The sequence below is a fragment of the Manihot esculenta genome, chromosome 12, assembly GCF_001659605.2.
Source record: "Manihot esculenta cultivar AM560-2 chromosome 12, M.esculenta_v8, whole genome shotgun sequence".
NCBI lineage: Eukaryota > Viridiplantae > Streptophyta > Magnoliopsida > Malpighiales > Euphorbiaceae > Manihot > Manihot esculenta.
Genome location: NC_035172.2, coordinates 14,041,353 through 14,113,441, shown reverse-complemented (window position 1 = coordinate 14,113,441; position 72,089 = coordinate 14,041,353). Strand labels below are relative to the sequence as shown.

Genomic DNA, 72,089 nt, shown 5'->3' with positions numbered 1-72,089 from the left:
AGAAGGTCAGCTAATGCAAACGAGCAAATTGAGGATTCTTTGGTGCTGTTCAAGTATAAAGAGTTGAGAAATATGACCAAGAACTTCTCCGAGAAACTTGGAGAAGGAGGTTTTGGTTCTGTTTACAAAGGTTCATTGCCAAATTCAACTCCTATAGCAGTGAAGCAACTTAGAAGTTTGCAGCAAGGAGAGAAGCAATTCTACGCTGAAGTGAAAACCATAGGAATGATCCAACACATTAATCTGGTTCGATTACGGGGTCTTTGTGCAGAAGATTCAGAAAGATTCTTGGTCTATGATTACATGCCAAATGGTTCTCTGGACTCACATCTGTTTCAGAAAACTGGGAAGACCTTAGAATGGAAAATCAGATTTCTGGTTGCAGTTGGGACTGCTAAAGGCTTGGCTTACCTTCATGAAGAGTGCAGAGATTGCATCATTCACTGCGATGTCAAGCCTGAGAACATTTTGTTAGATGCAGAATTCAACCCCAAGGTGGCGGATTTAGGCCTTGCAAAGATCCTCGGGAGAGACTTCAGCCGAGTCCTAACAACCATGAGAGGAACCAGAGGCTATCTAGCACCAGAATGGCTTTCAGGTGAAGCTGTTACTCCAAAAGCTGACGTTTTCAGCTATGGAATGCTGCTGTGTGAAATTATATCAGGAAGGAGAAACAGCGACTACTTGGACATTGGATTGGAGGATTACTTCCCATTCATGCTAGCAAATTCTATAAACAAAGGAGTTGATGTTCTGACACTGGTGGATAAGAAATTGGAAGGTAATGCGAACGTAGAAGAGGTTAGTAGAGCTTGTAAAGTTGCTTGCTGGTGCATTCAGGATGATGAGAAGGACAGACCAACAATGAAGCAGGTTTTTCAAATTCTTGAGGGAGTTTCTGATGCAGGAACACCTGGTGTTCCTAGGTTTCTCCAGCAACTTGCAGAAACTCGACCAGAAACCATTTTTTACTCAGAAGACTAGTCATGGGCTTTAATCAGTGGTTTAACTGTCTCTTAAATTCTAGGAAATAAAAAAGTGCCATGAACCCTTAATTAGAAAGCACTCCGACTTAGCCGGTAACAAGTGCATTACAAGGTCTCGTTTCTATTCTCTTAATCTCGGATTTTCTTTTAACTTCAGCAAAAGAAAAAAAAATCTATATCTAACTCTTTGTATTATTTGAAATTTAAGTTAGGGTGAGCAGCATTAAATTCAAACTGAAAAAAATCAATCGAACTGAATTAATTTAAAAATTCAGTTCGATTTTTTATTTAATTCGGTTCGGTTTTAATCTAAAAAAGATTGAAAAAATCAAACCGAACCGATTAGTGATAATAATATGTTATTTTCAATAATATAGATAAATTAAATCATATTAAGATTAAAATATTTTAACTAAATTTTAAAATATTAAAAATAAAGTGTAAAAAATAAAAAATTTATTAAAAATTAAAACTGATCAAACTGAATCGAATCGAACTGAATTAGGTCGGTTCGATTCGATTCAATTTTTGATCAAAATTAATTTGATTTAATTTTCAATTTATTCGGTTCGATTTAATTTTAAACCAAACCGACGGAATGATCCAAAGTTTCTGGCTGAATAACTGTTTGGATATAAGTTTCTGGCTGAATAACTTTTTGGATATTTAATATTGGTTAAGGTAAGCTACTCTTTACAAATTTGATCCGGATAATATATATATATATCGGTGATTGAAATGCGGCGGGATGTAACACCAGCGATACGGATGTCAATACCAATGGCTCTATCTCGGGAAATTCTTATTCCAATGAATACACATATATCCGGCTAATAAATAGACGATTGACACGCTATAAATCTAATATTTAATATCACATCCTATTGGTTGGATGCACATGTATATAAAATTTCTCACTCTATTCTATACATATATAGTTACATTTTTTAGTATTAAATTTAAATAGAATTTATAGAGATTAACTTTCTCTTATATTTAAAGATAGAAGATCAAGACCTTTAAAAGAAAAAATAATGGCTTATTTGAAATAATTAATTTTGTCAAAAAATAATTCAAATAAATTTTTAAACAATTTTTATTTCTCTTAGAATAAAATTTTTTAATTAAAAATAATTAAGTTCTTGCAAAGTTTCTGATTGATAAACATGGAAACAATAACCTTATAAGAATCCTCAATTTGCTTGTTTTTATAAGTTTAAACCGTAAAATTGGGTGAATTTTTTAATATGGTATCAGGATTTCTTTTCAACCGATTGAGAGAAATTTCAAAAGTGTGCCTTTCACAAATTCCAACTTTCCAAATGAATAATTCTTCATTATTTGTTTTATTATCAAAATTGTACTGGGTCCATTTGCTTTGGCTATATAATAAATATGGGTAAGTTAATTTGATGTGATCATATAAATAGGATTGGACAAAGCATTTATTTTATGCAGGGAGGAAGCAATTAGCTAATGCTATACTTAGAAGTATGTTTGTTGACTGGTATTATTTTTATTATCCCTAAAGCTGTGACTAATGAAATAGATAAGAGTTGTAAGGCATTTTTACTGTGTGGTGGGTCTGAAAGCAGGAAAGGAGGAGTTGTTACTTGTGATAAAGTTTGTAAACCCAAAAATAGGGAGAATTGGGTGTGAAAGACTTAGAAACTTGGAATAAGGTTGTTGTAAGGAAGTTGATTTGGGAACTTGTTTCTTCTAAGACCTCTCTTTGGATTGTTTGAGTTAGCAGGAATAAAATCAAACAATTCAGCTTTTAGGTAATCACAAAACCCCTAGACTCTAGTTGGACATGGAGGCGTATTGTGAAGTTTATAGATACTTTTGGACAGTTCTTTAATTATAAGTTGAGTAGAGGAGATGTGATCTTCTAGTATCATTCCTAGTTGAATGGTGTTAGTGTTCTTGACAAATATCCCCCTCTACATTTTGAAGATGCAGATATTCTTAGACAAGTTGAAGTTAAAGATTTATGGAGGTAGGAGACTTGGAGGTTACCTGATCCTAATGACATGATTGGAAGAAGGTGAGGAGGTTCAGAGTTTGTGAAAGCCAAGAAGATGTATTTACTTGGAAGCTTATCTCTTCAGGTACATTCTCTATTACTAGTACTTGGAAAGCAATTAGAAACTCGAGTAGTGAACTGAACTGGGTTAAGCTGGTGCGAGGTAAATTTATTATGCTCCGACATAGTTTCATTACATAGATGGCCTTGATAAACAGGTTTGTTGTTAAAACTAGGCTAATAAGGTTGATGCAAAGCAATTAGCCTTATATTTTATGACAAACTTGGATCGAGCCTAACTTTTGTTTTCGATGTCCGTTGGAGGCCCATGATAGCTTTTTGGAAAGGGAATTTCAAGATACACGACTTTCAAAAATATGACAAAGGTCATAGGCCTGTCACAAAGTTTGAGGCAAAATTTGTATAATTTAAGGGGTCAATTTTGTATTTTTATTATTTTTTTAGATCTTTTCATAATTTTTTATATTAGGATTTTTACTATTATAAATAACTATTTTCTTAACTGTTTGAGACACTTTTCAATTTTCAAGAATTCAATAAGAGATTTTGGCTTTTAGCCTTTTATTTCTAAATTTTGTCTTAGCCAAACATTATTCGTTAAAACTCCTGACGAAGTCTAATCAATTCTATTTCAGATTGGTATTAGAGTGAAGTTCATCCATGGCCGACAATCAAGAGGCACAACTTGCTGCAATTGAGGCATCCTTGGTAGAATTGAGAGAGATGATCGAACAGCTAGCCCTACAATAGGGTAACAACCAGCTCGCCGTAGCTGAACGCCCACAGTCAGTTCCAAATCCTGTGATTGCCGATCCTGTGGTCGCAAATCCCCAACAGGATTATCATGAAGGTTACAAGATAAAGATAGACCTTCAAAACTTTTCTAGTTCGTTGGATGTAGAATTTGTCATTGATTGGTTTACGGAGGTTGATCGGTTCTTTGAAGTTATGAACGTAGAAGATGATTGAGAGGTTCCGATTGTGGCTTATAAATTAGAAGGTAGTGTAGCAGCATGGTGAAATTCTGTTCAAAATGAACGCTATCGCAGGAGGCTGGAACCTATACAAATCTAACTATTGATGAAGCAAATGATTGAATAACAATTCTTGCCTAATGATCTTCAGGTTTTGTATAACCGGTATCATGACTGTATTCAAGGGAGTCAATGTAAGTATATTTGCCCTAGGCCATTATCTTGGACCTTTTTGTATGTCATTTTGTTTCTTAATAAAAGAGGTTTTTATTATCGTTATTATTTGTTTGTATATTACATAATAATGATTAACATCCCTGATTAATTATTATGATGATAATAATAAAATATGACTAATATGATTATTGATTAATAATCATGAGATGATTGTGTGTATGTTGATATAAATCAATAATCATAGATACTTATTAGAGAACGAAATATTGGATGGACCCACATTGAGATCACTACATGGGTTATTGTCATAAGTGAATCTCAAAAATAGTTATGTTTTAATCCTTTGACTTGATATTGTCATAGTTTCCAACATAAGGACTGTTATGTTTTGACATAACTAAACATTGTCTTTAATCGGACAATCATAAAGGTTATGATTGAGCATAATAGAAATTACGTAGAGGATATTGAACAATCAAGATAAAATTTATCCCTCTCTTTGAGAGGGATATCTTTTGGGCCTCTCGATAAGTGAGACTGAGAAATGCATGGCCGTGCTCAAATGAATTGATAATGTGATCAATATCATTTGGTTTTATTAGTCTACTTAGAGATCGAGAAATTATCAGTTTGAACGTTGTAAGTTTGACATTGACCATGGCTTATGTTTAAACTAAATATCGTGTGACAAAGGGATTGATACATGTTCTGTTTATTAGATTTTATCGGACTATCGATCCTCATATTAATTGAGTAGTCATAACGTCTTGCTAGAGGCCACTTATGATTTATGGACCTTATCGAACTGGGCCTATTGCCAATTAATATGAGCTTATTGGGTCACATACAAAAGAACGTCATTTATGTGTTATGTCATATTAATGGGCTAAGAGGTCGTTAGTATAATTAATAATAATAAATATGTTATTATTATTAATATTAATTATTTGTTATTATTATGAGATAATAATATTTAAAAGATCTGCAGCCTATCTGTAACTGTTACAGATAAAAGATCTTTTCGTTTTCTTTTGAAAATGACTTATCGTATAGATATATTAGTATCTGTAATACTGTGATGGTTGGGTTGAACACATCTCTTTTACAAAAAAGAAGTGTTGGAAAATGAAAAGACTGAGAAAAATGAGTGAACATAAAAGACCTTTGAATTGCGAAAAATAGGTTTTTCGTAATCGTTTTTCTTGGGTTGCAGATTTGGAGCACATAGCTAATCCATTCGTTGAGAGAGCTAGCACTCTAGATGAAAACATTTGTATGGAAACCATTGAGAGTGTTCGTTTCAGAAGTCCGGAACAATTTTTTTTTCGTCAAATCTAAATGGTTAGTCTTCTTATCCTTCCTTTCAAATTAAAAGAAGCACTCGGATCCTGAAAGGGGAAACATAAATCTTTTTTCGCTGCGTAATTTTGGGTTGCAGTGATCTTTATGGGCATCCTTACAGTCGAAGGGTGAATAAATATACAGCAGAGTTTTTGAGGTTGCAGGCAAGGTGTGAAAACTATGAGAATGAAGCCCAACAAGTTGCTCATTATCAGAGAGGGCTGAATCACGAAATTCGTTGTATGTTAGGAGCAGCTGCAATTTTTACTTTAGCAGATGCCATTAAAATGGCAAAAAGAGCAAAAGAACGTATTGATTGACAGCCTCGACATCAGTCTAATCAGAATTTTAGTTACAGAAATTCTGGTTCGACAGGAACTCAACAGTATAGAGGCAATTATAATGGAAAGCCTTCTAGGGTTGTAAATTCTGACAATTTTCAAAATACTGTGGAAGAAAGGAGAGATATCAAAGGAAAAGCAGTCGCCACTTGATGGGTATCGAAGCCACAAAAAATAACCTATTAAAATTTCAACAATTAAGAATTGTATATAGTGGTAATAGGATCGAATTTACAAGGAATTGAAACTATGACTTTCCTAACAATGACTTGGAAAAAATCAAAAATAAAATGAAAGAAGGAGGGATTTTGATTATGAACTGAAATTAAAACTAAGCAATATAAGAAAACAATAATTAAAAGAAGATAAATCAATGAGAAAAAGCTCTAATTGAAGTATAAGATCCATTTCAGTTTGGGAATTAATCATTGATACTTAAATTCTTTTATTCATTTCAATAAATTAGTTTTGATTGTGGAAGACGCTCCACACAACCAAATCTCTCCTTAGGTTTAGATTAATTAGAAAATGTTTGCTAATCAATCACTAGCTAACAAGTCGCCCAAAGAATGTCCTTGGGGGTTTTTTTACTTTTCAACTGTCAACTGTTTTAAGTAATAGAGAGACCTAATTCTAACTAACCAACCGCATGGTGAGTTAGATCATGCAACTTCTTAATTGTTATACTAATTGTTACTTGTGTTTGAACAACCTAAGTAATTACGGATTTAAAGTATTCAAACTAACATTATATTACCTTGTAATCAAGAATAATGGGCCCTATTGATCCAAATAACAAAACAATAATAATATGAAAAATAGAATTTGCATAAATATTGAAGAATAAAATATTAACAATGGAGTGTAGATCTCCCAATTCATACAGAAACTGAAACTTCTTCCTAACTTCAACTAAAAATAGTGTATTTAGCCACTCATGACTTTTACAAAGAAGAAAAAAAAGAGAAGAAGATAAGAAAGTAGCTGAGTCGAATTGGTTGTGCGTCTAGATTGAGAAATCTGGATGATCTCGATGCTCCTTGTGGCTGCTTATTTGCTGTCCTTTTATAGATAAACAAAACACCCTAGAACAACCCCTTGTGTGATGGAATTCCTCTTTAATTTTATTTTTTATTCACTCATTGATTGTGTTTCTTCATAAATAGACTTTCTTGAATGAAGAAATTTCTTTTGCTGGGTGTTTGATGTGTTTCAGATGTGTCCTTGACATGTTTGAGATGGATTTGGACTCTTGAATTTTGAATTTTGACTTTCTTGCCTTTTCTGCTCGTTCTCTGTCCGCGACCATCGATTTGCCCAGTGATTTGGGCAAATCATCGTCATTTGTCGCAAGTCTGTATTTTGCGCTAGTAATCAATCGATTTGCCTAGTGATTTGGGCAAATCGCTGGTCAAAGGCCTGGACAGTTCTGTGAGTCTGCGTGACACTGTCGATTTACCTAGTGATTTGGGCAAATCGATTCTGGGCACATAAAACTTGAAGTTCAGCTTCATGCTTCCATTTACTTTGTGCAGCCTTCTTGGTTATTCTGAGGGTGATTTTCTCAAATTGCTCTGGCCAAATCAATCTTCATGCTTTTGAGGCCATTTTAACCAAATCTTCATTTTTCATCATTTTCTGCAAAATATGATCAAAAGCACAAAATTAGCTGGAAAATGTATAATTTAGCATCAATAATAATAGGAAAAATGCACCTAATTTATGCTTGATCACCAACTACAGCAGACAAATGAGGCAAAACCAATTCTTATCAGAAACCAATGGGAGATATATATTATCATTGTAGGCAACCTGGTCATCGATCGAATAATTGTCCAGAACACAGAGAAGTTAATAATAATCGTCGACAGGTTAATGTGATTAAGTAGGTGGTTGAATCTGAGGAGGAAGTGGATGATGACGATGGATCTATTATTGGTTCTAAAGATGGAGAGATCACCTATGTGGTAAAGAAAATTCTATGCTCGATGAAACAGGAGGATGAGATGCAAAGGAGGAAGATTTTTCAAGCGAAGTATCGAGTGGGAGAAGCGATTTGCAGGCTAGTTATCGATAGTTGCAGTTATGAGTATCTGATAGCTAAGCAATTGGTGGAGAAACTGCAGTTGCCTACAAAACCTCATCCTTTGCCATACAAACTTGGGTGGATTAAGGAAGGTTCGACAATTGAAGTCAACAGAATCTGCAGAGTGTCTATTTCGATCGATAAATCTTACACTGAATCTGTTAATTGTGATATTATGGATATGGATTGCTATGGAATTATAACCTAGAAAAATACAGGAAGATAAATGAGTGTCCAATTTTATTGGGACAAACAATTACAATCAAGAGTAACATAGAGATCCAAACAGTCGTAATTCAATATAATTAGGTTTAATTTTAAATAAGAGTTCACATGGTGTAAAGAGAGTTGTACATGAACCAAAGGCAAGCGATTGACAATAAATACTACGGTTTCAAAAGCATGAGGCAAAAAAGCATAAAGCAAAAAAGAATAAGGCACAAAGGAATGGTGGAGAGGGGCACAACCAATTTTAGTGATATGTATATGTTTATGCTCAACGTACTTTTTTTAAGGGGTATGAGGATAAAAGACTCGTTGAGTTATGTTATTTTTATTTTTATAGGTAAAATATATATTTGCACACTTGTATTTTAATATTTTTGTCTATTAAACAATTTAATTTTAATCGTAACCTAATAACCATCTAGATTTTAAAAAACATTACTTTTAAATACTTAAACTTTAAAAAAAAAATATTATTTTAAATACTTAAACTTAAAAAAAAAAAATTACTTTTAAACACATTTTAAAAACATGAATTTAAAAATTTATTTAAAACTATGAATCTAACTATGGATTTAAAAAATTACTTTTAAACATAACTTTAAAATTATGGATTTGGTAAAATTGTGTTTAAAATTAATATTTTTTAAAATTAAAATATTTATTAAGTCACGATTAAAATTGAGGTGTTTGATAAGTAAAACTATTAAAGTACAAATGTGCAAATATATATTTAATCAATTTTTACAAATACTTGATTTTGACTCTCACAAAAACCTGAAAATTTTTAATAGACATTTAAAAGCATTTTTCCACAATGGTTCAAAATTGAATAAAGACATATAAAACTTGAAACTTGTTCTTAAGAAAATAAATCCAGCTTATTTTGTAAAGTGATTAAAGAAACTGATATAATAACAAAAGCCAAGCCAAAATTAAATAGAACTGGTGACAGACTCCAAACATTAGAATAAATCAACTGTAATGGTAGAGAGACCGTAGCACAAAACTCATGAAAGGATAGTTTGTGCGTCTTACTAATATTATAAGTTTTTGCAAAAAGAGTTATTGGATGCAAAATTATTGGACAATAGGCTATTTGAATTTAGCACACAACTAATAGTATGATTATTCACATTTGAAGTGACATGAATCAACTGTCCATGATCACATAGGATGCAAGGGCACAATAACAATATTAGAAGAAGGCCGAGGATAATAAGATGCATGCTTAGCACTTGGACATTGGCGAGCAAGATAACCATAACTCTAACAATTATGATACACAATCGTTGGTGAAAGAACGGATGAGCCAGGTTACAGTGCATGAAAATTATGAGACTCTCGTCCACGACCACGTGAGCCTCTGTGAGAACACGGATGAAAATTTGAGGCTCCTGATTTAGAAGCAAGATGAGCAGTTGGCAACACACTAGATTCCACGGCATTTTAGTGATTTTGTAGTCGACTTTCCTCGCTCAACAAGAGTGCAAAAAGATCATCGAAGAAAATTGGCAAGTTGCGTGCTTCAATAGCTCTCACGAACGGGCGATAGGCTGCATCGTGACCTTTAAGCATAGCACTTATAAATGCATTATCAGGGCCTCAGCTTTGTAAAGCTTGAAATTGATCAAACATCTTCTTAACACACTTCATGTAGGACATAATAGATTTTACTGCCTTTTGACAAGTGTTTTAGTTGCTTTCAGATTTGTTGAATCCGAGTCCTAGAACCGGTGATGCGTGCATTGGGTTCCGCATCAACTGGAGGAGAAGATCTTGACAAGGTTTTTCCTTACTTCTTTGGCAGTTGACTAGCCAATGATTTGAAGCAACAATTCCGAAATAGAACATATCAGCCAACTTAAAACTTGTTGATCTTGCCTTAACTAGGTAATATAATTCATATTGATAGAACCATCTTCATGAACAGCATTAGGAGGTGGTGCAAATCCAAAGACATGATCTGCTAAACCACAAACATCAACTATGCCTGCCATGAAAAATAATTAGGAGTAAGCATGATGGATAGAAACTGGGACACATTGGATAGGAACTAATAGCGGTGGCAGAAATTTAATTCAGGGGAGCGAATTTAAAAAAATAATTAAAGCAAATAAAATACAACAAATAAATACACATTAAAGAGAGAATTTTATAAAAAGAAAATAAATTATTATAATTAAATTATGATTATTCTTATTTATTTTTTATTGATTGAAATATATTCATAACTACGTTATTATCAGTATTTGTAAATATATCTTTCAATATAAGTTGTTGATCAATTACTTAGTAGTATCTTACTAATTCTATTATAAAGTCGACTTTTAATGATATTTATTATAAAAAATAAAACTCTTTCCGTAATAGTCGGAACATATAAAACTATAAAAAAAAATAATATTGTTAAAATAATATAATAACTTAATACATAGTGATGTGGTCGAAATGAAATAGTGCCGCGAATGGTTACTTTGCAAGAAAAAAAATGTGAGGTGGATGGAGCTTATGGCAGCTACTCTGACGCTCAAGTCAATAAACTAAAAAAAATGACAAATGTAAGGGCTTATTTAGAATTTAAGAGTAATTATATAAGAAGGTGTATTTTTATCTCTGCGATCACTTTTATACTGTAACAAGATGGAGTTAACTATAGTATTTTCTAAAAATCTAGTTGGTATCGACTAATTGATAAAGAATTTCATTGGTTAATTGATTAGAAATTCCGTAATTATAGACGTAATGAGAATCTGCTGAATTATGTCTGCTAACAGTACAGTAACTTTATGTGAAGACTCGTCCTCTTCGGAAAAAAGCGAGTTTTAATGAAGAACTGGATGTTACGGTGTCTAGATCTTCCTTTTCACTGGTGTGACCACGTATTGGTTTATCATGCCCTTGACTTTTGTCACGTGACCCTATTTTATAATGACAACTCATAATTTATTTTGGAATTGTTGTGTTACATCATATTGTTTACTATTAAAAAATAATTTTTCTAAAAAATAAATATTCTAATCCATTATCCATAAAATAATATTTTATTTTTATTTTTTTTAAATTTAAAACTTTAACCAATTATCCATAAAAACAATACTTTATTTATATTTAAAAGCTTTTAAAATTAAATTATCTTTAACTTATTTTAGATTAGACTTATATTTTTTTAATTTAAATTTTATATTTTTTAAATTTAAATAGTCTATAAAACTCATTAAATAATTTAAATTACTCAAAACACTTTTTTTAAAAATTTAATATTTATTTTTTTAAAATTTTAATAGTCTAGCATATAATTTCAATTATATAAATAGATTAGCAACAAGAGAGATAAATAAAAAAATTATCACTTTTTTATATATAAAATTAAATTAAATAATGAGTGAATAACGTAAAAAAAATTTTTAAATAGAGTCGTAAGTCTTGTTTATTTGTAGAAAATAAATTACATTTAAAAAATATTTTTTAAAAAAAATAAATTATCTTGTTGAAAAAGATAATTCATGAAAAATATTTTTCAATAAGATAACTTATTTTTAATACTTAATTTTAATTTAAAAAATAAAATATATTAATAAATTTATATTTAGAAATTTTAATAAAAATTTCAAAGCATGAAAAATGACTCTCTTGTCAGGAGAGTAAGTCATTTTTTTTTAAAATGACTTAATTTTTACTGTAATTAGGAAAATATTTTTCATATTAATTAAATTTTTTCGATGTCTCAAATATTAAAAAATATAAAAAATATTTTTCATGAAACAATCGAAATTTTAGAGTTGAAATTTTGAAGATCTGAAGTAAATTTTTTAGATTAAAAGAAATAGAAAAGGGAAGAGAAAATAGTAAAGATTTTTTTGATAAATTGATTAAAGAATTTAATTTTATAAAATATATGATCATTTAATTGAATAATTTTGAAATAAGAATAAACTAATAAATTTTTTTAAATATATAGAGATTTAATGATAATTTTTTTATATTTTAGAAAAAATTACCTATATATTTTAAAAAGATTTAAAAAATTTCAAGAGCCCTTGCCCCTGCTGCGTCTACCTCTGGTAGTGATGAAACTGCGGTTTGGATGAAAGCAGATATAGGAGCAATGATGGACGATGAAGCAAAAGCTAAGGCAAAGAAGAACGGGAGACATCAAATCAAAACCAATTGAATTGAATCAAATTGGTTCGATTTAAATAAAAAATTGAATCGATTTAAATTCATAGCGTTGATAAAAAAAATTTTGTTTGGGAGGAAAAAAAAAACAGAGACAAAAACTCATTTTTATTACAAAACAATAATGAACAAAATAATCAATGAAGGAACAAATCTTCTTGGTTTGACATCCTAAATTAAACCAACCAAACAAATTAAGCTAGCCCAAACATCATACCCATCATAATACTAGAACCCAAAACCAACCCACCTAAACCGGTGAAACCGCCAGAAGAATGTCCTGACGCTGGCTCCGGAGCACTTGGATCTGTCGGGCTATCGCTGGGCGACTCCACCGGGGACGGCGGCAGATGTGGAGGAGAACTACTAGGTGGAGCTGCCACAGGAGAGGGAGATTGAGGAACAGGAACAGGAGCAGGTTGTGGTTTGGGTCTAACAGCCAAAACAACAATGATCAATCTTTGGCCCTTATTGCAGTAATCAGCATTGCCAGAGATGAAGTAGAAGGGCCCTGAACGATCAAACTTGAAGATGGAGTCACCATCTGTTAAGGACCGTATAGGCTTCTTAATGTTGCATGAGTAATAATCGTCCTTGATCACCACCAAGACTGAGTTGGATCCTTTCTTGTACTTAAAAACTGCAAGAAAAATTCAAATAATCACTAGAAAATTCTTCAAGAAATCCAGGTAGAAAAGATTAGGATAATCAAAGAGTGGAGCTTACATAGAGTGTCATTGACTTGAAACCTGTTCTTCTGAGCCCAGATAGTGTAGTTCTCACTAGGATTTAAAACCCAGCCATCTCTACCACCAACATGAAACTGATAAGCCTGGGATGAGCCAGAAAGAAACCCCACCATCATCAGAAAGAAAATCACAAGCAAAAACCCAAGAAAACTTTGAGAACCCATAATCACTAATGACTTCTTCTCAATCAAGAACCAATCGACTTGCACTCAAAAAAGAGATACAACTGTTCAGATGGATGATGAGAAATGAGGCAAGGGCTAGTGTGAATATATATAGAAAATAGAGGAGTGATTCTGGAGGTTTCCATAGGAAAAAGAAAAGCATGTATATATAGAAAAAGCTTGGCTAGCTGGAATTAGTGTACGTGGTGTAAATGCAGAGGCGTTTCAAAGAAAAAGCATTATTTCTGAGCTGCACAGAGATTACACGTTGTGACATGCAAGAGACTTAACGGTCATGAGATGATTGTCTTTAATACAACAAATTAAAATGGAATATGAGAAGAAAACAAGGGGCTAACTCTGCCTCCTACTTGAATGCTTGTAACTCTGAAATTCGGAAAAGTTTATAATTTAATTTACAGGTTTTGTAAATATAATTATTATATGGAACGATTTTTCCTGAAATTCCATTTCGAAAAAGGCAAAATCTTATTGGGAATACCATAGAAGGACGATGAATAATACACAAATTTTCTCAGTTCCATATTATCTAGTTCAACTTCTAGTACTTTGCTTGCAATATATCATCCAATATTAGAAAAAGAAGAAAATCTAAAAAATAAACTATCTTTATTATTGAATTTAATGGTTTTTTTTATAGTATCAGATTTATTGAGATTATTCCGTTATAATCCTCAAAAGTTTCCAAACTGTGTAGAGGATTTCATAGGAATAAAATTAAGCTGCCCGACTTTTTCAAAAAAAATAAAATAAATTAAATTAAACAAGCTACCTAGTCTTTTTTACCTGGAGTGATTTTTCTTGCACCACCTGAATGCACTGCACATCTCGGATTAGATTCCCAATAGATCGCACCAAAGGCAAGCGGGTATTGATCATCGATTGATACTGAAGATGTTTCTTTTAATTGAATGGGAAATTTATAGTTAGCAGTCTGAATTTTATCACTAATTTAACGGTATAGTCTCTTAATTTTAATTCTGTTAAAATTGAAAGTATTTTCATTAATATTAAGTAAAAAAAGACCAAGTTACATTAATTCTCAATTTTTTATCCAAATTTCTTAAATTTTTTTTATATAATTGAATTAAACTGGAACTTGAATTCAAAGTCTCGTAGTCTTGGAAATAACTCTGGTACTAATAGACTAAAACATATCAAATGTTGATGTTATTGAGATTAGGCCGGTGATATGGCTAGAATGAAACAGTGTTGTGACTGGTCAAAACCTGCAAGAGAGGAAACGTGAGGCGGTAATGAGTGTCACGACAGTTACTCCAACGCTCAAATCAATATTTCGAAAGATAGAAAGGATACGATGGATTATTTAGAACTTGAATAGTATTAGAGATAGTATACCTTAATATTTGTGGTTCTTTTGCTTTTATACTGTAAGGGATAGAGGTGAATATGATATCTTTTTGACAATTCGACAGTAATATAATCGTCTACTTGATATGGGGCATTGCCAGCCATTGAGTAGAAATCCCGCAATCACAGACGTAATAGAGACATATTAGGTTATGTTTAATAACAGTAATTTTGTATGAAGGCTCATTTTGCCAAAGGTGTTGAAGTGTCCCTATCTTTTCTTCCTTATGCTAGACTGCATTTTCTACGTGTCTGATTCTTGTCACGTGTCCTTATTTGATAGTTACAACTTGCACTTTATTTTAGACAAATGTTATATATGATGAAATGAATCCAATATTTAATATTAAAAATATCACATCAAATGGATTCCAATATTTAGTATTAAGAATATCACATATCATGCCACGTAGAAAAGCGGCACACTCTGCTCTCCTATTCAATTTGAAGAAACCTTTTGAAATTTGATTTTTTATATTAAAAATTACATATTTAAATTAAATCACAAAAATATGAAAATATTTGGCTTTTTTGTTGCTAATAGGCCAATAAAACTAAATATGAAGAACTTTTATCTGCCGTCGTTCAACATTCAACTTTAAATTTTATTTTACTTTCTAATTACTCAAGTTTAGTTTTTTTTTTTTTTTTAAATAACTGCACTTTAATTTTATTTCAAAATATCCATGCGGGCTATTATATTAAGTTTCCAAGTTCTAAAAAAATCGTTTAAAAAATTATTTTTGCCCATTTCTTTCGTCATATTTTTGTCCCCGTCTCTTTTTTGTTTTTTCCTGATCAAATTAATTCACTAAAAAAAGCATTGTCACGGACAAAATACGTTAATAATGATATTTTTCCATTCCTAAGTTTTAGCGACAGATTTTTTATGGTAAAAATCCCTCGTTCAAGCCCTCATCGCTAGTATTTAGCGATGCTCTTTAGTGTCTGTCGCGAACCTTAGCAATGGAGCTATGGATTGCAAAATGTTGTCACAAATTAAACCAGTGGATGTTGCAATGGACGTTGTTGTAATGCTTTCTGGCCGTCTAAATTTCGTTGCTAAACTATATTGAAAATTGTCCATAGTTTCATTATTATTGTTAATATCTGTCGCTAATTATCTAAACAGTCCTTTATAAATCCAAAAATACTTCTCATATTTGATTTAATTTTTTGTTATTCCTATGAATTAAAAATCACTTCCAACACAATCGATTAATTACAGTATCAATAATAAATATCATTAAATATCAAATATAATAAATTAACATTTCAATCTTTTTATCCATACAAATAAAGATGGGTTGATATTTATAAATTAACTAAGCTCTTGTTGCTATTTACTTGCGCTCAAGATAAATTCATTTTCAAAATTCACTTAAAACACTTTAATAATTCTAATATGCTAGGTGGTGGACCCAAATAGAGGGAGAGAAGATTTAGGGCGAACGGGTGAGAAAAGGGCTGTGGAAATAAAACTCCAGTTAAATTCCGCATCTGCCATAAAGAAGGAATTTTAGTTACAACTGAATTAGCTATGGAGATATTCCCGTTGCTAATTTTATACTAAAATCTTACTTTTTTTTACACGCCTAATTCAGTCGCTATTTGAAATTTTTTGTTGCTAAATTCATTGCAGATGTTTTTTTTTTCGTGATTGGTGACTATTTAATAATAAACTTATTTTAAATAAATAAATGAGATAATAGCAAAAAAAATCTTCATGTTTTAACAGATAAATTCAAACTAAGTTAATTAATATACCATAAACTAACAACCTAAATATATATATAACCGATATATTTAACAAAAATGTCACTTCATCATCCTAATTAATACCAAAAATTAATATTTTAATATAATTCAAATAAATAATTATAAAAAAAAATCTCAAATTTTATCAATTTCAATAATTATACCCTCAACTTTTTTTTAATAAATATACCCCAAATTAGTTTTTGATTTTTTAATTTTTAATTTTAATTTGATTTACTTATAATTTTAGATGAAAAATTTTTAAGAGCCAATAACTTTTTTTTTATTCATAAGTGTAATTTTTTGCGTAATTATTGATTATAAGTGTTATGATAATAATACTACTAGTGAATCAAAAATCACAATTTTCACTATCTGAAAATTAATTATACTTATTGTATATATTTTAATTGAGTTGAAAGTCAACGATAAATCTAATTAATAAAAAATGGTAAAGTTAAATTTAATTTATGACTCTATAAAATATCTTGTATAATGAATTTAATTATTTTAAATTTATTAAACTGATTATTGATTTTCAGTTTAGTCAAAGTGAATATAATAAATATAACTATTTTTTAAGCCGGAAGAATAGTGATTTTTAGAATTAATATTATCACAGTACTTATGACATATAACTATATAAAAATATTACACTCGTTAATATAAAAAAAAATTTAAAAATGAGTTATCTACTCTTAAAAATATGTGATTCGAAATTATAAATAAAGTTTATAATTTTTTTAATGTTTGTCATATATATTAAAATATTAATTTTTGGTGTTAACTAATCACACTCTTAAACATATGCGATTCGAAATTATAAATAAAGTTTAGAGTTTTTTAATTATTATCAAATATATTAAAATATTAATTTTTAATGCTAATTAATATTATGATGTGGTATTTTCATTAAATTTAATGATTAAAATTAACTGTATGATATAAATAAATTTATAGAGTTAATTTAGGTTATATTAATTAACTTTTATAGATATATTTATAGTTTAGATATATATGTTAAAATATGAATAATTTAAAATTCTTTTAACTATTATCCCTAAATAAATTTTTATGTATTAAGTTTATTAATAAATTATTTATTACTTATTTCTATTTATTATTTTTATTACTAATTTAAGATTTTATTAGTTAGTCAATGCAAATTTAAATTAAACAAACAATATTCTTAAGGTTTTAATTTATGAATGGCTCCCACTAGTTATTTATTAGAGAGAGAATCTCTCCATTCACTTAAATGTTCATTAAATTTTTTTGTCCACGAACACCTTAAGCAAACGGCTCTGGATCATTTTACTCAAAACGTCAAGTCTCGTCCTCCATTAAATTTATTAATATTTTATTACTCCTTCATTAAAGCTTAATGTGCATAGCATATCTTCAAAGCAACTACAAGAAAATTTATCTGGAAACTCTTGAGTTACTACAAACACAATAAATTAGCATTCATAGGTGAGAATTGAATTTTTCACTTCAGATATTTTGCAAATATTGCAGCAGTAGCCAATCTTCCTTCCTCATCAAGGAAAATATTATTAATATTAAATTACCATTGAAGCACCTTATTTTCCGATTATTACAAAATCTCAATTGGTTAATCATTTCAGTTAATCACCATAAATTACAGCATGGTGCTCGTTCACGAAAACAATGAGTAACAAAACTCAGTATATTACGCCAATCAAGTTTTGAAAAGGGCAGAGTTGAATTACATTCCTCTTGAAAAATTGGCATTTGCAATACTCATATCGGCCACAAAGTTGTGACCATACTTTGAGTCATGCATCATAGAAGTCAAAACTGATTACCCTCTGCGAAATATTTTATACAGACTAGAGTTATCAGGACGATTGTCCATCTAGGTAGTAACATTATCAGCCTATGATATCAATTATGTTCCAAGGAAGGTCATGAAAATCCAAGTGCTAGCCGACTTTGTCGCTGAGATGACTCTGCCATTAGAACTTTCAGAGTCCTCTGAAGTGATTATAGAAGAACGGAAGGTCTAGGAAGATAAAGCCTGCAGAGCCGAGATTCAGGAATTAGGATTCTTTTACAGTCTCAAATCGGTGTAAAGTTTCGGTATGCGGCAAAACTCGCCTTCAAAGCCACCAACAATGAAGTCGAGTACATGGTGGTAATAATGGTCCTGAGAATCATCAGGGAGCTAGGTATCCAAAAATTAATTATTTTTAGTGACTCACAATTGGTTGTTAGTCAGTGCTAGGGACAATTCAAAGTCCGAGAATCAAATCTCATTGAATATGAAAAAAAGGTTCAGTCCTTAATAGAAAAGGTCAAAGATGGACAAGGCAATTGCGAACTTCTCCAGATAGCTAGAGGCAATAATGAAGAGTCATATCTTATAGCTAAGATGGCAGGGGCAGGTGAACAACACTTGACTCAACCATTCCAATTCGAGGAGTTGCACACTCCAGCAACGAAGATGGAAAAGTCTTTCCCTATAAAAGAGGGGGAATCGTGGATGACGCCCGTATATAAATTCTCGACACAAGATGATCTTCCAGTCGATGCATTATAAGCTAAACAGGTAATAAGGAAATCTTTTAAATATGCACTAATTGATGGTTGGTTGTACAGGAAGTCCTCTACACAGCCATAGCTGCGATGTGTTATAGAAGAGGAAGGCTAGAAAATCCTAAAAAATATCTACGAAGGTCATTGCGGGAGCTATGAAGGAGCACAGACAATAGCCCAGAAAGCATTTAGACAAGGGTACTACTAGCTAATAATAATTGAGGACGCGAAGCAACTTGTCTAGAAGTATTGAAGATGGCAAGTACATGCAAACATCCCAAGGACCCTAGGAGAAATGCAAGCAGCCATTGGAAGCCCTTGGCCTTTCTCTCAGTAGGAGATAGACATCCTTAGTCCATTCCCCAAGGTGTTCGGGTCAAGGAAGTTTGTTATTGTGGCAGTAGACCACTTCAGCATATAGGTGGAAGCTGAGGCAATATAGTCCATCACTACCCAACAAGTAAACTCTTTTGTCAGCAAAAGTATATTCACTCGATTCGGAATACCCAAAATAGTGATCATCGATAATGGAACTCAGTTTGCAAGTACCAAGTTTAGAGACTTTTATAAGAAATGAAAAATTGATTTGAGGTTTAGCTCGGCCTACCACCCCCAATCCAATAGTATGACAAAGGTCACAAATAGGACCATATTACAAGGCTGAAAAAAAGACTCGACCAAGCCAAAGGCAATTGGTCCAAGGAGTTGCCTCATATATTATGGGCATACAGGACTACTCCTAGAATAGCTACTGGGAAACACCCTTTTCCCTTATATATAGGGCAGAAGCCATCATCCCCGTGGAAATACAAGTGAGCAGCTTCAAGATACAACACCCTGAAATTTTAGGATACCTCAAAGAGATGAAATTCAATTTAGACCAAGCCGAATTCTTACAAGAAAAGGCAGTAATGAGAATGGCAGTTTACAAAAATAAAATGTCCAGAATATTCAACAGCAAGGTCAGTTCGCGAGCCTTCAATGTGGGAGACTTAGTCCTCAAAAGAACAAACATAACAGTGGCAATGCCGGACCTGGTAGGCTAGGCGAGAACTAGAAAGGACCGTTTAGGGTTTCAAAGGTTATTCACATAGGGTCCTATAATCTGGCCAAACTAAATAGTCAAGTTATTCTCCATGCATGGAATATTTATAATTTGAGAAAACTTTATCAATAATGAATTAACGAGATTATTTTCATATGTTGTGTACTCCAGTGATAAGGAACGATGGATTGCCTTCCCCAAAAGAAAGAAGAAACAAGGCCACAAGACAATTTTTACCAGGTCAGGTCACAAGGCGGTTCACACTAGACCATTGGGGCGTTGGTCCACTAAACAAGGCCATAAGGCAGTTTTTACTAAGCTTAGGTGACAAGGCGGTTCACGTTAAACTATTCGGACATTAGTCCCACTAAACAAGACCACAAGGCAGTTTTCACCAGACTAGATCATAAGGCGGTTCACGCCAAACTGTTCGGGCGTTGGTCTCACTAAACAAGGCCACAAGACAGTTTTTTCCAAGGCAGGTCACAAAGTAATTCATGCCATACCATTCGGGTATTAGTCCCACTAAATAAGGCCACAAAGCAGTTTTCACCAAGGCAGGTCACAAGGTGGATCAAGCTAGACCATTCGGGCATTAGTACCACTAAACAAGGCCAGAAGGCAGTTTTTGCTAAGCTAGGTCACAAGGCGGATCATGCCAGACCATTCGGATGTTGGTCCCACTAAATAAGGCTTGAAGGCAGTTTTCGCCAAGCCAGGTCACAAAGCTGTTCACTCCAGACCATTCAAGCATTGATCCTACTAAACGAGGCCACAAGGCAGTTTTCGCCAAGCCAGACCACAAGATAGTTTTCACTAGGCCAAGTCACAAGGTGGTTCCCACTAGACCGTTCGAGTGTCGATCCCTGTAAACAGGTCACCCGCGCTAGGAGAACTAAGAGGGGGGATATACTAATTCCCAAGGGACAAGGAGGAGGCCCATCAAAGGATAATTTAAAAGATAATTTCGATAAGGCGAACCTGATAGCCAAGAACCAAGGTGAATAAAAGCCACTTATTATGAAAATGCCCATGGCATCATACGGGGCAAAAGCGAGTATCCGCTAGTCTATATTTCTGGGTATTTATTATATTCTACTAAAGTTTTATAAGGATCATTCACTAAACTGGTGGTTAAAATCTACAAAAGAATATGTCTTTGCTGCCGAATAAAATAGGCAAAATAAGCATGTTCATCACAAAAGATTGCAAGGAGATAAAAGAAACTCAAGAAGAGTCTTTATTACATCAGAACCTTCAAAAATGTATTAACAGAAACTCTATCTCATCTTATGGGAAGATAATGTTTGAAAAGCCATGCGAAGAGCTGCCTCTCCAACTACATTCTTTCCCTTACTCTCAGAATCAACCTTGTATACTTTAATCCTTTTCCTTAGTATCGCAATACTTAAAAAAGGCATTATAGTTGAGCTGGTTGTAGCCCTCAATACCAAGCGGTATGCTTACACCTTCATGAAGGTCTAAGGATCGCAACATTAAGGAGGCATTATGACTCGCGGTTGTCGAAGCCAGTAAAAAATAACCTTTCCGGTTATCAACAATATTACTACTACAGATAGTGGTAAAGGATCGAATCCACAGATGATTGAAAATTTATCTATTTTTCTTAAAAAGACCAAGAGAATTAACTGAATGAGAAACTGAAAGCAATTAATTGAAAGCAAAATGAAAATAAAGTGCAATAAAATTAAAATGGGGGGTTTTGAGAATGATTTGATTTAGCAACTACTGAAAGCAATTAAATAAGCGAATAATAAAGTAAAAGGTAAATCAAATACAAGAAAGGTCTAGTTGAAGAGTTGGATCCACTTCAGTTGTTTGGATTGATCATTGAAACTTATGTTCTTTTGATTGATTCAATAGATTAGTTATAGAGATGGAAAACACTCCTCACCACCATATCTCTCCTTATGATTAAACCAATTAGGAAACGTCCTCTAATTAATTACTAATTAATAAATTGCCAAGGAACGTCCTTGGGCCTTAGACATCAAACAATTGTTAACTATATGAAGAGAGAGAGAGATCCAATCCTAACTACTTAAACGCATGAGATGTTGCTAGATCATACAATTTCCTTAGTTTTCACACCAAGTGTTCTTATGTTTGAATAATTAAAGCAATTACGGACTTAAAATTATCCAAACTAACAATATATTACCTCGTAATCAATAATCAAGTGGCCAATTTGATCAAAATTATAATGACCCGAAAACCGGACCGCTACCGGCGCTAGGATCCAGATCGGCATAAGGCTGTTGGGACCCGTAGCAAGCCTAACATACATCCTGTACACCTGATAAATCCCATACATGATCAAACATATACATAAAAATTTTAAACTTTCTTTCTTTCATTCACCAAGCTTAACCTGTGCATGCACAACTTATAAGCATAAACATCAAACCCCACACTGGAGCCCTCATCAAATGCTCCAATGGGGTAACATAACATACTATAAGCTTGGTTTACATAAATCATCATTAAAAAATTTCATAGATCATGTAAAAAAGGGATTGACTTTACATACTAGGGTCAAGCACAATTCTAACTTCAATATACATCACATTACTATATTAAACTTTACATTTCATTAATTCCATGTCCACATCTAGCTATTACATAACATGACTTCTTATTCTTGTTGACTTCCTGATCTAGCCCGTACCTGCAAACCTGGGGGATTAAAGGAATGGGGTGAGCTACTAGAGCTCAGTGAGCAGAATAATAAAATATTATATTTAAAACATATGATCTCATGGAATGCATCACATCACAACAAATCACCTTAAGGATGAACTTGTCACCAATAGCCCTCTACATTTCCATTAGTGCCAGAACGTAGAATGGGTCTTGGTCTTTCTCTTACATAACATATCATAACATTCTAATGTGCCAGGGACGTAGAATGGGTCTTCCTGGACTTCCATACCGTATCATCATCATATCATATCATACCGTACGAGGGCTAATGGATCATTCAATGCTCATCCACATCAACAACATAATATGCAATGCAACATATTCGTGAATTCTAATGCAAACAACCTAATATATCTCATGGCATTCATGATGTGTGAATCATGCTAAAACTTTCATTATTTGCTTTGAAACATAAAGAGTCATTCTACTCACCTCAGGCTAGCTCTGACAAGACACTGAAGCAGCTGCCTCACTGCTGGGGTCCTCGGTTCCTGGGGTCCGAACCTACACAGGTGGACTCAAATGAGGGACCAAACATACATGAACATGACTCTAAACAACTCTCCAAAAACCCCCTAAAACACTTCAAAACAATCATAGAAAACATGCAAAAGAAAGCTGAACAGGGCACTTTCGGCGGCAGGTTCGGCGGCCGAAAGTCCCTCCAGAGCCGAAACTCAGCCACTTTCGGCGGCACCTTCAGTGGCCGAAACTCCCTTCCAGAGCCGAAAGTCCAGCTTTCGGGGGCAGGGTTCGGCAGCCAAAGGCTTGCCTCCACAGGCAGGTTCGGCGGTCGAAAGTCCCTTCGGCTGCCAAACCTGAGTTCTTCTAAATGGCAGAACTCAGCCTCTTCAATGCACATTTGCCTCCTAAACCATTCAACTCAAAACCAACACTTCTAAAACATGCATACATACTTCCATAAGCAAATAGGGGTCTCAAACTAACCTAAACCCCAAAACAAACACATTAAACATACATATACATCATACATTGCCCATAACTTCAACATTAACCTAAACATGCATTTCTACCCCACAACCTCTCAAAACTTGTTTAAAACATACCAGAAAGGTAGGATCCAAGCTTACCTCTTGAAGATCGAGAGGAAAGACAATCCTAACTTGGAGATGGGAGAAATCTAGCTCCTTGGGTCTCCAAGCTTCAAAACTTGATCTTAGCTCCAAAACTCTTCAAAACCAAGTTAGAACTTGTTAAAACTTGAAAGATTTGAGGAAAATCAACAAAACCAACCAGGGGAGAGCATAGACTCACTGTTGGCCGAAAATAGGGGAGAAAGCTCGCCCGTTTTCGGCCACGGGGCCTTTTATAGGGGCTGGCCAGACCACCTTCGGAAGCCTAAAGTGCCTCCAAAACTCATGCAAGTTTGGCGGCCGAACATGAGGTTCGGCGGCCGAACCTGAACCACTTTCGGAAGCCTAACTTACCCCTCTAAACTATCCCATGTTCGGCGGCCGAACTTGAGGTTCGGCGGCTGAACCTGGAAATGTCTCCATGGTCTTTTTCATTCAAAACTCAGTTCCTTTCTTACTTAAAATTACAAAATACATTAAAATATTTTATAAAAACATGATTTTACCCTTCTAGAGGTTTTCGACATCCGAGATTCCACTGGAAACTAGGAATTCCGATATCGGAGTCTAGTCGGGTATTACAAAAATAACAAAGCAATAATAGAATCAAGCATGAATTGTATGAATATTGAATAACTAAAAGACAAACAATGTGTGTTCAGATCTCACAATCCATAAAACAACCAAAGTTTCAACCAATCTTCAACTAGAATAAAAGGTTTCAGCCACTCATGGCTGAATCAAAAACTAAAAAATAAAGAAAGGAAGAAGAAGAGATGGTGTCACTTGCAATCCTGTAGGTGTGTCCAATGGGGTGTGGAAAAACTGTGGGGAGGCTCCTTATGTGTCTTTTTATAGTTGAAAGTGCTGCCCTTGCTGCCCAAGAGGTGCTTGCTGCCCAAGTTGTGTCTGAAAAGGAAAGAATCGCGTTGCAAGCTCTTCAGAAGGCAAGAAGCGCGCGCGGATGCTCTGCAGAGGGAAGTTGGGGCGCGTGGATGGATGTGCAGAAGGGAAAGTGAATTTGTCCAGTCTTTCCTTTTTAGGTGGAACCTTCGTTTGAATTTTGAATGCTGAATGCAAAAGAGGCAAGTGCATCTTTATGAAATCTTGCTGCCTAAATAGGAAGATATGACTGCTGCAGTGTGTGCACATCTTTGAACAAGGAAAGAAAGATCTACGATTTGAATTTCAAATAATCTTCTGACTGAGCTTTCCTTATTTGCTTTTACTTCTGCACTTTCTTTATTTGAAAACTTTCCTTTTCTGAAAACTTTCCTTTTTTGGCACTTTCCCTATTTAGTACTTTTTGGCAGTTTTAAGAGCATTTTCTCCGGATTGTTTTTTTACACCTAATATCTGCAAAACATGATTAAAACTACAAAATTAGGCAGAAAAAATATAAATAAACATCAAGAACATAATGATAAAATGGACTAAAATATGCTCTATCACATTATAATCAGGCAAGATACAACCTTCAGTAGTATGAACGCGCCTCAACAAAAAATCCATCTTCAGCTGCTCTTCATAGACTATAATGATATCCTCCGCACAGACCTGGTTATCCTTAAAAAAGAAGAAAGAAAGTGCCCCATTCTATATCTCTCAAAGATGGTAGTCACAAAACACAAAAGATAAAAGAGGGTTCTTATACAGTGGCGTACCCGACAAAGTCTTTAATATGAACCAAAGAATAAGGCCAACATTATGACCAAGGGAAGGCAAAACGACACAAATAGTCAAATTGTGCCACGTGGTAAAAAAGACAAAATATCACCTTATAGAATTTGAAAAATTAAAGATCAGCGGGGGACCTCTAATAATACATGATAATTGCCAAAGAAAAGTCATGATTTGTCATCACAAGACAGGGCCATATGGCAAGAATCTAATGAGTAGAAAATGCAGTCCATATCGAGAAAAGAAAAGCCCAGACACCTTAACAACCGGCTCATCCTCAAAGATCCACTCTTTCTATGACAAGGCAAGTCTCGGCACGAATCCGTTATCAAGCATTCGGCGCATTCCCATTACGCCTGTAATTGCAGAATTACCAAACTATTAGCCGACGACGTTCCATATCAAGCAGCCAGTTACATCATCATCAAAAAATTTTATATTTATCTGCACCTTCTTACAATATAAAAGGAGAACGATCATAGAGGCAAAGGTACACTATTCTCTAATATTACTCAAACTCTTAACAATTCATCACATTCTTTCTATTATTTAAGATACTGACTTGAGTGTTGGAGTGGGTGCCCACCTCACATCTCTTTCTTACAAGTTTCAACCAATTATAACATAGTTCTACTGTGGTCACGTTATCAATCTAGTCTTTACAACATCAATACCATATAATAAAAAATACACTTATTTCAAATTATGATAAAATTTATATAAAATTTTTAATTTTGAATTTAATTATCAAAATTAAAAAATTTGGATAAAAATGCTAAATCGCGCATAATTAATTATCATTTACCTGTGTTAAAGAGCACACTCCCTAGTACTAATTTCAAATTAGGATAAGATTTACATAAATTCTTTTAAATTTAAATTAAATTATCAAAATTGAAATGTTAGGTTTGATTTTTAAGATTAATTGCTTTTTTTTTAAAAAAAAATTATAGACACCTTTTATCAAAATAATCTACTTAGACTTTAATTTAGATTAAGCCACAAGTGAATATAGTACTTCACTCTTTGGTCATAATGACTATATTATATACTAGTGCATTGAATATTCATAAGGGTCCATTTCATTTAGATATTTTAGTTAATGCATTTCTTTTTTTAATTTAATATATCTTATTAATTAAATAAATAATTATTTATTTTATTTCAATTCCTGTTGAGAGTAAATTTTTTCTATCTTTTATTTAAAAAATAATGATTTATTTTATAAATTTTATTATTATTAACACTTTCATCAATTTATATTAAAAAACATATGAAAAATATTCCTATATAATTATTACTTTCTACAAATGCATTTTCATGCTCTTCTTAAGAAGTAATGGTTAGATAAAATGAAAAATGAAAATATTTGAAAGTTATTAAAAATTAAAAATATTGATTCTCTATTTAAAATTAAAAATTTTATAAGTATGCAGTTTAATTTATGTTTTTAATAATTTTTTTATTTAAAATGAATAAATTTGATTTTTTAACTTAAAAACTTTTATTTTAAAAAATAAAAATTTTATGTAATTTTATAAAAATTTATTCAAATTATTTTTTTATAAAATAAATCATGATAATTATTGAGTTTTTAAAAATATAAAAATAAACTTAGTAAAAATTGAATTTCAAAGACAAAACTATAATTTAAAAAAAGAAAGTAAACAGAGGCTGCCCACCGAGCACTGATCTGATTCTAGTATCTCTCGTGTATAAAAATAAAAAATTTATTATTTAATTTGTATATTATAAGAAATACATTAATTAATTTTTTACTTTTAAAAAATATATTAAAATATTCATAAAATTTAAAAAATATACATTTCATTAGTATTATTTATTAAATATTTTACTATTCAATTTTATAATTTAAAATTTTAATTAATTAATTTTTTAATTTTATAAAAAAATTATTATTATATTGAAAATATTTTAATTTTTTTATATATTTAATAGTCTATTAGTAAATTTTTTAAAATATTAAAAACATTTTAATATATTTTATAAAATTAAGAGATTAATTAATGAATTTTTTTATAATATAAAAATTAAATAATAATTTTTATTTTTATAATTTTAATAAAATATTTAAAAATATTTTATGATTACAATTTAATTTAAATATTTAAAAATTGATAAAATCTAATTAAACTTATAAATTTTATTACAGTTATATCTAATTTTATAATTTCAATTAGAGAAATATATATTACTGACATGATATTGACACTCAGAATTATTAAATAAAATTATTAATATAAAAGTTTAAATTTTTATTATTTTATAATTTAATTTTATATTTACAAATCAATATAATTCAATTTAAAATTTTTAAATTTATCATTATATATTATTAAATTTTTAAAATTTAAAAATTTTATTATTATCCTTTATCTTGCACAGTTTAATATAAGAGACCATAATTCGGGTGAATATTCGGTTAGTTCGGTTTAAAATTAAACTGAACTAAATAAATCCAAAATTAAAATTTTAGTATTTATAGAAATCAAATCGAATTGATTTTAGTCAGAAATCAAACCGAATCGGTCTGATTCAGTTCGATTCGATTCAATTTGATCAGTTTTATTTTTAATAATTTTTTTTATTTTTTACACTTTATTTTAAATATTTTAAAATTTAATTAAAATATTTTAATCTTAATATGATTTAATTTCTCTATATTATTAAAAATAACATATTATTATCACTAATCGGTTCGGTTCGATATTTTCGATTTTTTTTTGATAAAAACCGAATCGAATCTAAATAATCAAAATTTCTGAAATTAAAAATCAAACCGAACCGAATTGAATAAATAACCAAACTAAAATTTTAAATTAATTCGATTCGATAAATTTTTTCAATTTGAACCGAATACTACTCCCTCTAACCACTCATTTTTTATCATTGTATTTTTTAATTTCTTTGTTCTTTAAATTTTAATTATTTTATATTTAAAAACACAATCTTATAGTATTGAGCAATATTATGAGGATTTCAAGATTAATAGTATGAATATATAATAAGATTATAATTTTTATTTTAATGACATTGAAATTAATTTTTTGTAAAGTTGTGGTTTATTATAATATATCAAATATAGATAAATAAAATAATTATATTTTGAAAATTTAGAGATAAATATGGATAAATTTAGAGATTTTTAGTTAAATTATATTAATTTTTAAAAATTTAAATAAAATTATAAAAATGATAAAGAGTTTTAGATTTTTTATATAATAGTATTTATGTAAGTGTTCTAAATAATTTTGGATCATTTTGTAATTTTTAAAATTTGAATTAGGTGGCACAATAAACAAAAATTTTGTTTTTTTTTTAATCTAAATAGGCAAAAATAAAAATAGAAAATAAGAATAAAAAATAAAAATAAATAAAAAGCCAGATCTCTCTTCAATTCTTGTTCTTCTCGTTCTGCTTTCTTCTCCTTAGTTTCTCTCTCTCTTTCTTCCTGTTCCTGCATCGAAACCAAAGCTTATACACAGGGAAAAGCTGGTGCAACAGTCGCCCATTTTTCCTTTTCTGTGTTTACCATATCTTAAGGAAGGCATCAATGCCTGCTCAGAAGAGGTCTCTGCCTGATTATCCCGACAACGATGAGGAAGATGCTCCCTCTTCTCCTCTTCAAAACGGCCATCGATATACCAAACAATCTCGCCTTGACCCACCTCCTTTTTCTGACCCCGAACTCCACCAACAACAAGAACTAGAGGAAGAAGAAGAAGATGATGATGCACCCCCCAAGCCAGAAGAAGGAGAAGAAGAAGACGAAGTAGAAGGAGACGCAGACGAGGAACAAGAAGAGCAAGTCGAAGAGAAACAACCAGCAGAATGTAACTTTTTTGCCTTCTAACTTTACATAAACATACATGTGTATATGTATGCAGTGTTGTACGTATACACGTGGGTGTTTTGCAGAAATTGATTTCGATCGATGTTCTCGATTAATTGAAGCGATTGTTCTTTATCTTCCTATCTTCTCAGATTCAGAAGAAAGCCAATCTTCCAGCTCCGAAGAAGAAAAACCCGAGTACTCTCTCTCTTTCCCGCACACGCATACGCACACGCACACGCACATATTTTTCTTGGCGAGTTGTTTTACTCTATGAAATTTAGTAGAGCTACTTGTTTTTCCTATTTTCCTGTGTTGAACATGAAGTACTTGTAGTCGTATATCTCCATGGGTATTGCTGTTGCGGATGTACTGTTGGGCTGATGTCTTGTTTTGACTCATCCATTTCTATTTTTTAATTTTATTTATTTAAGTACAAGGGGCTGGGTACTGGCAATTTCTTAAGGGCAGTGAATTCTTTTTGTTTCTGTTCGAAGTGGTTGCTGCATTTCACAATTTTGCGTTAGATTAAATCCTTGTGTTTAAGAAGCTAAATGTTAAACTTCTGTAGAGTATAGTTCACAGTGACTTGTTTGCATTTTAAGCATTGAAGCATGACTAATGCCCTTTTTTTCAATCATATATTCATATTTAGTGCTTGTAAAGTCTTGCTGGTTTTCAGTTGCACATGTTGGTGAGTGAACCTGGAGAAATGTTCATAGCTGCTTTTTTCCTTCACATTTCTAAGAGTGGTATTTAGTTCTTTTAAATTGGAGAAATTTTGCTGTGATGTTTCAATGAAATTAAATGATAGTACAGTATCCAGGAAAAAGTTAAAAAATTACTTATTTGACCACAAACTTTTTTTCTTGGTGGTGCGGGCTAGCATCTCTGTTTTAGGTTGTTAGTGGCCAGAAGCCCAGAACTTAAATCTATGACCATAAGAAAATCTATGACCATAATGTGTGCATTATATGCTGTGATGAGTGAACAAACTGGAGAAAAACAAATACAAATAGAAGTTGAAGGATAGCCTGCTGGGTTTATCAATATGAATTCCTTTTATTGAATGTCAATGTGAATCCCTTTTATCTGATATTTGTAGCCTAAGCAATCTGAACTAAGATTAGAAAATAAATGGAGTCTCTTTACTATGGATTGCTGTGGTGTTTTATTTATAATTAATAACTGCTACACATTTGTAAATCATTAATCAATGGGCTGATCACCTATAAAGTATTAAACTTTACACCAATATCTGTGACCTGAAGTACAGAAATAGTCAGTTAGAATCAGATCTTTAATTATAAGTCTCAATTATGGTCACCTCAGCAGCAATTTTGGCTTCAATCGCTACTCATAGTTAATATCATGCTGCACATAGCCATGTTTCTAGTTTAGAGAACATTTACATGTTGGCACATAAAACTGGATTTTTAGGGTGATTAACCATTAGATAATTCATCCATGTGTTGTGAATTATTACAGTGCATTTTATTTTCATTTTTATTGTCCTGTTTTTCTCCTAAACTGTAAGCTCTGGCTCCCACATTTGTCTTCTTCACTCCTTTGACTTCATTTTTTACAAGTAATAATATATTAAATTTGTGTCCCTCTTGCTTCCTTTATTTTCATATTATGTGTCAGTTGGCCAAGCACTTTTACATGTTGATCTTGTTCATACTTCATACTGTTAAGTGCGGAAGTCCATTTTTTCTAGTTCATTGTGTTCAAAAGTGAAAACAAGTTTCACATCCTCATCATTTTTTATTGATGTCCCTTGAACTTTAGGCATGGGAATGATCATTCTAAACATTCATGTTATTAAGTAGAGCTGTAAGCACTCCAATTGTTACTATGTTCTTATCTATGCAATCATGCAACTAATAGAAACTTGTGCCATCCTAGTGGCAATAGACTCTGCATGCTTTATTCAATAATAGATTGCAGCACTTAAATTTATCAGTGATTGGATTTGGTGAGCTAATTGAAAATTTCAGTTGCAGATTTGTCTTTGTGGAGCTGCCAGACATCCGTAAAGATGTGCAATGCCCAATTTGTTTAGGTGCTTTTTGCTTGCTTTTCTTTTGCTCTAAACATTTCTGGACTCTTGTATTTGCTAGATATGATTTATAAAGTTGCATCTGGTTGTTAGCCTGCAGATAGGATGTTTTTGAAATAGAAAAGCTCAAAGGAGCATGGGAACTGTAATGCCATATGCTTGACTTGATGCATTTGAGACATAAAATTTAGTTTTAGGTCAGGGAATCATTTGCTGCTGCTATTTGGTTTTGGGAAATTCCAATTATTGAATAATGAGTCAACTATGATTAATAGTTATTTGCTGTATTATGCAATAGTGCAGCTTTTGTTCAGGATATCAGTTTGTTTCTACTCTCCAATCGTGGAAAATACCATTCCTCAGAAATAAGAGGCAACTGTGATGAGTAATGTTAATTAAACCTACTTCTTCTTCTTCCTCTCCTAGTTGCTGGTTACAGTTGGTTGAGGAAGAAATGTGAAGTCCACTTTACCTGAAAACTAATTTGTGAGGTGAGGACCCAAGAATAAGTTTAATATCCAATGCCTCCTCAATGGCCTTATGTGAAAGGCCGTTGGCTTGAAAGAATGGGCTGGGCATATGTTTACAGTATGCCCCATTTATAACACACTGAAATTCAAGTATAAGAATAAGGATGCCCAAGATTTGATATCTGGACCTTTTGATTGTATGCCTGTGTTAAGAAAAGCTTATTTAGCTGCAGAATTATGCTGTGATTGTCTTACACACTAGTCATTGTAGTACTTCAATAATTTAATATAGTTACATGTGAGTAATATCCTTAATTGATTGTGAGAAAATCACTATTTTCACATAGATTAAACAAGTAAAGGTGGCCATACATTGCAGCTGTTCTGTTTGTTTTTCTATTTTATGAACCAAATTTAAGGATCAACACCTTAGGATAAATGGTATTTCATGGAAAATTGTGATTTTTATTATATTTTGATTTTCTATCCTGTTTTGGATTTTGATTAAGATGAAACCTGAAACACCTTCTTACCTGAAATACCTGCATTAGTTTCATATGGGAGTTGTTCACCCATATTATTTGTTGGTCGGAAAATTTTAATAATTTAAATCTTAATCATGAATATGTGTACAGGTATCATAAAGAAAACACGAACTGTGATGGAATGTCTGCACCGTTTTTGCAGGGAGTGCATTGACAAATCAATGCGACTCGGGTATGTAACAAAAATCTGAATTATTTCTTTATTTATTTTCAGCAACTTTGGCCCCCTGATTCAGTTATGATGCCTCCATTAGGGCAAATCGTGAGATAGTTTTGTTGAGTGCATCTGAATCAAGATTTATTACTTGAATTAGTAATATATTGCAGGAATAATGAGTGCCCTGCATGTCGCACACATTATGCAAGTTGATTATTTCTTTATTTATTTTCAGCAACTTTGGCGTCCTGATTCAGTTATGATGCCTCCATTAGGGAAAATCGTGGGATAGTTTTGTTGAATGCATCTGAATCAAGATTTATTACTTGAATTAATTGCAGGAATAATGAGTGCCCTGCATGTCGCACACACTGTGCAAGTCGACGCTCTCTGAGGGATGATCCAAATTATGATGCCTTAATTGCTGCTTTATATCCAGACATTGATAAGTATGAGGAGGAGGTATGACCATATGAGATATTTGTCTTGTCTATTTCTTGATTTAACATGGTGTACAGTACTTGTCCAATTCAATCACTACTTCTAATCAAGTAATTGGTTACAGGAATTGGCTTTTCATGAGGAGGAAAGAACGCGGAACAAGAAGGTTTGCTTTTCTGTTTTAATGCCCTGCATCACCTGTTACTAATAACATAAAACGAAAATAGGCAATATATAATAAATTGTAGTAACCGGTTACTGAATTTAATAGTAATGATATATTTCATTTGAGGCCTTGACTTGAGGCCTTGACCATAATGATTGGTAAAAGCATACACCATCTTACAACTGCTTGATGCTGTCATGTTGACCTATTGCATTAATATCTTTAACTGAGTTGGTGAAAGTGTCTAATCTTGCTTCTTGAATTCTGAAAGAGTTCCCAATTCTTTGTTATGGACAGTTGTCCTACTTTGTTTATCATCTCTAATTTCAAGGTTTGGTTTTGAAGGAATTATATATAGACTAAAAATCTAAAGGCATGCTGTTTTTTGAGGATAGTGAATTCTTTGAACTCAGCACTTTGTTTTTGGAATTGTCTGAATTCTTCATTCGACAGATCCAAGCTTCAATTGCCCAGATATTTCAACGACAATCTGACGCACTAGTTAGGAGACGCCCAATCGGTAGAGAAACAACTAGTCCATTCATGGCAAGGTCACAGCGCAATCATCGGGCAATTCCTTCAAGGAGACGGCAAAATGGCCAAGGTACTGAATTTCAGGTATGTGAAGACATTGAGGAAGAAAATGATGATAATGGAGGCAAGGATTCATCATCCAATGAAGATCGCTCCGCAGAAGTAAGGCAGCAGAGGCGCAAGAGACGGCTAGGACTTAGGCCTTCTCATCCTTCTTCATCAGCTTCAAATCTAGAAGGTGGATCCATTGAAAATGATTTAGAAGCCACCAAAGAGAACAAAGGAATATCTCTTGGGCTTGTTTGGAATACAGAAATGCTTGCCTGGGGTAGGGGTGGTACTCGAAGTCATACACGTCATGGTAATGCTAGTGGTTGCAACAACAAGAACTCCCGAAGCACTCGGTTATCCAAGCTGGTAGAATATCTCAAGAGCTTAGAGGAAAAAGATGATGAGGTATGTGAGGATGCAATTATTTGTTGAGTTGTGATTTGTTTAGCTATTAGTGGTTCATATGCTTGATATGAATCTTTTCTTGCTTAATAATTGACAAGTTACCTATCTACTTGGATATTAGCATAGAGCTTTAAATTTTGTTAGGATTTGGAGTTAGGACGGTATAGAGCAAGAGTCTTGAGTTTGTAGCTTAAGGAGTGTTTGCACTCTCCGAAATATGATGGCAGAAAGGAAGTTTAGATAGGATTTGTTTTTTAGTGAAAAATTTTGGGAGGAATTTTTTATTCTATTCCAATTGAACAAAGAATCAAACTAATTTAGGAATATTTACAACACACCTGATTAGGAATATCTACAATAAAGGTAGAAAAATAAAATCCTTATAATCAAATATAATTAGAATCTCAAAGATTTGAATTATCTTAATTAGGAATCTTCTATGTTGGAAATATCACACATGCTCAACTTGCAAACCAAGGTTTGATAGGTTTTGTTGCTGAGCCCTTTGGTAAACACGTCAGCTAGCTCTTCATAAGAAGTTACATGATCTAATTTCAAGACACCATTTATTAACATCTCTTTAATGAAGTGACGATCAATCTCTATGTGCTTTTTTCGGTCATGTTGAACATAATTGTGAGTTATACTGTTGGCAGTTTTATTGTCACAGTACAAAAGTAGCTTGTCCTCTCCGGCAGATTCAATTCCTCCAACAATCTTTGCAGCCATAGGATTTTAGAAACACCTTATACTATCACTCTATATTTTGCTTAAGCACTTGATTGAGCAACAACACTTTGCGTTTTACTTCTCTAAGTGACAAAGTTATCTCTCACAAGTGTGCAGTAACCACTAGTTGACCTTCTATCATCAAAGGATTTAGTCCCATCTGTATCTGTTAATGCATTTATTCGGAGATGGCCATGTTTGGAGAATAGGAGGCCTTTTTCAAGGGCATACTTCAAGTATTGCAAAATGCGAAAGGCAACTTGCATGTGGGATTCACAAGAATCATGCATAAATTGATTGACTAGGCTGACTGCATATGCTATATTTGGTCGAGTATGTGAGATAAATTAATCTACTTACCAATCACTGATATCTGCCAATATTTACTGGTTCACTAGTCCAGTTCCTGCTTGTAATTTGTGATTGCTCTCAATAGGAGTTTTTGTTGGTTTGCAACTATGGTTTTAAATTGCGGTTGCGGCCGCGAGTAATGGAAAGAGGCCTGTAACGGCTGTAATGTAATAGTAACAGCTTGACGCTATGCAAATTTTTCAAAAAAATTTACAAAGTTCAAAAATGAAATGATATTGATTAGATTTAATTCAGAATAATGTATACAAATGTATAATAAACATAAATGCATAAAATATAGATTATTTAACTTAAGTTAAATATCATATAGTTTAAAATAAGAAAAATCAACATAATTTTTATAGATTGAGTAAACTAACAGCTCAAAGTACAATTTTAACTCAAAACTAACACTTTAATCTATAAAAAACTTTTTCAAAAAAGGAAAAAACAACTAAAAACTAGAATAGATAAAATTTAACAAATTTTTTAGAAGAAATAAGCTTGGAAATGGAGTAGTTTATGATGGATCTAAGCTTATACGAGAAATATGTAGGGAAGATCGAAATTTGAAAGAGAAAGGGAAGAGAAAACTTAAAAAATATAGCATTTGAAGCTGCTGAAAAGTGTAGAAACTAATGAAAATGAAAATAGGAGCATAAGAGGAAGGATATAAAGGAATTTCATTACTGGTAACAGCCGTTACGTAACCGTTATGTAACGGCCGTAACGGCTGTTATGCCTGCAAATCAAGGGGGCGTTATATAACGGAGTAACGGGTAACAGCCCCCCAAAACCTGTTATATAACGGTCGTTATGTTACGTAATGGCCGTCATTTAAAACTATGTTTGCAACCTAACATATTAGTTTCTTCTAAGAGATGTAGAATGTATCTCTTCTGAGAGATAAATATTCCCTTATTCGATCTAGCAACCCCAATTCCCTCAATTCCCAGGAAATACTAAAGTTTTCCAGATCTTTAATTTCAAATTCCTAAGCCAGAAGTTTCTTTAATTGAGCTATTTATTCTTTGTCATCTCCTATCATTATTATGTCATTAACATAAATAATGAGAAGAGTACTTTTACTCCTATGAAATTTGATAAGCAGGGTAAAATTAGCATTGCTCTGTTGATAGGCAAAGGAAATCATGGCTCTGCTGAATCAGTCAAACCAATTTTGGGTGACTATTTTGATCCATATAACACTTTCTTTAGTCTGCACACTTTTGCTTGGATTTTTTCATAAGCAAATCCAGGAGGGATGTCCATGTATACTTTCTCTTCTAAGTCTCCATGGAGGAATGAATTTTTTACATCAAATTATTGTAGGTCTCAATCAAGATGGGCAAAGCAAGATAGCAAAACTCTGAATGAATTCATTTTGGCAATAAGGGCAAATGTCTCCTGATAATCCACTCTATAGGTTTAAGTGTATCCTGGTCTTGAATTTTTCATAGTGAACACTCATTTGTAGCCAACTGGTTTTTTTCCAAGTAAAAGAGTATCAACCCCCAGGTAAAGGTTTTTATTTCTTCAATCATTACTACCTTTCAATTAGAATCTTTGAGGCACAGATTCCAATCTTGTGGGATAGATATAGAGGAAATAGATAAGGCAAAGACTATAGAATGGAGACAAAGAATTATAAGAGAGAGAGTTAGAAATAGAGCGTTTTGTGCAAGACCTAACTTCTTTTCTTTGAGCAATTGGTTTATTTAGATCATCAATTGGTTCAAGGTTTAGAGTCGACTCATTAGATGGAGAGTAGGAAGATTCATGACATTGAGTAGGCTGCACAATGGCTTTTTCTGCCTCTGTTTTGTCTCTTCTTAAGTATCTCCTTAAATCTGGGTTATCTAAATACCTAATTATGTGTTCCTGAACACCAATAGTCTTTCCCTGTATTATAGTAGTTCCCTTTTGAGTAAAAAACTCTTAGAGTTATAGGATTAGGAATCATCTCTTCTCTCTCATTGTCCTCCCCTGAAGAGGTGATGCGGTAGTTATGAAGTAAGATTCAGTCTCTTTAAATGTAACATCCATAGTGACAAAGTATTTTATAGATGAATGGTGATAACACTTGTAAACCTTCTGTGTGGGAGGGTATCAAACAAGCACACATTTAAGAGCCCTCGAATCGAGCTTTTCACCTGTCCTAATATGAACAAAACATGTACACCCAAACACCTTTGGTGAAATAGTATAAGCATTTTTCCCTTGCAGCACCTCTAAAGGACTTTTAAAGACGAGCTTGAGAGGCATTCTATTAATGAGATAAGCTGCTGCTATGCTGCTAAGACTGTATCTTTTCAATAAGTTTTTGAAAGATTCATGGTAAAAAGGATAGGTCTAGTTGCTTCTAACAAGTGTCTATTTTTCCTTTTAGCAACACTATTTTGCACACTAGTGTAAGGACAACTAGCTTGATGTAGTATCCTATTAGACTCCAGATAAGCAGAAAAATAACTATCCATATACTCTGTACCATTATCAGTTCTCAAAACTTCTATCTTAGCATCAAATTGAGTAAAAACATCTTGTGAAAAGATTGAAAGTAAGAAAACATATCACTCTTTTTCTTTATCAAATAAATCCAAGTCATGGAAGTGCAACAAACAATAAAGGTAACAAACTGACATTATTAGATAATGAGACCGTTTGAGTAGGTTCCCAAACGTTAGAATGGATGGTCACAAAAGGGGTTGTACTCCTATTGTTACCTATTATTACTTGAAGGATAAGAGGTTCTTGTATGTTTAGCATACTCGCAAGTATCACAAACTAAAGAATCACACTGAGCCTTAAAAATAATTCAGGGTAAAGTTTCTCTAAAACAAAAAAGGATGGGTGTGTAACCATTGATGTCACTGTATGATTTCCTGGTTGATATCTTGATTTCTTCTAAAAAAAGCCCGAGATGAATTTAAACTCAGATTCTCTTTCATCATATATAAGCCATTGTGCAGTCTACCATTGCCAATCCTCTTCCCAGTTTGAGGGTCCTGAATGACACAATGGTCAGAAAAAAATTCAATTTTACAGTTAAGTACTTTGTGAGAGCACTAATGGATAAAAGATTAATAGGGAAATAAAGAACATAAAAAATAAATGGTAGCTTGATATTTAGAGTACAAATAATAGAACCAGTTTCAGAGATAAGAGTGAAAGAACCATCTGCTATTCTGCTATTCTAACAGTGTCTTTTTGTAGACATAGAAGATAATTAAGAAAGTCTTTAAAAGAGCCTATCATGTATCTATTTGTACCAGAATCAATAATCTATGGAGATGACATATTAGAAGATAGCAATAAAGTGAACACAATAATGAAAAGAGGTTGTCCAACTGAAACGAACAACTAGTCAACACCCAACTTAAGCAAGAAACCCTTTTTGCTTCTGTTATGATAAGGAGTAATAAAGCCAAAAAGTACCCAAAAAGAGGGTAAAAGGAGGCTGCCCACACCAAATAAATATCTAACCAACTCCCAACAGAGCAAGGAACAGTAGCAGAAGGCTGGAAACAGAAGCCCAAGATCCCTGGTAGTGGACAGACGTGAAAATCCTTGCCAAAAACAGAGTCATGTGCCGGCAATAAGTAGCGCGTGAGGCTCACGCGCCAGTAGATGACTCACTGGACAAGTGGACAGTCGGCAAGGAGGCTGCGATTCTTCTGGGAGTGGCGGTGATGAAAGAAAATAGGTCTAGATATGAGAGTATCAAATTTGGTTACCTAAGATTTTGAAAATTCAAAATTGAATTAGAACCCTAAATCAGGTTTAGGCTCTGATGCCATGAAGAATTTCGGGAGAAATTTTTGAGTCTATTCCAATTGAAGTGATTTTTATAAGGTTTGAGTATTTATACACAGAATTAACCCTAATTAGGAATATCTACAATAAAGGTAGAAAAATGAAATCTCTATAATCAAGTATAATTAGGATTGCAAAGATCTGAATCCTTCTAATTAGGAACGTTCTACGTTGGTCAACATTTAGAATTTTTTGGCAGTGGGGAATCAAGATTTGAAAAAGAGATCTGTTTAATGGTTAATCTCATATGTAAATCAATGTACATTTAGGTTTTTGTAGGGACAGGGTTGAGACCTGATTAAAGCCAGTAAATAATGAAACTTGGCATCTGTTGAGTTGTGTTGATAACCTGTTGATACATGTAGCACTCCGATGCAAATTTGGGAAGAGGAAGAGGAAAGATAATTAAGCATGGCACAAGGAATCATATGCCAGGCATGCATGTTTCCATATGTAAATTAAAATATTATCAAAGCAAAATGTGAAGATTACAATATTGGCATTGGGTTTTGGGGTTAAAGAAGCATCTTTAAAAAAACATCATTTTAAATACTATTAAAAGTATACTTTGAAAAAGCAGTTTTGTCATTTTGGAATTTTATGTCCAAACAAGTTTGATTCTGTATATAACTTTCAATTAACATATTTAAATGTGCTTTTCTAAACAACAATTCTAATAATAATGTCAAATATGCTCTTTAAGGGCCTAAGAATCATAAATAAGTGATGTACAACCAATACAATAAGAGAAACAAATTATCAAAATGGGATGAAAAATAAATTTTCAACTTTTATTTATTCTAAAAAATGATTGTCAAAAATAGAAAAGTTCTCTTAAAATACCTAGAGAATTAAAGTATTTGGAGAGTTGAATAATAAAATGCAAAGTAACTTTTAATTAGGAATCCAAAACCTTAGTTAAGTAATAATAAAATCTTAAAATAATATAAGCTTTCTAATTAATAGGAACCTAAATTTCCTATTTTTACAATGAAATATTAAATAAAAAAAATTCATAAATTGAATATTCCTTTACTTCTTCTTTCTCCTTTGGTTGAAGAAACATTGACCTCGAATTTTGTAGTGAGGGAGTTAAGAATTGAAGGATCTTGTGAATATTTTATGTGTATATTATTGTGAAGAAGTTACAATATTTATATACAAGTGTCTCTATGATTGGTGAATCTTAAATAGGAATATGTACCTATGATTATGCTACCTAATTTAGGAAAATAATGTTTTTCACACATTTCTACGTGCGCCTTCCACATACTCCCACTTCGAGCTTCACTAGGCGACCCCATTTGCCCTACTCGCCTTGGTCCTAAGGGATGCCTTTAATAGCAATTGTAAAAGGCACAATTGTTTAACCACCCTGGATGTTTCAAACTTCTCTAATAATAAACTTCTCTAATAATAACTTAAAAATGTCTCAACTGAGAATTGAAAACTATCCCAATATTCTCTTCGACTTTAGTATGCCAACATAATTTAGCATTGTTAGCCAAATACATGGGTGTTATCTTCAGCCTGTCTTGATCAGAATTGCATTTAGTAGCATTTAAATACAATTCCTTCTCAAAGAGGATTTTATCTATCTCCTTTGAATTTCGGGCACCACCAAAAGCTTTTGGCTTTGGAATTTTAGCCTTATCTACCTCATAGACACTCACATTAGGATTTTTGGCTACTCTTTCTAGTAGTCTGAACTCGTCTTGCAATTTTTGCTATTCATTTTGGATGACACTCATCGTCTTCATCCACAACACCAGCAAGAGAGTTGTGAGATGCGGTAGTAGATTTGAATCCTTCCATAATGAGAGACCACTATCTCACACTCTTAACATTTTGCTCTCAAGGTCACCCAATTAGTTATTGTAAGTGCTTCTAGGGTTTAGGATGGCCTTAAGCTCTATTGGCTCACCATTATCCCGAGATTGTTTGGTAGGACTTTGGATTGCCATTGCTTGGTAGGATTTTGGATTGCCATTGCTTGGTAGGATTTTGAGTGGCTTCAAGCTCTATTAACTCACTTTCACCCCTAGTTAGTTTGGCTACCACAACCAAGAGATACTTAGTTCTTTCACCTTAATGCGCTTATATCATTGTTCAAGAGCAATTTAGATTGTCTCAAGCTTTCTTGTTAGTCCTTCATGAATGCAATTGGGACATTCTTTGATTCAAGCAAAAAGCTCCTCAACCTTTTCTTTAGGGCGTCAAAATACACAGTAGATTCTATCATGTGTTTATACTGTTCATAGATTGTTGCTCGCTCTAATACTAAGTGTCACAAGGCTAGCTTTTAGCACTCACATGGGCCTGTGCAAGATTCGAATAGAATGCTTTCAAGTCAAGTTAGGCAAGAGAATTTTACAATAATATGCATAGCAACAAGAATATCTTAGCATAGGCCTGACAAGCCAATTATGAAGGCAAAATATACATTATTATTTAAGCAAGCATCTCAAGCATGGAAACATAGTAAACATTGATGCACACAACACAATAGGACTTGGATGTTTAATGAATTGGCACAAATATTCAAAATGAATATGCTACTTCTTTCATTCATAAGAAACAATTAATAAAATGGGATCATTTATCCTTGCATCACTTGGTAGGGGGAAAACCTATAAGGAGCAGAGGAAAAAGGATTGAAACAAGCATGATGGGTAGGTTGCTTAACAGTGACCAACTAGTTACTCTGTGAACTTGGTAGAGGAACAAGGACTCAAGCAAGCGTGATGGGTATGTTGCTTGATAGTGACCAACTGGTTACTTCCTCAAAAAGAGTCTTAGGAACACAATAGGGTGTGGGAGCAGGAAATATCATTGTGCTTGAGGAGAAAAATTGATAATTTTTATTAATAAGAACTCTTTAGGCTTCTCACACTACTAGACTCTCTCTCATGTTAAAGCTATGATATTGTGTAGTTTTGGAGAGTGTTGAGATACTTTTTGTAAATAGCCTAGATTTGTAGTGATTGTATGCATAATTAGGTGCTTAGATTATGTGATATGATTGGAATATGATTAGACTATAATTAGGTAATTGATTTATTTTATTTCCTATTGTAGTATCTGTACCCTAATTGGCTTGAGGGGAATCATCAAGCATATTTCTCGCAAAATCTCTATTTCCCTCTCTGTTTCATCACTTCATCACTTCATCACTGTTTCATGGTATTAGAGCTATGAATCTTGGCCTAACTGTGAGTGGCAGATTTGCCACCTTCGTTTGGAGACTTTCTGGAAATTAGTTGGTTTCACCACTTAACCCAGCAATCTTGCCGGCTTTCGATCGACGACTTTGTGAAGTGCCGCTATCAGAAGCGCCTTCATGTGCCTCCATGCGCCACCACACCTTTTCTGCCTTTGGTACATGCGCCGGCGTGTGGCCTGCTCTACGGCAACTTTTTCACGCCGGCAACTCTTCCTCCAGCATCGCCAAAGATAGGCGACTCCAGTCCACTAGGTCCGGTCACCTGCCCAGCTCTTCTTCACGCGTCCCATGTGAACAGTAGCTTCGGATCTACCGTTCATGGTCACTGATTTTATTTTCTGCAAATTCAGTTCCTATGGCCCAATCAAATAGAGCAGAGCCACATTCCAAACCGAATTCATTCACTCTAAATGAAGCAGAGTATAGAGAATATCTATAGCTCTGAACTACTAGGCAACAGTCTTCTTCAAATATTGCTCATTCTGGTAATTCATTTGCTTATCTAATCAAGTCTTTACCCATTGGTTCATGGATCTAGACTCTGGCGCTTCTGATCATATCTCTAGTAATCACAATCTTTTCTGTACTCTTGTTTCTCCTTTTACACATCTAAAGTCACATTAGCTAATGGTTCACAAATTCAAGTTAAAAGGGATAGGTAACGTATATCTCCTTCCTTCTATCCCTTTGACTATTATTTTATTCACCCCTGAATGTCCATACAACATAATCTCTAATACTGCTGAGTCTGTGGTTGTGCAGGATCGGGGTACTGGAAGATGATTGGAGCAGTATATGAGTCACAAGGATCGTACTATTTTTCCACTTCTAACCCTCCAACTGCTTTTGTGTTTAACATTTCCGCTGAACTTATTAATAGTCGTTGGGGATATCCAAGTCTAAACAAATTACAAAAACTGGTTTCTAAACTCTCTTCCTTGCCTTCATTAGAATGTGAAACTTGTCAACTTGGGAAGCAAACTCAAGCTTCTTTTCCCAAGCGAGTCAATAATTGGGCTACTTCTATGTTTGGCATTATTCATTTAGATATTTGAGGTCTAAGTTAGGTTAGTACAACTATGAAATTTCAATATTTTGTTACCTTCATTGATGACTATTCTCGTTGCACATGGCTTTTTCTAATGAAGAATCATTCTGAGTGGTTCTCTATTATTCAAAAGTTTTATTTTGAAATCCAAAATCAATTTGGTGTTCACATTAAGATATTACGAAGTGACAATGCAAGAGAATATTTATCTTCCTCATTCACTCACTTCTTGTCTACTCAAGGTATTACTCACTAGACTTCTTGTTCTCATACCCCACAACAAAATGGGGTTGCCAAACGAAAAAATCAGCATTTGATTGAAACATCCCGCACCTTACTCCTACATCACAATGTTCGGTTGCGTTTTTAGGAGGAAGCTGTCTTTACTGCCTATTACTTGATTAATTGAATACCTTTCTTTGTTTTGCAGTATTAAATTCCTCGTTCTGTTCTATTTCCTAACTAGAATTCCAACCAGTTGTCTCTGCGAGTTTTCAGATGTATATGATCCTACTACTAACAAATATTTTGTATCTGCATATATCACTTTTTTTGAAACCTCTCCTTATTTTTCTTCTAGTCCAGCATATAAAACCTTTGTTCCTAGAACTTTACTTATACCTTCGACTCTTATTTCTCCTTTGCCTCAAGTGTGTCCATCTTCCACTTCTACGCCACCTCTTCAGGTCTACACGTGTCGGCCTTTCCCATCTGCTAATAATAATGATATTTCTCTCTCTGATGCATGTACTTTTAATAACTCACCTCCGGTTCCATCATCCCCTACTTTGGTAACACCTTCAGCAGCAACAGCTACTTCTCCTCTTGTCCTTCAAAAAAGTATTTGCTCTTCTTGAAATCTTCATCCCATTTATAATTTTATGAGTTACCATCGTTTGTCTCTTTCCTATTATACTTTTGTTTCTACTGTGTCTGCTGTTTTTATACCTAAGACAATTAGAGAAGCATTGGATCATACTAGTTGGTGTAATGCAATGGTGAGGAGATGACTGCTCTTCACAATAATGGAACTTGGGAATTGGTATCTTTACCACCTGACAAGTCTGCTATTGGTTGTCGATGGGTTTACACAGTTAAGGTGGGACCTGATGGCAAAATTGATCGCCTTAAAGCTCGCCTTGTAGCTAAATGTTACCCATAGATTTTTGGGCTTGATTACAGTGATACTACTTTCTTTTCAGAAGCTAAAATAGCTTCTGTTCGCCTCCTTATCTCATTGGCTACTCTTCATCAGCTGGACATTAAAAATGCCTTTCTTCATGGTGAGCTCGCCGAAGAAGTTTATATGGAGCAACGTCCAAGATTTGTTGCTCAGAGGGAGTCAAGCTTAATATGCCATCTTCGACGCTCTTTGTCTGGTTTAAAACAGTCTTCAAGAGCATGGTTTGGACAATTCAGCACTGTAGTTCAACAGTTTGGAATGTCAAAATAAATCTGACCATTTTGTATTTTTTTTTTTGTCATAGTAGATGCATCTACTTGGTGGTCTATGATGATGATATTGTCATTATATGAAATGATCATGATGGAGTCTCTCAGCTTAAGCAACATTTGTTCAGTCATTTCCAAACTAAAGACTTAGGAAAATTGAAGTATTTCTTGGAGATTGAAGTGGCACAATCTAAAACAGGTATTGCGATTTTTCAACGGAAATATGTTTTGGATATAATGGAAGAAACATGCATGTTAGACTGTGGACATGTGGACACTCTCATGGATCCAAATGTCAAACTTGTTCTTGAATAGGGAGAGCCATTTAAAGATCCTGCTAGATACAAAAAATTAGTTGGCAAACTCAACTATCTCACTATCACGTGATCAAATATTTCCATTGCTATAAGTGTGGTTAGTCAATTTCTTCAAATCCCATACAGTAGTCACTGGGATACAGCCATTCACATTCTTAGATATATCAAAGGAGCTCTAAGACGGGGTCTACTCCATGAGGACAAGGGTCACTCACTAATTGTTGGCTATTCTGATGTAGATTGGGCAGGTTCCTCTTCAGATAGACATCTATTTCAGGATATTGTATTATGATTAGAGGGAATTTTATATCCTGGAAAAGTAAAAAGTAAGGTATGTTTGCAAGATCAAATGCAGAAGCAGAATATCGAGCTATGTTTTTGGCAACATGCGAACTCATTTAGTTGAAGCAACTTCTTTAGGAATTGAAGTATGGCGACATTGGCCAAATGAAGCTGATATGTGATAATCAAGCTGCTCTCTATATTACATCAAATCAAATTTTTCACGAGAGGACGAAGTATTCAGAGGTGGATTGTCACTTTATTAGGCAAAAGATTGAGTTGGGATGCATTTCTAGTAGTTTTATCAACTCAAATAATCAGCTAGCTGATGTTTTCACAAAATCTCTTCGAGGTTCATAAATTGAGCATATTTGTAACAAGTTTGGAGCATATGACATGTACGCTCCAACTTGAGGGGGAGTGTTGAAATACTTTCTGTAAATAGCCTAGATTTGTAGCTGATGTTTTCACAAAATCGCTTTGGGGTTCACGAATCGAGCATATTTGTAACAAATGAATTGATTTATTTTATTTCCTATTGAATATTCTTGTAAGTAGTATATATACCTTAATTGGTTTGAGGGGAATCATCAAGCATCTTTCTCTCAAAATCTCTATTTCCCTCTCTGATTCATCCTTCTTTCAAGGAGAAAGACTAATAATTCTTACTATCAAGAACACTCTATATAAATATACAATTGATCTAATAAAACTTCCTGATTGTGTATCCGCAAATTCCTATAATCAAGCAATTGGTAAGATCATTCTATCCTAAATAAAAGGTGTTAAATTTATGTTAGGTCTAACTCACTCCAAAAGCTAGCTCATAGGGAAGGAGTTCCTAAGGTCGCACATTACCCCTATCCCAAATGATGTGCTCACCCTCACGCCCAAGAAGGCTTAACATCGGTGGAGGCTCTAATACCATGTTAAATTTGGGTCAGGCTTAACTTACCCAAAAGTTAGTCCAAAAGTTAGCTAAAGGGGAGCTTTTGCCTAAAACCTTTATAAGGGGCACATTACCCCTATCCTAAACTGATGTGGGATTCAATAAAAAGAATACAAATTGTTGTAATTACATAGTCGACTTTCCCTTTCACATATGAAAATCTAATCATAAATTGCAAGTAGTAGTTGGGGATTCAGTTGACATGGGGAGATATCAAAGATTAGTTGGAAGATTGATATCTCTCACATACTAGACCCGATATAGTCTATGTTGTTTGTTTGGTGAGCCAATATATACACGATCTTTGAGAACCCCAATTGGAGGTTGTGTTTCACATTGTGAGATGCCTGAAGTTTGCAACAGGAAAAGGGCTACTTTCTCAAAGCATAGCCATTTACAAATAAAAGCCTTTATGGATGTAGATTGGGCTAGATTTCTTGACGATAGAAGGTTAACTTCAAATTATTGTACATTTTTTAGGGTAATCTAGTTGTCTGGAGAAGCAAAAATTAAAATATGATAGTAAGATCAAGGGCAAAAGTAGAGTATAGAGCCCCAACAAAAGGCATTTGTGAATTGTTGTAGTTGTAAAAATTGATGGAAGAGTTGAAATTGTAAGAAGCAAAGCTCTTTACTTTGTGGCAACAAGGCTGCTATAAGTATTATCCACAATCGAGTTCAATATGATCAGATCAAGTACATAGGGATTAATCGACACTTCACAAAGAAAAAAAAAAGGATGGCTCACTAGTGGTTTCTTGTGTCTTTGAAGAAGTGGTTAGCCAATGTTTTTATCAAGGGTTTAAGCAGTTAAAATATTCCGAACTTTAGTTGCAGGTTGGGCAAATGTAATATGCATGAACCAACTTTGAGGGAGACTACTGGAATTCCATATTTTAGGAATTCCAGAATTTTAGAGAATCTGGAACAGATTCTCTAAAATTCTGGATTAAGCATAGCTAGTTTCCTCTTGTAAGTAGTATAATCTTATTTCCTATTCTAACTTTGATTTTATTTATATATATAGGAGCTTTGTATACCTTCAAATAAATGAATTAATAAAATTATTTCTCTCAAATAACCAGTGTCAGCTTCAATTCATTTACTCTTATGCTGTGTGTTATTTTGTCGTACTTGTTTTATTTATATACTCTCTCCAAAGTCAAACTTCTCCTAAAAGGCTACAGGTGTTTCTGGTGCGGACTGAAAATTTGAAAGTGAAAAGAAATGCTGAAATGAAGAAAATCATTTAGCCTTTTAGAAGTATAATTTAACCCAAGTACCCTACACTGGATCTTCAACAATACTGTTTTATTAATAATTCATTTTGGTTCAATCTAACCACCCAACGCTATCTCCCAGCTACAATGTATTATTAACAACTCTATTTAATTTGGTTAAACTAATATTTTTTGTGCATAAATTGAATTGAATCAAATAAATCAGAATACTTAATATTATGAACCAAAGCAAATTGAGTTTTTGAATAACAGTTTGGCCTTTTTTTTTTTTTTTTTTTTTTAATTTTTTATCTCTAATGCTTTATCCCATGACTGCAATTTAAATCCATGGATCTAATACCAAGCTAATAATAATAAAATAAGAGAGACAAATTCTAGGGATTAGAATCAAATTGTCTACTATTCTAAATTCTCAAATTATTTTTTAATCACAGAAAATGTCTCCCAAAATACCTAGACAGCTAAGGTACTATAATAAAGTTATTTATACTACTACCATTAGGATTTGGAACCATAAATAAGAAAATAAAAAGAAAACTCTAACTAGGAATCCGAAGTAATTTAATTTCCTAAATGAAATCAAAATGGCATGCTGCTACTTAAATAATGATAAAAATCCTAAATAATAGAAATCTAAAATTCCTAATTTTACATTGAAAACTTAAATCAAAATAATTTTTTAATTAATCAAAATAATTTTTTAATTCAGTCTTCTTGGATTGCATCAATATGAAAACACTAAATTTGGTAACTTTCTTTTTTTAATTGACAAAAAATGAATAACTTAGACCCAAGGAAAATGACCCAATAAATCTTAGTGCTCCAAGAAGTAGAAAAACTAGAGAACCCTTGCAATTCCTAGAAGACAAGCTCGAATTATTACAATACCCATATGAATCATAACTCATGTAAGATAAACTCAATTTACACACTTATTGCTTAGCTAAGAAGAATTTTTAGCGTAAAGCCACAAGTGTTGCTTCATTAGACATTGCATTTAGATTACTGGAATGGAGTTTAGTATAATACGCTAATTAAAAATCAAGTGAAGTAGCTATCAGCTACTGCATTAATAATATTTTTTCGATAATTGGTGCACTTGAAATTTTTGCCTTTTCTCTAATGTATGCGTATCTATGTCATTATCTCTCCCCTCCCTTAATTTTTCAATTTATTTGCTTTGTTTTCCTAATTGTATATTTTGTCCAATTAAAGCCTATTTCTTGTTTGCAGTTGGATGTTCACTTCGTGCTTATTTCTGTGGACAAGGAAAGTTTTATGAGTTTGAAACAGCCCTACCTATGTTGTCGTACCAATTTATCAGTCAAACACCTATGTGAAGTGAGATTTCTTTCACACCATTTTGATTCTTGGAATGTGTTACTATAGATAAATAAAAGGAGGAAAAAATTATGTTTTTAAGTTATGTCAAAATTAATATGTCCCTCTATTTTTTAAACTCAATAGTACAGTTGTATTTTGACTCTGTCAAACTAAAAGTCATTTGATCAATTTTCTGTCTATTGTATAGGAAATTATCAAAATACCGTTAAAGGTAAATCACTTTTCATCCTTTGACTCTATAAAAAAATAACACTTGTGTTCCTGGTTTTTAAAATTAAATGGTTTAATCCCTATATTTTAACTTTATCAAATTAAAAAGAAACTATTCTCAAATAATGATGGAGAGACCTGCAGGTCAGTGGAGTCAAATACAAGTACTGACTTTTGGATTTTAAAAATGGAGGGATATATGCGTTATTTTTGGCATAATATAAAAATTAAAAAGTAATTTATTCTAAATAAAATTTTGATTGTTTATGATATTTTTGTTTGTTAAAATGCTAGAATTATATTTCTAGAACTTGATCTGATTGCTTAATAATTAAGAAATTGCTTTTATGATATATTTATCATTAGGGATGTAAACAAACTAAGTCTGAGCCAAACTTTCTAGAGCTCAAGCTTGGTTTGTTAAAAATGCTTAATAAGTTCAAGCTCAAGCTTGGCTCATAATAAGTTTGTTTATTGAGTTAGTAAACTTGACTCATATTTAGTTTACTCATCAAGCTCATGTGCTCGAGTTTGAGTTTGAATCACTCAAATTAATTAGTCAAATTACAAAAAATATTAGAGAGTGAGAGAGGGGAAGAAAAGTAACAAGGATCGTTAGCTTACTATCAAAAGACATGAATATTTTATATCTCTTTGCTACCAAAATTATGTATTTTTTTCTTTTTGAAAATGTGTAGTTTTAATTTATTCTATAATTAACTATGGATAAAATGTTCAAAATCATTTTTTATGATCAAATCATTTTTTATGATCAAATCTTTTTCCTTCAAATTTATATATGTAAAATGGCTTAAATAAATTCTTATTAATTTAAATATATATTAATTGAGAGTGTATTTATAATTTATTTATCATATAAAAGTTAAACTTCATTTTTATGAAAAAATAATTTAAATTACAAACAGTTATAGTCTATAAATTCAATTTTATATTTTGTCATAATTTTAAGTAATATATTGTTATATTTATTTTATATGAAGAGCATATTTTTTTATCTAATATTCTAAAAATTAAATTTAAAAAATTGATTTCTCCTAAAAAGTTTGCATTTATGTTGAAACTATATTTTATAAATAAATTTTATATATTAATTATATCATAACTTTAAATAATATGTTATTTTTAGAAAAATCATAACTAAAACAAATATATTTACAACCTTATGAAGAACAGTAACTGATACAAATGTTATTGCAAACTAGTAAGCTCATGAAACTGAGGAGCTTATAAATGAGCCTGCTATAGAGCTTACTTAATGAGTTAGCTCGTGAGTTTTAACAAGCCGAATATTGCGGAGCTTGAGTTTAATTAGGCCTAAAATGTTAAGCTTATACTTCATGAGTGGAATCTTAAATAGCTCGCAAACAGCTTGGTTTGTTTATATCCTTATGTTATTTTGATATACATATGTGGATCATCAATATACCATGGTTAGCTGGAATATATATGATGAGATATTAGATGGCCATTTTTCTCATAGATCCATCAGCCTTAAAATTAATTTGATTCTAGCATGTTTCAATGAAAAAAATAAAAGCATGGACATTATGGATCTGTTTATCTTTCTCCATCCATTTTCTTTTGCCAACTCTTGACAATGTATTCGGTGTTTGCCTTTTTTCTATGCAGTATGTTGCTCTCAAAAAATCTTTGGAAGCTGGAGAAGTTGAAATATTTTTAGTTAAAGGGCAGCACAAGCCCATTGACTACATATCCTCTCTGCGTCCACCAATTTCAGTGGATGAGCTGCAAAGTTTGGAAGGCCAGGAAACTTTAGCTCATCTTAAAGCCAATAGAGATCATTTGGTGAGTGTGTTTGATTCATTATCTGGTATACTTATTATCGGAACTTATATTTTTTCCCTCTCTTGCAGATTCTAGCTTTCCGGCGCAAGGAGACTATTTAGCAAATTTGTCATGTTTATATGAGGAAGAATAAAGGTCCACTACTGTATGTAAATTTGAGTTTCCAGAATGAAATTTGAGCTCCTTGACGATGAAGGAGAAAACAAAGGTTTTCTAGAGGGGTCACTACATCTAAAGTTTCCAAATTCTTGTATTTTTAGGGCAAAGTTTGGTGATTGATACACATTAAGAGAGAATTTCAAGTATATATTTAGATTGTATTTAGGATCTTCACAAGATATTTCAGGAAATATATTTCCTTGGGAAGGTTTTATATTTGTTAGTTAAATTTGTAATTCATGCATAGAAAAAAATGTTTCTGGAGTATATGGCAAGAAGTTTCTTTAATGTACAGAAAAAATGTTTAAGCCTACAAACATTTTGCATGCTAATGACTTTTTCTGAAACAATTACAAAAAATGTCTGATAAGACCATTGCAGCAGCAGAGGGGTTCAACAGCAGCGTGCCCGCACCTCATACTTCAAAAGCAGGGCTGTTGAAACATTAGAACCAGCTTACAAGAGATTGCAATTGAAGCAGAAGCAGCAGCAGCAGCAGCAGAAGAATGGAAAGGAGGGGGTTCAAGGGCTCTTGAACAACGGACCTGCATATCACCTCATACATGTAGCAGGGATCAACCTATGCCTTTCTTTCCTTTGAAGGACTGCAAATTTGGTGATTTTGCTTTTGTGGTTTTTCTTGGAAGTTCTATATACAAAACGTAAATTACTATCACAAACAGGAAGATGGGAGAGAAAAGCTTTCGTAAATCACTATCACAAACAGGAAGATAGAAAAGCACGAAAGCGAAATTAAAGTTTCTTCTTGAGGCAAAATGGATGCTCAGAGTTTGGCACAGGCCTCGCCCGAGAGTAAATGCAATGGGCACTAGACACTTTCCGTTTTGCGGCCACAGGAATGAGTGATACCTTAGTGTGGAGAAGGAAAGGATTTGGTAGTGTGTTTCCTGAAACTCACAATATTATAATTGCCTCGAAAGTTATCTATTCTAGAGAAATAAAAAACATTATAGAGAACGTTCTAAAAGTTAATATGGAGAAAGTCTATGATAGATTTCGATGAACTTCTTCCAGATACGCTTACGGTTATTGATATACCTAACAATTTGAATAATGTTATAATGAATTGTGTATCATTTGTTTCTATGTAGGTAGTGTGGAATAGTAATTTGATGAAAAAGGTCAAACCCTCTAAAGGTTTAAAAGGGGTAAGCAATGATAAAAACTTTAGAAGACATTTTGAGGCCCTAAATAATATTTTAAGATCTCATGATGGGCTATTACATAGTCGAAACTAGGTAAAAGGTGTAGATCTCTGAACGAGCTTTCTGAATTGGGTCTTAATAATGATTCTGACGCTCGTAGCAAAAATTATGACCAAAATGCTTTTTGCTATTTAGTGGTCGCATTTGGACAGGTCTGCCCGTTTTAAATATTAAGACCCATTTCGTTCGCATCAGTCTCCTCCATTGGAAAAAAAAACTCATCCTCGAGTGGAGCAGAAGATTTGGATATAAAGCAGCATCAGAGTCATGATACCTGGATATGTCCGCCACATAAAATGTCTTGAAAATACCCATGGTATCTGGGAGTTCTATTACATAAGTATTGACATTGATGTGCTTGAGTACTAATAGAGTCCATACTTCTTAGGCTGCAGCTTGCTTTATGTACCGAATGGGAATCTCTCCTTGTGCAAGAACACTATCACTACATCTCCAACCTCGAAGACTTTTTATCGTTTATGCTTATCTGCAACTTACTTGTACTTTGCGTTTGCTTGCTCCAATTTATGCTTGACTTTCTCCAATTTCTGCTTGACTTTCTCCTGCACATCCACAATCTACTCGGCCATGTGCTTTGCTGAAACACTAGTATCTGTACCTTTTGGCAGCTTGATCAAATCTAACGCATATTGTGGCACCTTGGTGTAGACAACAGAAAAAGGTGAACGGTCAATAACACTATGAACTGCACTATTGTAAACAAATTCAACTTGAGAAAGAACAAGATCCCACTGCTTCAATTTATCCCTACAATGACTGTGAATCATATTGTCTAGGGTCCGATTACTGCTTCCATTTGCTCGACAGTTTGCGAGTGAGTGGTACTGCTGATTAATATTATACTTAAAAGTTAAAAAAATAATTTAAAAATGTATGTGAAAAAATTATTTTATTATTTTTAATATTTTCAAATTGAATCATATTAAATATTATTTTAAAATTTTTTAATACTTTATAACTAGTGTATTTAATAAGGTTATTTTTTAATAATAATTTTAAAAGTAATGCTAAATAGTAAGTATATTAGATAAATTTAAGAAAAATCATTGATAATGATTTTAGTCAAAATAAAATGAAAATAAATTATTATTATAAAATTATTGATAAAAATTTTAAAAAATTGAATAATAATATAAATAATAATTTTTAAATATATTTAATAGTGAAAAAGAGCAACTTGATAATTTTACAAGTAACCGTAGGGTGCATTTGATTAAACATTAAAATTATAGATTTTAATTGAAAAAAATAAAAGTATAGAGTGGAATTATTTCAAATTTACTTTACTTTTTCATCAAGGACTAAATAAATTTAATTTTAATTTTTAATTTTTTTAACCATATAAGCCCACATCTTTATATTAAGTGCAAAATAAATCCAAACATATTAACCTATTAATTGTTTTAATAATAAATATTATTTCTATAATTTTTAATAAAATACATTATTTGTTAAATTTCTTCAACTCTTCAGAGAAATAATATTTAATATCTAAAAATTATAGAAATAATATTTTATTATTAAAAATTAATAATTTTATATTTTAAAATTTATTTGGCTCTTAATATATAGTTGTGAGTTTATTTAATTACAAATTAAAATTAGATTTATTCAGCCCTCAATTAAAAATAATAATTAGAGAATTCACTTGATAATATATATATTAATTTTTTAATATTAAATTTTAAAAGAAATAGTTATCTCACAATTTTAATAATCTAACAAATTTATCGATATAAAAACACAAGAATTTTCATTAATTTTTTATTCAAAATTATAGTCTACATTTTTTAATAACTTTAATTGTTTTTAATTTACCATCAAATATAAAAGCCTTTTATTTCTATTTTGAATAATATAAAAAAAATTAATAAATATATTGAATGAAAAGTTTAATTATTACGTTAATTAATGTTATAATCAAAACTTTAAATCTTGCATTATAAAATAGTTTTTCAAAAAAGTATTTTTGGCCTTCTAATCTCTACTGAGATTAGTTTACATGATATGTCACATATTATTATTTTTACTACATAAATAACTTGATTAATTTAAGTTAAATTTGCAATTACCATTTCAAAAAAAAAATTAAATTTCGATTAAGACTTTAATCTCCTAATTATTTAAAATCTAAAAGTTATATAATTGAAATTCCTAATTTTCTATTACTTAAGTCTTAACTAGAGTTAAATTAAAATTAGTGATTTCAATTATGTAGTTTGGAAATTTTGGATAATTAAGAGATTAGAGTCTTAACTAATTTAAATATGATAAATATTAAAATAAAAATTATTATAATTATAACAAATTTAAAAATTACCACTTTTCATTCAAATTGAAAATTTTACCTATAGATATAAAAAAAATTATAAAATTGTTTTTTTTCTGAACAAGGAGCATTTTACATAATAGCTTAGCCAATTTCAAATCTCATTGCAAAACTACTTCACCTTCCACAAGAATTTAATTATCTACACTTATCAAGAGCAATTAGAATATTAACCTTAAATTATGTAAGGTGCAGAATTTTCTCTTTACAACTAAAAACCTTTAAATATTAACTATTACACCTTCCACAAGGATTTAATTATCTACACTTGTCAAGAGCAATTAGAATATTTAGCACAATTTATCTAAGGTGAAGAATACACTCTTAAAAAAAAAAAAAAACTTTAAATATGCTTACAAAAAAAAATTTAATTTTAAAATTTCACTATCTATTTTATTTAATATCATTTTTAGTAATTTTAATGATAAATGTGCTTATAAACTAATTAATCAATATGTCAACTGCTTATTACTTATAAGTATTTTAATCAAACACATAATTGCTTAAAATTTTAAATGCTTCTAAGATGGTGTTTGACTCAACTTATAAATTTTAAAAATTTGTTGCCCCATAAGATTTGGAAAAACTTAATTTTAATGATACCAAAACTTAATAAATTATATTTTTCTAATCATCCTAAGCATTAAAAGTAGAGCATTTGGAAAAACATTCCAGACCAAATTGACCCAAATAACTTTTAGACCTATTTTATACTTGACTCAAAATAGTTAATTCAAGTTATTTAATAGTTTTTATTGGTTTTTTATAAACCTATCTATTTTCCTATAAATAATCGATGTAGAACAATACAATCTGCCCCATTTAATTTTGCAACTTTCTCGTCGCAAGCTGAAGCTAAACCAAGACCGAGCTTTTGGATATTGTGGTTCTCTAGTACTTTGAACGACTCCACCTCATCTCGCATGGGGTAGCCCATTTCTCGCAAGTCCACTTGTTCCTCACAATTTTCTGATTTAAGGTGATTGTGATTCCAATTGTAATAGTCTGATCCAAATTAACCCAAATAACTTTTAGGCTCATTTTACACTTGGTCCAAAATGGTTAACCCAAATTACTTAGTAGTTTTTGCTAGCTATTTATTAATTCATCAATTTTCTTATAAACAATCGATGTAGAACATGATATTCTCTGCATTGGAAAGAAAGAAGACTCTTGCTATAAGATGAATTAAAGGAATAAGAAGTGAAGAAAGATATATTTAGAATTCATTATAAAAGAGCGAATGAGTTAATACGCCAATGATAAAATTACCTATTTCATTATATTTCTCGAAAAGCAAATACAATATTTTAATATGTTTTTAAATTTTCTTAAAAGGCTAAAATTAGATATCTAATTTTAGCCTTTTAAGAAATCTAATTTCTGACTGTATTTATTTTAACTAACTACTTTCAGTTTGTGGGATTAATTGATTTTAGTCTGCATGAATCTCAATGTTTTAACGGCTAGTATTTTCAAACTTATTACCGTTGAACTACCTCTGCTATTAAGAAATAAAAATTTTGTAGACATCTATTTAAGAGATTGAATCTCTTCATAAATAAGTAATGAAAGCACTGATTTTCAAAGAGTATTCGAAACCCTTGTATTAAAAGCTTTTCATTCATATTTATGATCTTCATCGACAAATCTTCTTTTTCTCATCTTGATAGCATTCTCTTGTAACTGCTGAAAGTTATTCAAAATTTTTACTTCTAAATCAAAACTTATATAAGATTTATTAAGTGTGTGTTCACTTGATAGAGGTTTTAAGCACCTATTGAAACTTAAGTAGAAGTTTGAGTGTTGAATCAAATGTGTAAAGGTCTATAAGCACTTGAAAAGCTTGTTATTGTATGAAAGGCTATTCTCTTGCCTGATAAAAGATATTTAGTGAAGTGAAGACTCAAGGAAGAACCTTGGGACAGTAGATGTAGGCTAAGTTTGTCGAACCACTATAAAATCTATGTGTTTGATTTTCTTATCCTAAACTTTTTACTTTTAGCTTTTATTATTAATCTGAGATATGTGTTTACAAGTTTAAATCACTGCTGATAAAAGTTTGGTAAAATTAGCATACTAATTTAAGCTTTACTTTCTATTAATTGCATTTATTGAATACTTGTGTATATGTGTTTAGCTGCCTTTCAAAATCTTCTAAGAAAACTCTTGAGATATTTGTTTCAAGTTATAAGTACCAAGTGCGTATAAACTATTTAAAATTCATGAACATTTAAAATTTTAAGTAATTATGTATCTTTTAAAAATATTTATAAATAATTGATAAACAATTAACATGTTTATCAATAAGTAATTTATAAGTATATTTATTTTTAAAATTATTAAAAAAGATATCAAATAAGATAAGTAGTGAAGTTCTAAAATTAAATTAAAATTATTAATTTAATTAATCAATTACATAATCACATCAACACAATTTCGTTATAAACAATTCGTTTTCTAAAAAAATTTAGATGAATTCTTATAAAATTATACATAAAATTTTAAGTTCAAAATAATTAAATTTTTTAGTCTACATAATCTAATTAATAGAAAATAAATTAATTAAATTACATTTTTAGAAAATTATAAATTCCTAACCGGATTGGTTGTAGTGCACACATGCCTACAGAACTTGGCCAATATGTATTTGAAGAACTCATTCCAAACGAATTACACTAGCTCCAATGCAAATATAGATAAATTAATGTTGCCATACCAACTCCACTACTTGCCCCAGCCATAAACTTCTCACGGTTAACGAAAAAACCAGTCATGATTTATCAGTGCAAATAGTTTAAGCAAGCAAAGTTGTATTTTATCCAACACAAGTGGTGAGCTCCTCAGAAGTAAGCAATAATTTATAAAGCATGATAATTACATGTTGTTTTACCAACTATGAGCCAACTAACTGCTCTTGTGTTCACAGATAAGAATTGCCCAACTTTCATTTTTAAGGCGAAAGTATGAGCCACAGAAACTCATCCTGGCAAGAATTCAGAATTTTTCCATAGCCCATTACCAGAGATAGTCCATAGATGAGTCGTCTTGTAGCATTTCTACTGGTTATCCTCTTAGTTTCTCAACCAGCCATGGCTCAGAAGCCACGGGACTTCATTGACTGTTTGAGTGTGCTGGTGTATTTCAGCTCATGCATAGGATATATTGATGGACGATTTGGAGAACCATCATGGGGTTGTTGTATGGGAGTTGAGGAACTCAATAGGTTAGCAACTCAGAATCATGAAACGCAGAAGATCTGTCAATGCATTGAACTCGTTGCAAGATTAGGAGATCCTCCTTTCCTTCTTGCAAACATCAATGCTCTTCCAATCAAGTGTCAAACACATCTCAGCTTCCCCATTTCTGTTAAAAAGGACTGCTCGAAGTAAATCTCTTCATCATCTACTTCTTTCAAAAGAAGAAAAAAAAATTTAAGGAATTGACTGTCTTTTTATTTGTCTTTTTTGCAGAGTTCAATGAACTGATGAACTAAGCAGCTAGAAGGCATGCATGATACATGGGAGACTGTAGTTTGTAATTACATTAATGGTCTTGATTTCTATCATTTTGATTAGGAAATGCAAAATGAATTTTCAGACTCTTCTATTCCATAGTCATTTAATAAACAGTATCCAACATTGTTTGAATGTGCAAGAAATTAGAATTATTGCATAATCAAATCAACACAGATTATAGGGGCCAATTAGCAATCAGCATTGTCAATTTCTTTAATTGAACATGTTAAAAATGGCTAGATGCTTGAACAATGAAGACATCTTATCCTATTGCCAGTAAAATAACAACTTCATTAAAGCAAATTCTCTCTTGTCAGTAAAACATCCCTTGTGTTTTCTGATAAAAATGGACAGCTAGAACTCCTTTGGGCTCCTAACAGTTTTATATTTAACCCATACATCTTCACCAGTCTTAATGCAACAAAGCTAAAAAGAAAAAGGAAAACAAAGAGAAAAAAGTAACAAAATTGAAGTCCAATTGGCACTGCTCAGTGAACAGTGGAAATTGCATCTGTATCTATATATATCGTCTTTTGCATGAGTGCCGGCAACAGATCACATTGTTGTATGTCTGATGTTCATCCTCCTAGTTTCGAATGTGGCTCAGCTTCAGTCACTGAGCCTTCTATGTGAGTTTGAGGTTGTCTAGGCTTACTTCCCTTCCTGCTTGTTTTTTCTCACAGGATCTTCATACAAACCATCATGGGAATGCTGTGAGGGAGTTCTTACATTCCATGCATTAGCCAAGCTTGGGTCAGGCCAACCGATCTTCCAGTGCATTCAATACTTTGTGAGAGATCTATGGTCTAAAATGAATGATACCCTTATCAGTGAACTTAAAATCCAATGTTAAAACACATCTTAGTTTCACCATTTCCTGAGAGAATGGACAGCAAATAGGTAATCATGTCTCATTTCTCTCTCTCTGTCTCTGTTTCTGTCGAAGTGTATCCCTAACTAACTCTTCTTGGCTTGCTGCAGCTTTTAAAAGGTTGGAGATTGTGAGAGCTTGAGAATCTGAGAAGCTATGTAGCTAAGAGGATTACTAAATATTTTTATGTCCAGATATCATAAGAAGTGAGTTTATCACTTACATAACCCCAAGTTATGAGAGGATCAAGTTCTTGAGTTTCATTTTTGACAATTTTGTTTCTGTATCAACTCACTTCATTTTCAGGCTATGGATAACACAACAGGAAAAGCACCAGAATCTATGTGTGGAAGCACTAGACGATCGAAAACATCATCAAAGCAAGTCTCCTTAGCACTAACACATTTGTGGTGGCGGAGCCAGGATTGATGCTTGGGGAGAAAATCTTATAATTTTTTTTCCTCTGAAAAATGAATATATAGTTGAGAATCCCTTTACACAAAATTGTGTATCAATAATTTTATTCTTGCTTATTGCTCAAAATGTTAACTTAAAATTTTCTAATCCATGGTTGAAACTTATACAATTACCCAAAAAAGAAAAAAAAAACTTATATTTCATGGGAAGATTAAAAAGTTTATAATGTATACATAAACTTAACTATTCGAAAATAATAATAATAATAATTATAAAAATAAAAAGTTAAAAAGTTAAAAATTTTATTTTTATTTTCTATTTATCTATAGTCTATATTATATATAAAAGTGGAAAGAGAAGAAAATATTGAGATTTCCGATAATACTCTTAGCTTTTTATTTATTTACGATAGTTTTTATTATTTTATAGTTGATAATTTTATTATTTAAAATAATTTTATGATTAGTTAAAAAATCTTAAAGGATATGTATAAAATATATTGATATTAAATTTTTTTAAATAAGGATATAAATTAAATGATAATTTTATTATTTAAATTAATTTTAGAATTTACTAAAAAATCTAAAATAATTATTTAAATTAATAAAAATATAACTAAATTAATTTTAAAATTAAAATTATTGAAATAACATGTTTAAATATTAGATAATTATTAAAATAATAAATTTATATTTTTTAAGTAGAAATAAAATATGAAGTTAAATTTAATTAGTGAGGATTAAAAATATTAATGAAATAAAAAATTTAAAAATAAATTTACTTTATTCGATATTTTAATTTAATTGATTTTTAATTAAATCTAATAGTAAAATATGGAAAGATATTTATCAATTGTAATCTTTAAAATTTACTGATTAAATTAGATTACTCATATCAGATAATTTTATCATTATTTTTGAATATCTTGGTCTTTATTATTTATGCAATTTTAATTATTTTATAATTAATAATTTTATTATTTAAATTAATTTTATAATTAGTTAAAGAAAATTTTAAAAATATATATAAAATATATTGATATTAAATTTTTTAAATAAGAATATAAATTAGATGTTAATTTTATTATTTAAATTAATTTTAGAGTTTGCTAAAAAAATCTAAAAGAATTATTTAAATTAATAAAAATACAATTAAATAATAAATTCATATTTTTTGAGTAGAAATTAAAATATGAAATTAAATTTAATTAGAGAGAATTAAAAATATTAATTAAATAAAAAATTTAAAAATAAATTTATTATTATTTAATATTTTATTTTAATTATTTTTAATTAAATTTAATATTAAAATATGAAAAAAATTATTGATTTCTCATATCAAATCAATTTTATTATTATCTTTGAATATATCAGTATTTAATTCTGTATTACTTTTACATATAAATATTATGTAATATGTGATTAATTAATACAATTGTATCATAAAAAAAATATTATGTATCCTACAAAATCAAAAAAGAATACTTTATTTTAAAATTATTCTAATATATAATATTAGATTTTTATTAGTTATTTTTTTAATAGATATTTTTATACTTTTATAAATTTTATTGTAATTAATTTATTATGTATAAATAATAAATTAAAAATTGATTGAATTAATTCTATATTTATTTTTTTTCATATATGATATTATAACTTTAATATATTATTATAAAATAAAATTATAAAATATATATTATAATTGAAAGGGAAATAAGAGATTTTTTTAACTATCTTTAATTGAATATGATCATAATATATTTATCTTTATTTTAATTGAATAACAATTAAAAAAAACTAAATTTTAAATTGATTAGATTAATGTCTTTTTTAAAATTAAATTTTATTATTAAGTAATATTTATTTCTTAAATTAATTTAAGTTAAACTAATCATTATATATGTAATTAATTAAATTTTATTGAAACATAATTTTAAAAAATTATTAATTTACGATTTAATGATATAATATAATATAGTGTAATTACATATTTTATTTTATTGTAAAAAAAAATTATATTAGTTAAATAATCTCCTTTAATATAATAATTATTCATATATTTATATATAGGGAGATTTACAATTTAGTTCTTAAGTATTGCTATTATTAACAAATCAGTCCTTATATTTTTAGAAACCTATTAAAACGTCATTATGTTTTCTCTCCGTCAACGAAATAGTCCTTCCGTCTATTTTTGCCGTTAAAAATATAGTAAAAGACTAAATTACCCCCATTATTTTTCTCCAACTCCTCCTCCTTCCTTTTCTTCTTCATCAATTCTTCTTCCTTCTTCTTCTTCTTCTTCTTCTTCTTCTTCTTCTTCTTCTTCTTCTGCTTCTTCTTCTTCTTCTTCTTCTTCTTCCGAGGAGGAGGAGGAGGAGATAGAGACTATTTCGTTGACAAAAAGAAACGATAAGGACGTTATAATAGATGTGAGAAAAGATAAGTATTATTTCATTGACAAAAAAAATCAATAAGGACATTTTAATAGATTTCTAAAAATATAGTGTGACCCGTCAGTGACAGAGTCAGTCTGCCGGTTTTGTCCAGTGTTTGTGAAGAGTAAATGCCTTCCAGCCGACCTGAGAAAAGATAGGGACTATTTCATTGACGGAAAAAAACGGTAAGCACGTTTTAATAGATATGAAAAAAGATAAAAATATTTTAATAGATTTTTAAAAATGTAAGGACTAACTTGTTAATAATTGCAATATACAAGGACTAAATAAATGGTTTATTTGAGGGTAAAATTGGATTTTAAAAATTTTCTCTCCTCTTTTATCTAATTTTAACAGAAAATAGGACTTAAGGACTATTTCGTTGACGGAAATAAAACATAAGAACGTTTTAATAGGTTTCTAAAAATACAGGGACTGACTTGTTAATAATGGCAATACTCAGTGACTAAATTATAAATCTTCCATATATATATTTATTCTATATGAAAAGGGATGAAAATATTAAGATTGTCAATAATCCCTTTAGATCTTTTATTTATTTATAATAGTTTTTAATTAATTAATAGTTGATAATATTATTATTTAAAATTTAAATTTTAAAAAATAAATGATAATTTTATTAATTTTATTAATAAAATAAAATTTTAAAATAAGAATTCTATAAATAAAATTAATATTCAAAAAATAAAAGGAAATAAAAAAGAAGATTCAAATTTAGTTTGTAATATAGTTATATTACAATTGAAAATATATATTATAAATATATTTTATAATATTAAATTTAAAATTAATGAATAAAAAAATATATATATATCATTACATAATTTAGATAAATTTAAATTCTAATTACTGTTTAGACGAACTATCGTTAGAAGTTAAATTGAGAAAAAAATTAAAATAATTCTTTATAATTAAAATTTTTTGACAATAATTTATCTTCTGATTATTGCGGCTATTTTTATATATATTATTATGGCTAATAAGCTATAAAAGATAATAAAAATTAAAAAGTATTTTTATAAATAAATTAAAATAATATAAATATTAATATAATTATAAATTCAAAATAATTTAATATAGCACTCCGAGGCTTAACCTGGTGGAAAGTGCATCCTTGTAGCCTTGAGATGTCTACGGTTCGACTCCCCAATCCCATATTTCAAAAAAAAAAAAAAATTTAATATAAAATTTATTAATTAAAAAATTGTAGAGTCTATATAAAATTTAAATTCTTAATCTTTTTCTATTTAAATTCTTATAATTATTTTTTATTATAATCTAATATTTTTCAAAAAAAAAAAAAAAACAAAGTTCGAACCAATTAAAACTGTAGCGGTTTCATAGAAAAGAATTTTTTTTTTCTTTTTAGTTAAGCGGGTTATGTAAAAATATTAAATATTTATAATAATACAAATAAAAAGAAATATATATTAATATATTAAGAAAAAGTAAAATTTTATAATATATTACAATTTAAAATAAAATAAAAAGTATTTAATCAACTATTAATTTAATTGAAATATTATTTATAATAAATTTATATAATTTTTTATTTTTTTTAGTTTACATATAATTTATACTATATATTAAAATGAGAGAAATAGCAAATAATATAATTATCTAAAATACTCATATTTATATTTATTATAAATTACTTTTATTTTAATTAATTAAAAATAATAAATAAATTTACTATTATTTAAAATTAATTGTAAAATATAATAAAATTTATCAATCGTAATTCTTGTAATCTCTAAATTAGACTAAGTCAATTTTATTTAAATTCAGGTAATTTTATTATTATTTTTGTATAGATCAATTTTTATTTTAATATCACCTTATCTATAAATACTGCTAAAAGAAAAACAACTTTTTCAAAATGAATAGATCATAACATTTTTAATAAGAATGAATTTCATAATGTATTATTTACTATCGAAAATAGTTTGAGCAAAGAAGAAAATAATTATATATATAAAACCCTTTATTAATAAGATAAAAAAAAAATTGGAGCCATCAATGAACAAAAAAAAACTTCTTCTTACTGTGATTTTGGGACTCCCTTGCTTGTTTAAAAAAAAAATTTTAAAAATCCTTTAATTCCTCACCATCTTTTATTTTAATCATTTAATCTAAAACAAAACCCCAAATTAATTTTTGTTTTAATTTTTTTCAATAAAAAACCTTAACCTAAAATTCATTTTCCTCATTCGTAGGTATCAATTTTCAATAGATAAATTTTTCTCATTTTCTTTGTAAATTTTTTAAGTATTATATATTTTTTTAGTATATTACACGGAAATTTTTATGATTTGAGATCGTAGTTGTTTTATGAGTTGATTATTTTTTATTTTTAGGAGTTTATTCAATGAATTATTTTTATTCTAGTGGGTTCCTAATTATTATAAGAGAAAGATAATAAAAGGAGGATGTCACCGTATATTTGAGATTTGAGGTTTGTTTTCTTAAATAATTATTGCATGGTTAGAATTAAAAATATATATCGAGTAATCTTTGATCTATGATAATTATTGGATTGTATAATAATTTTGAAAAAACTAAAATTTAATATTGCAAGAAAATTTAAGTGAGTGTATTGAAGGAAATGAAATATATGATTGGAATAGAAGAGTTGAGATAAATAGAGAATTGTGAATTTTTTTTATAAAAATGTAGTTCAAGGCCCTAGATAGACATTTTGAATTATTTATGATGATTATTGGATATTATTGAGTTGGTTGAGTTTATGAAAAATTAGAAAAATATTTAGTTTATGCCGGAATACTGTCTGAATTTTGTTAAAATTTTAGAAAATTAACCATGCATTTCACGTTTCACATTTGCATTCTAGGATTTAAATTTTTATTCTTAATGTATTATATTTTCTAAAATTCTAGAAGAGAATTCAACTCTTGTTCTAGATCCTTTGAGTGCTACAACTACCTAGGTTTTATTTTGTTTTCAAGTGAGTGGATAAATTTATAACACTGGTATGTTTATTAAATGTATATCTACATGTGATATTTTATTATAGAAAAATAGGAATAGATAATGGTAAATTTATACTCTTCAAATAAATGAAAAAATATTTATATTACAACTTAATAAATAGCCGACTTCACTCTGTATATGCATCGATTAGATAACACCTAGATGACAGGTGATTCATTTTCACTTCAGCTTATATTTATATTATTTTTAGGACAACGTTTGATATACATATAATTTTTGGGTATATATTAGGTAGTCGCCCTTTAGGAATAGCTCTGCACATGTGTATGAACAATATAATTTTATTTGTTGTTGGGCTAATATTGTCATCGTATAGCCCAAGATTCCAACATTGCTCTCAAGCTGCCAACAATTTTATTTATTGTACTCGAGATGCCAACATTATCTATAAGAGGTATGTTATGAGTGTGTCGGATCTTTTATAAATTTTGATGTTGTTTAATAAATTATTTCGGCATACTTATTCTAGCTTGATAAAATGATTATATTTATCTAGCTGACTTATTTTAGCATATTATTTGATACTATTGAACATCAAAACATTGTCTATTCTCGCTTTGTTATCTACTTATCCGCTCACTGAGTAATTGTAACTCACCCTCATATTTTAATATTTTAGATTTTTTTTGGTAATACATTCTAGCAATTTTATTTTTGAGATTGTCCTTGCATTCACTTCACCAACTGCATAGTCTAGTGGAAGTCAGGCCAGCTAGATTTCATTTTGTAAACTTTAATTATTTTGAGATAAATGTATACGCATTTATACTTTCCTAAGCTGCTAATAAATTTTTTGGAATATTAAATGCATATTATTTTTTATCCTCACATAGAGGATAGAAATTTATTTATGACAAAATCATACATGTGTGGCATGGAGCCATTTTTCACATATATCTATATCTTCTAAAATTCAACAAGTTATCCTATTAATTAGAATATTCTTAGGGAAAACTCTGTAAGTTTTTCCTATCACATTCCTCTCTATAGGTTAAAGACCGGATGTGACATTTAGTGGTATCAAAGTAAAGATTTATAAATTCTCTAGACCTTTCTTGTGTCGATGTCTTTTATCATATTTTGATATCGTCTTTCTCATCTTTATTTGTAGGATAATATCGCCACAAGTAGGTGGTAGATGTTGTGGTGCCAACGGGGGCCATGGTTTTCGTAGAGTTAGACTAGTTGGTATTGGTCGACCTTATAGGGATTATGCATTTACACCTCCACCTCTTGAAAGGGTGCAAATCAAGTTTCACTTGAGAGCAGGGATAGCATGAAGATTATGCTTCTCATGATAAGTCAGGGGGATATTCGGCTACACAACCACCACCTCCTCCAGCACCTGTAGTTGCACTTGGAGCTGCACCTTTTGTTCCACCTATATCACCAACAGTTCCTTTTCAATTAAATACAGGTCTTGGTGCTTTTGTGGAACAAGTAGTCTTAATAGCTGCCACTGCTAAGCCCAGGGACCCATAGGATGTAGTGGATCATGTTAGACATTTGGAAGCATATGATTTTCAAGGCTCTTTAGATGTTGATGTTGCAGATAAATGGATGAAGAGAGTGATTAAGTTGTTCGAATTGATAAAGTTAACTAATGTTGAAAAGATGGATAATGTATATAGATTGGTTCAAGGCAAAGCTAATAGTTGGTTCGATGGGATACGTCGTAGGTATAGAGTTGGTGTGACATGGAATTAGCTTGTGCATGAAATGCGCCAATAGTATTTATCAGAGAGTTATAGGAAGGGGAAGCATGATGCCTTTTACAAGTTGTTCCAGAAAAGTCTTTTAGTGAGGGAATATATCAACAAGTTTGAAGACCTTTATTATTTTGTTTCAGACATCCTACCTTTTGAAGAAGCAAAGTATGATAGATTTAGGCATGGCTTGCATGTTGGCATTAGGTCATCTTTGACATGGTTCAGAGGTAATAATTTCAAAGAGATAGTTGAAATGGCTTTGAATGTTGAGAAAGTCAAGCAAGAAGAGAAAGAATATAAGTAGAAGATCAGTCGAAAGCATGGGCAGAGTTCTTCATAAGGGTTCAGAGAGAGACCACTAAGAAAAGGGGCAGTTCATCACAATTTAGAGCTGATTATAGTGGCAGTGGAAAAATTTTATACATGAGTTTAGAGCATCACTCTACTTGACCCAAAGCTAGTCAGGGTTCTATAGCACAGTCAACATGTAGTTTCTTTGGGACACATAAGTAGAGACAGAGACAAGGTTATAATTTTGGGTTTAAGTAGAAGAAAATACATTTTCCACAATGTACTACATGTGGCAAATACCATGATGGGGCATGCAGGAAATTTGATAAAGGATGTTTTGAATGTGGTGCTATGGGACATATCAAGAGGGATTGCTCTTTACTTATGGCTAGAGATAGTGGTTCTAGGCATAGATCAATGGTGCCTCAGAATCTACAATATAGTATGGCACTACCACAGTGTCGAATTACACTTTAAGCTAGACCTAGTGTCAGCAAAGCTAGTGGAGCAACTTCATCTTCTCAGTCTAGGCCTATAGAACAACTCGGTAGACACTGCACTCAGGTTAGAGTTTTTGCTATCACACAACATGAGGCATGAGCATCTCCAAAAGTGGTAACTGATACATTAACTATCTTTGGTAGGGATGCACGTATTCTTATAGACCCCAGTTCTACACATTCCTTTATAGCTCAATCATTCTCTATACATTTTGATAGAGAGTTAAAAAATCCTTAGATTGTGCACTAGTTGTGGGTACTCCAATTGGAAATTCTAATGTATGTGAGCATGTGTACAAGAATTGTGTTGTAAACTTGGGTGCCATCGTGCTACAGTAGATTGCTTTAATGAGTGGGTGATGTTTGATTTTCCTGGAGGGTCTAAGTTCATCTTCCATAGAGAAAGAATTTTTCTTCCTTCTTATGTAATTTATGTCATGACGGCTAGGAAAATGCTTAGGAAGGGTTACCAATCATACCTAGCTCATGTGATCAACAGTAGCTTAGAATGACCTAAGTTGGAAGATATTCTAATAGTATGTGAGTTTCCTGATGTTTCCCTAAAGAGCTTCCTAAGTTGCCTCTAGATAGAAAGATTGAGTTCTAAGTTGATTTGAACCCAAGTATAGCTCCTATCTCTATGGCACCATACCAAATGGCTCTAGTAGAACTGAAGGAGTTGAAAATATAATTGCAAGAGTTGCTTGATAAAGATTTTATAAGATTTTATAAGACCTGTAGAAAAACAAATCACTTGAAGAAGGATTGCTGGCAGAAAAACAGTGCAAAACCTGTGCAATGCCATTATTGCAAGAAATATGGTCATGTTTCCAAAGATTGCAGAATCAGACAGGGCTAAGCTCAAAACCAGCAGCAGAATCAGCAAGCTAATTTCATCGATGATCAACCTAAGCACTAAGAAGATCATCTGTTCATGGCTTCTCAGTCATTTAGAGTTGCTGATAATCTCACTTGGTTCGTTGATAGTGGCTGTAAAAGTCACTTGGTTCGTTGATAGTGGCTGTACAAGTCACATGGCTCGAGATGAAAGCATGTTTGTCTCCATGGACAAATCAGTAAAAGCTACTGTGAAGATGAAAAATGGAGAGATAGTTCAGGTTGTTGGCAAGAGTATAGTTGCTGTGCAAACAAAGAAAGGTACCAAGTATATTTCTGATGTTCTCTACATTCTTAATCTAGATAAGAATTTGTTGAGTGTTGCTCAAATGATGAAAAAAGAATATTCCTTCTCTTTCAAAGACTCTTCATGCCATATTTATGACTCAAATAATTCTGAAATTGTGGAGGTTAGAATGATTGGTGATAACTTTTCTCTAGTATCTTCTAATGGTATTGAATTTGCATGTAAAGTTGCTGTAGATGAATCTTGGTTGTGGCATAAAAGATATGGGTACTATAATTTGAATTCTTTGAAGTTTATGCAATCTCATGATATGATTATAGACATGCCTGCTATTTCTCTTTATGATAGGGTGTGTTCTAGTTGTCAATTTGGTAAATTGCATAAACACTCAGTTCCTAAGGATCAAGTTCGGAGGGCTACTAAAAAATTAGAGATTGTACATACTGATGTATGTGGGCCTATGAGTGTGCCATCCTTGAGCCAAAATAAGTATTTTATCTTGTTTATAGATGACTTGACTAGAATGACTTGGGTGTATTTTTTGAGCAGTAAGAGTCAAGTTTTTCAATGTGTTTAAGAAATTCAAAGTTTTAATTGAAAAGCAAAGTGGTTGTGTCCTTAAAACTTTGAGGTCCAATAACAGTAAAGAGTATACCTCAAAGGAATTTGACAAATTATGTAAAGATGTTGGTATTCAACATCGACTTTCAGTTCCTTATTCACCTCAACAAAATGGAGTTTCTGAGAGAAAGAACATAACAGTTGTTGAGATGGCCAGATGTATGTTGAAAGAGAAAGAGCTACCAAAGACGTTTTGGGCTGAAGCTATTTACACAGCTCTATATTTGTTGAATAGACTTCCTACTAGAGCAGTGGAAGGAAAAACTCCAGCTGAAGCATGGTTTGGGTCAAAGCCTTCTACTAGCCACTTGAAGGTCTTTGAATCAGTTTGCTACATGCTTATTCCTGAAGTCAAGAGGGTGAAGCTGTGTAAACCAAGAAAGTGATTGTTAGTAGAGATATGAAGGTTTGATGAAGGAGCCTACTGGGACTTTGAGAAAGAGCATATTATTAGAGTAGCAAACTCTTTGCAGCCAAAAATTATTTCTGGAAGCTCTAGCAATGGAGATTCAGAATCTGGAAAAGAGTCTAATTCTGATTCAGAATCTGAAAACTAGTCTAATTTCGATAATGAAGCACGTGCTTCTAAATTCAAATCTCTTTCTGAGATTTATGAAAGGTGTAATATGGCAGTAGAAGAACCAAGCTGCTATGAAGAGGCTTCTCAAGCTAAAGAATGACAACATGCCATCAAAGAAGAAATTGCAACAATTGAGAAAAATGGAACTTGGGAATTGACTTCTAAACCAAAGGGCAGAAATGCAATTGGTGTGAAGTGGATTTACAGAATTAAAGTAAATCCAGATGGCTCTATCTTCAAGTATAAAGCTAGGCCTGTTATGAAGGATATGCTCAGCAACTAGGGGTGGATTATGAAGATACTTTTGCTCCAGTTGCTAGGCATGACACCATCAAATTATTGTTGTCTTTGAGAGCCTAAAATGGATGGCAAGTGTTTCACTTGGATGTCAAATCCGCATTCTTGAATGGTTTGCCAAATGAGGAGATTTATATGCAGCAACCTGAAGGATTTGAAGTAGAGGGTCAAGAAGACAAAGTATACAAGCTTAAAAAGGCTCTTTATGGTCTGAAACAAGCTCCAAGAGCTTGGTATGCAAGGATTGACTCATACCTGATCCAAAATGGATTCAGGAGGAGTGAGAATGAGCCAACCTTGTATGTGAAAAATATTGGAGATGAATCTCAGCTGATCGTGTCACTTTATGTTGATGATATGTTAGTGATCGGTGAAGATTCTTGGTTATTGGATGATTTTAAGCTGAGAATGCAATTTGAATTTAAAAAATGTCAGATTTGGAAATTATGAGCTATTTTCTTGGGCTGGAAATTGAGCAACGTGCTGATGGTATCTTTGTGTTTCAAAGGAAATATGCTCTTGAAATGCTGAAAAAGTTCAATTTAGATCACTGCAAGTTTGTGGTTGTTCCTCTTGTTGTGAATGAGAAACTTAGCAAAGATGATGGAGCTAAATCAGCAGATACTTCACTGTATAGAAGTTTGGTTGGTAGTTTGCTATATTTAACTACTTCTAGATGAGATTTAATGTATTCAATAAGCTTGTTGTCTAGATTTATGCATTCTCCTAGTCAATTACATTTTGATGCGAGTAAGAGAGTACTAAGATACTTAAAGGGTACTGCTGAATTTGGCTTGTGGTTTCAAAGAGGAAAAAACTATCAAACTTGAAGGTTATGTGGACAGTGACTGGGTTGGAAGTGTTGATGATTCAAAGAGCACTTCGGGCTATGTTTTTTTTCTTGGTTCGAGTCCTTTCTCATAGATTTCAAGAAAGCAAGAGGTGGTTGCTCAATTTACTGCTAAGACTGAATATATTTCAGCTGCTAGTGCTACAAATCAATCAATTTAGCTTAGAAAACTACTTAAGAATTTGGGAATTGAGCAATGTAAACCTACAGTTATATGGTTTCATAATAAATCAGTCATTGCCATTGCAAATAATCCTGTTCAGCATGGAGAGCAAAACACATCAAGGTGAAATTTCATTTTCAAAGGGAAGGAGAGAAGAATTCAGAGATCTCCTGTTCAGCATGGGAGAGCAAAACACATCAAGGTGAAATTTCATTTCCTAAGGGAAGAAGAGAAGAATTCAGAGATCAAGCTGCTGCATTGCTGCAAGTCTGATGAACAACTTTCTGATATACTTACAAAGGCATTGTCCAAGAACAAGTTTGAAGAACTAAGAAAGAAGCTTGGAGTATCAAGGAAAAATCCCAAGGAGGAGTGTTGATTGATGAGACTTTTCCTAAATACTTAGGTTGTTTAAGTCTTAGTTAATGTTTTTTATTAAAGTCACTTTTTGCTACAGATGTAATGATGAAAAATGCTAGGTAGCTGATTATAGTACAAATCACCATACTTTAACCATACTTTCTTATTTTACTTGTGAGAGTTGTTAATCTCTCTTGTAATATGTGTAATCAGTCTCATTTTGTCTATATAATCAATGAATGATTGTCTCTCAGTTGAGAAGGAGAGAGTTAGAGAAGTTCCTGTGATACTCAATTTTCTATATCAGTTCGACGCTGATTTTAGAATCTGTTTCCTTCCAAGTTATTCATAGTAAAACTAAATCTAGCCGACAACAAGAAAAAGGAAAAGAAAGGAAAAAAAAAATGATAGAAGGAAAGTAGAGAATGAGATGAAAACCTAAGGAAGACTATACATAAACATTACGAGTTTTTTTTTTTTTCTCATGCTCAAGCTTGAGCAGTGTTAGGGGCCATCAAACTTGCCATAGATAGGGGTTCTTCTGTTGTCAGAGTTGAGACAAATTCTCA

The 72,089-nt window shown here is 31.5% G+C and overlaps 4 protein-coding genes across 5 annotated transcripts in view; 3 read left to right on the top strand and 1 right to left on the bottom strand.

Moving 5' to 3' along the window:
- The window catches only part of LOC110627556 (G-type lectin S-receptor-like serine/threonine-protein kinase At2g19130), a 2,522-nt gene extending 1,386 nt beyond the window's left edge, over positions 1 to 1,136 (top strand). Inside the window, exon 1 of the mRNA XM_021773905.2 lies at positions 1 to 1,136. This exon is cut by the window's left edge and continues 1,386 nt beyond it. Within this exon, the coding sequence (XP_021629597.1) occupies positions 1 to 984 (984 nt within the window). The 3' untranslated portion in view covers positions 985 to 1,136.
- Positions 1,137 to 12,447: 11,311 nt separating this feature from the next.
- Positions 12,448 to 13,399, bottom strand: LOC110627300 (early nodulin-like protein 2). The gene is made up of 2 exons (XM_021773563.1): positions 13,083 to 13,399; positions 12,448 to 12,996 (listed from the first exon to the last, which is right to left on the bottom strand). Exons 1-2 carry the CDS (start codon positions 13,267 to 13,269, stop codon positions 12,551 to 12,553), a joined length of 633 nt encoding a protein of 210 aa, XP_021629255.1. The 5' UTR covers positions 13,270 to 13,399; the 3' UTR covers positions 12,448 to 12,550.
- Positions 13,400 to 28,934: 15,535 nt separating this feature from the next.
- LOC110628652 (putative E3 ubiquitin-protein ligase RING1a) lies at positions 28,935 to 51,417 on the top strand. 2 transcript variants are annotated; one of them, XM_021775435.2, is made up of 10 exons: positions 28,935 to 29,375; positions 29,527 to 29,572; positions 31,375 to 31,439; positions 32,542 to 32,623; positions 32,950 to 33,070; positions 33,174 to 33,215; positions 33,669 to 34,205; positions 48,844 to 48,951; positions 50,815 to 50,991; positions 51,060 to 51,417. In XM_021775435.2, exons 1-10 carry the CDS (start codon positions 29,096 to 29,098, stop codon positions 51,090 to 51,092), a joined length of 1,491 nt encoding a protein of 496 aa, XP_021631127.1. In that variant the 5' UTR covers positions 28,935 to 29,095; the 3' UTR covers positions 51,093 to 51,417. The 2 variants fall into 2 exon arrangements, with proteins under 2 accessions (XP_021631127.1, XP_021631128.1); XM_021775436.2 differs by having other exon boundaries at positions 28,936 to 29,375; positions 31,381 to 31,439.
- Positions 51,418 to 57,764: 6,347 nt separating this feature from the next.
- On the top strand, positions 57,765 to 58,118 carry LOC110627380 (protein ARABIDOPSIS THALIANA ANTHER 7). The gene has a single exon (XM_021773667.2). It carries the CDS (start codon positions 57,765 to 57,767, stop codon positions 58,116 to 58,118), a length of 354 nt encoding a protein of 117 aa, XP_021629359.1.
- Positions 58,119 to 72,089: the final 13,971 nt, after the last annotated feature.

Coding starts and splice junctions, on each gene's coding strand:
- LOC110627300 (XM_021773563.1), bottom strand. CDS start 13,269: ATGGGTTCTCAAAGTTTTCTTGGGTTTTTGCTTGTGATTTTCTTTCTG. Junction 12,997..13,082: donor TCAAGTCAATGACACTCTAT/GTAAGCTCCACT, acceptor TTTTTCTTGCAG/TTTTTAAGTACAAGAAAGGA.
- LOC110628652 (XM_021775435.2), top strand. CDS start 29,096: ATGCCTGCTCAGAAGAGGTCTCTGCCTGATTATCCCGACAACGATGAG. Junction 29,573..31,374: donor TCCGAAGAAGAAAAACCCGA/GTACTCTCTCTC, acceptor TGAAAATTTCAG/TTGCAGATTTGTCTTTGTGG. Junction 31,440..32,541: donor GCAATGCCCAATTTGTTTAG/GTGCTTTTTGCT, acceptor ATATGTGTACAG/GTATCATAAAGAAAACACGA.
- LOC110627380 (XM_021773667.2), top strand. CDS start 57,765: ATGAGTCGTCTTGTAGCATTTCTACTGGTTATCCTCTTAGTTTCTCAA.